Source organism: Thermobia domestica, chromosome 3 (assembly GCF_964235325.1).
Source record: "Thermobia domestica chromosome 3, izTheDome1.hap1.1, whole genome shotgun sequence".
Taxonomy (NCBI): domain Eukaryota; kingdom Metazoa; phylum Arthropoda; class Insecta; order Zygentoma; family Lepismatidae; genus Thermobia; species Thermobia domestica.
This window is the reverse complement of record NC_137456.1, coordinates 128,157,158-128,229,246: the sequence shown is the minus strand read 5'-3', so window position 1 is coordinate 128,229,246 and position 72,089 is coordinate 128,157,158. Positions and strand designations below refer to the sequence as shown.

At 35.2% G+C, this 72,089-nt stretch overlaps 1 protein-coding gene across 3 annotated transcripts; it reads left to right on the top strand.

The window, feature by feature from the left end:
• Positions 1-35,287: 35,287 nt before the first annotated feature.
• On the top strand, positions 35,288-67,095 carry Vamp7 (Vesicle-associated membrane protein 7). Of its 3 annotated transcripts, none has more exons than XM_081751671.1 (7): positions 35,288-35,433; positions 40,572-40,818; positions 43,384-43,521; positions 48,584-48,674; positions 52,242-52,309; positions 55,994-56,086; positions 65,720-67,095. In XM_081751671.1, the coding sequence occupies exons 2-7, from the start codon at positions 40,615-40,617 to the stop codon at positions 65,786-65,788; spliced, it is 663 nt and encodes a 220-aa protein (XP_081607797.1). In that variant the 5' UTR covers positions 35,288-35,433; positions 40,572-40,614; the 3' UTR covers positions 65,789-67,095. The 3 variants fall into 3 exon arrangements, with proteins under 3 accessions (XP_081607797.1, XP_081607796.1, XP_081607798.1); XM_081751670.1 differs by lacking the exon at positions 35,288-35,433 and adding an exon at positions 35,660-35,849; XM_081751672.1 differs by lacking the exon at positions 35,288-35,433 and adding an exon at positions 35,983-36,005.
• Positions 67,096-72,089: the final 4,994 nt, after the last annotated feature.

Below are 72,089 nucleotides of genomic sequence, written 5' to 3'. Positions count from 1 at the left end.
AACGATATAACTACACTAAATTTAGCTGACATCAGACGGGAAACTTCCAAAATGTTTAGAAGAGAGAAACGCGATTTTTTGAAAGCTTAAACTAATGAACTAGAAGATAATAGTAAAAGAAAAAAATTCGATACATGTTCAAGGGCACCAACGAATTTAAGGAAGGGTATCAACCTCGCGCGTATATATTAAAGAGAGATGAAGGAACAATTCTTACTGATACAGATAGCATCTTGAATAGACGGAAAGATTTCTCTAGTAATTTACTTAACACACAGAAAGAAGCTAATGTTCGTGGGGAAAGGGAAATGCACAACAGAACAATACATTTTAGAGCCTAGCCGAGCAAAAGTAGAAATTGCTATAAAGAAATTAAAGAAACACAAATCTCCAGGTGTAGACGAAATTCCGGCTGAGTTCATTTTAGCTAGAGGGGGAAATTACGGAACAAGATACGTAAACTCATTCTCCTTATCTGCAATAAAGAGGAATTACCAAAAGAGTGGAAAGAATGAATCGTTGTTCCAATTCACAAAAAAGGCGTCAAAGCAAATTGTAATAATTATTGAGGCATTTCTCTTGTGTCAACATCATATAAAATCCTCTCAAATATTTTATTATCAAGATTGATCCCATACACGGATGGAATTATTGGAGATTATCAGTGTGGATTTAGACAAAATCAATCAACTATGGACCAGATATTTACCATTCGACAAATACTCGAAAAGAAATGGTAATAAAATACCCCGGTACACTGAGAAAAATCCGTTCTCCGGACAGCGGTATATTGTACATTGTACAAATATACGGAATCCTCTTGTTTACTACAGAAATCAGTATGGAGTATATGTTATCCATATGCTACATGCACACTGCCCTTAGATGTTACATCATGCCGTTGCAGGATGTCTGACATCTAACAGTTTTCCGTATATCGCATGCATATACTTATGTTACATTCCTCAGCTATATGTTATATACGTCCATTTGCATGTGAGATCCTGAAAGCCTACATTGTTTCATACAGAAAGTACGTATAGATGGAACACTTATACAGAAAGTATTATAAAACATTAGTTTTCAGTTATACGTCTGCTGTACGTTAAGTCCAAAAACTACAGGAATTATGCATGTAACGTACCATTTTAAGTACGCCACCTACACTTTTTTCTCAGTGTACATAAATTATTTATTGATTTTAGAAAGGCTTATGATTCTATGAGAAGATAAATATTATACAACATTCTTGCAGAATTTGGAATACGAAGAAGCTAGTTAGATTAATTAAGATGTGTTTAAACGAATCCCAAACTAAAGTCCGAGTAGGAAAACTCGTCCACGAGCTTCCTCGTCGAGAATGGCTTGAAACAAGGAGATGCTTTGTCGACATTATTATTCAACTTTATTCTGGAATACGCTATAAGGAAAATCAAAGATAGCAACCAGGGCCTAGAGCTGAATGGTATTCACCAGGATATGGCATATGCTGATGATGCAAATCTGATAGGAGATGATAGGAGAACAGTAGAAAGAAATGCAGAGACATTATTAAATGTTTGCAGGTTTAGCAGTTTAGAAGAAACTAAATACATGGAAGTTCACTGGGATCGTAATCCAGTGAAACCTCTGAATAACAGACACCAATGGGACCTGAATTTTTGTCCGTTACTGAGAGGTGTCCGCTACAGGGAGGTTACAGACATTTAATTTCTCACAACGGGAATTATATGCAGTAATATACAGTAAATACATTAAACATGAACGTAAATACATAAAATTCAACATGAAAATACTCTATTTAGTACGTATTTGAATTACTGGGAGGGATAAAGGAGAAATTCATTTCTGTTAGAGTCTATTATTGTTAGAAGATGTGTTAATATATTCGTATACTGCAAAAGATAATGCGCGTATGGAAATTTTCTTAAGTACATGTCATCACCCTTAAATGTCATGCATGTAAAAAAAATCCATTAATTCACATATCGCCTATACTAATAGTAAAAATAGCTTAGTAACAGCATACAATATTAATAAGAGTATGCAATATTATTATTTATTTCAAATTCTCAGAATTTTCTCAAAAGATGCTTTTAGGAATCAACTAACCGGCTAAGCTCTTTTGTTTAGCGAAAAAGGCATGCTTTTCCTCTAGAGGGTAATAAAAGTCATTAGCAAGTGTCCTCTGAGAATCCTCAGAAGGGTTGCGGAAGAAACATGTGTGTGTGTGTGTGTGTGTGTGTGTGTGTGTGTGCATGTGTTTGTGTATTGGCGCGGTACCTTCTTAGTTGGGGGAATGGATAAAGAGGCAAGTTATTGGGAGTGCATATGTTTATTGACCCAGTCTCAATCACAAAGAATATCCTCTCAGAGAAAGTGAAAAAGGAAACCGAGAAAATTCCAACCCAAACTTGTTCCAGTATCATAAGTAAAAGATTTTTTTTTTTTTTTTTTTTTTTTAAGTAAGAGAGGAAACATTGCTCCTTGAAAATGCTATTGCAAAACAAACAATGTTTGTTTTGTTATCTATGAAATTGTCGGAAAAGATGCAAGGCTCAGAGGAAAAAGGACTAAATTTATTAGGGAAAGGAAGATAGTTTGCATAGAATTCTTGACTATACGACTGACCCTGCATAAGTGCTATTGCTTATTGAAGGTTTTCTAGGATTTCCACCAGAAAGCAGTTTATTGCGGGCAGGAAATAATAATAATAATAATAATAATAATAATAATAATAATAATAATAATAATAATAATAATAATAATAATAATAATAATAATAATTATTATTATTATTATTATTATTATTATTATTATTATTATTATTATTATTATTATTATTATTATTATTATTATTATTATTATTATTATTATAAAATTCAAGTTCAGCCTGAAGCTGTTCTGTTTGATGGTTCACAGGGTTTAGATTCATGGGAAAACACTTTTCTGTCTACTGTAATATATCGCAGAACTGAGAATAACTCCTGTCCGTTATGAAGAGTTTATTGAAACATTTGGGAGAAGAAAGGACTGTTCGCGTCCGTGTCTGAGAGTGTCTGTAAAAGGGAGGGTTTGTTCCGTAAGAGAACATATTTTTGCCGAAAAAAAAATCTGTTTCTATTATAGAGGTGTCCGTTAAGGGAGGTTTTACTGTACTGCAAGTTATGGATGCTTCAAAATACCAATTAATTCTTTCAAGTATCTAGGATCAATATTATCAGACCAAAATCATATCCAAGAAGAAATTAAATGTCGACTGAAAGCAAGGAATTCGTGTTATTATTCATTTCAAAATCTTTTGTCGTTGCGGATTCTGTCGAGGAATTTGAAGCTCAAAATATATAGAACGATAATCATACCTGTTGTTCTGTATTGTTGCGAAACATAGTCGCTTATTTTAAGGGAAAAACACAAACTGGAAATATTTGAGAATAAAATCCTGAGGCGAATATTCAGACCCAAGAGGATCGGCAATGGGGAATGACGGAAATTTCATAACGAGGAAGGAGGAACTACATAGTTTATACTGTTTACCAAATATTGTTTGGATCATCAAATCTAGGAGGCTCAGGTGGGCAGGTTATGTAGCCAGAATGGAAGAAGGTAGCGGTAGGAACGCTTTCAAAGTTTTGACTGCAAATCTAATCGGAAAACGTCTAGTAGGAAGACCTAGACGCAGATGGAAGGACAATATTAAGATGAATATCGCAGAAATATGAATACAAAGTAGAAAGTGGATTCAGTTGGGTAAGGACAGAAGTAAAGGCCATAGAGCCAGTTAGGAATTTTACGGTAAAAAATATTTTGTGAAATAAAACGGAAATTCAAAATGTTTATGTTTTGTCTGTATGTAGAGATAAAACAGAGAACAACTTATACGTATGCACAGAAAACATATTCTGGCGATAAAAGTAGTTGATGGAGAAATGATCTCAATAAATTTCTTGAAATTGGAAGTATTTCATATGTCAATGGAATGAAAAAAAATCTCAGGTGGTGATTAGTCTTTGAAAAAAACGAAATTCGTTGGGTCAAGTTCAGATTCTTTTAACCCCTACTATACGGTTTCGAATATGTTATTATTCTCCTTGTTTACCTTCATTTTAATATTCATGCGCAAACAGCAGCTCAAGTGTATCTCTTCACTCCTCTCATTTTCATACCTTCATTCTCATCATCGTGATTAATCCGGTTGGGTAGAAAAGCGTGATTAATTAAGTAAACTCATCACCATTACAACGCTCAACACATATTTCAGACTTTGACCGTCTCCAATTTTGAAAACTCTCCTATGTACACTGTAAGTCATTATTCGACACCTTGTATGGCATATCGTCATTAACAAATCGTATATAATAACTTTTTTTTTTAAAGTAATAAGTAAGAACTTGTTGTGACTGAAAATTTTGGGCGAGCGGAGCGAGCAAGAAATTTTTTAACAAATGTACTTTTTTGCAAACTGACAACAATAGTGATTTAATAGGGCGCCAATTCTTTCACACGGCCCCGCGTCGTTTATTCTTTTCAGACACCTTTTTTTCTGCTTGCTCGTTCGGCGTCCCCTTGCTATCAGCGCCCGGGACAACCGCCCCGCTTGCCCAACGTAGCTACGGCTCTGGTTAACATTAGCACATGGATGGGTCGTCTGCTGCGGATGGTACGCTCCAAATATTAAGTGTGACACATGGAGCAATTATTAATACCCCCTTGTTTATTTATCAGTTGGAAAACTACTTATTTTCTGAAACTATTATTATTATTAGTTTTTTTTTTTTCGAATAGGATGAACATTCTTTCTTATACGTATTGGTATAATAATATTTGAAGGAAATTCTGCATCACCATTATTATTATTATTATTATTATTATTATTATTATTATTATTATTATTATTATTATTATTATTATTATTATTATTATTATTACTAACCTTTAACACAAAAAATGTCCCCAAGGATCAGACATAAACCAATCGATATATCTTACTGAGTAGATCAAAGTGACGTGCATCAGTATAAAAACTCAGGCGAAGTTCTTCACAAACGTAAGAAAAACTTTATTTATTTATTTATTTATTTATTTTTGTAAGCTAAAAATTGATGCTGGACGACAACCACGCTACTTATTAAGATGAAACTAATGCTGAAGTATACAATGAAGCTTTTCATTATGAACATTAGCAAGATGACAATTCATAGTTAATTAAATATAGCATAAAATTATCATGAACTCTTCAAGTTACTTTCTATTTAACTGAAAAATTCTCCAAAGATAGACTATATCAGTTGATAGATCGCAATGAGTTTAACAAAATGACATACTTAAGGGTCTTCACTACAGCGAAATTAAACTACCGTTAATTTAGCGTTTTTCTGCAATACCTTCAAAACAAATAGAAATATTCGAAAAGCAGAAACGTAGTGAACTAGACAATACGATTTTGCATGTGATACCTTTACCACAATTCACCTATCTGCTTTTGCTATGCTGCTATTTACAGAATCCGCAAAAAAAAAAAAAAAAAAAAAAAAAAAAAAAAAAAAAAAAAAAAGAAGCTAAATCTATATACAGTTGTAAATCGATAGCAGATAGATGAGTTGTGATAATGGTATCGCATGCAAAATCGTGTAGTTTAGTTCACTACGTTTCTGCTTTTCGAATATTTTTATTTGTTTTGAAGATATTACAGAAAAACACTAAAATTAGCGGTAGTTTAATTTCGCTGTAGTGAAGACCCTTAAGGATAAATTATGATGCTTAATTTTCGAGAAAATTGACAGAAACGAACTTGTGTGGCACTAAAATGTATGTTGTTCCTTACCAATAATAATTAATAGTTCTGCTGGATGTAATTGTTTTTAGTTTTATTTATATGTTGTATATTAAATACTTTGTTAAATATCAGATTGTGTCTTTTCCTAACAGTAGTGATATAGAACTCCTATCAGTGGCACAGATACTTCTAACACTTACAAACATACTATTTTAATATTTTGCAACATTTGATTCTGTTAATTCGATTTCACCAATGTCTGTTTATCTTTTTCAAAGTGACGAAATCAGGGATAAAAATCTACAAGAGTAATCAAATTCATAAATAGGTAGCTGGAAATTCGTAATATTGATAATTTTGATTAGTTCAAAATATAGAAAATACGACAAAAAATACATAAGCAGTATTCAAAGCAGTAAATTCTTAGGGCCGTCTCCAGATATAACATAATTGAACAGATTTCATTAACTACCCTGTATAAAGATGTTTCTTAGATTTCTTTAGTACCTTGATGTCTAATAAAGAACTAGTTTTGTCCACCTATCAACATTTCTCCTTGCACAAGATCGACCCACTGACGCTGGAATGTCTTTGTTTTCATCATAATATCTGTCACTCTCTTCACCTCTCTCTGATCCAAGAGATTATTTTCCTATATTTGTGAGTGGTTTTCAGCGTACATCTATCCATGCTTCGTTCTAAGTCTGCAGACGATGAATGTCAGTTGTTTCTTTGTTTGTTCGTTTGTTGAAGTTTATCATCCCTTTTCAGCTCTAAGGCTATGTGAGACGTGGACCTATAGTTTCAGCCAGAATTCAAGCCAGCATAATGTATTCAAATTGTAATATTGTCGCACTGGGAGTCGTGTCTAGGGTCAAAGACGCAAACGCACAGCAGACAAATGCCGGGATGACACCCATTAGCATACAATCCCCAGGCCGCTTCCCGGGATAATGTATTCGTCGAGGGATGTCATCCCTCATATGTGACGAGCCATAGGTGCTGGTAATACCCAGAAATATGTCTTAATAAACAAATAGTTTCATAAAATTTAGCATTCAGAAGCCACCTTGGAAAAGGTATTCAAAATTAATTTACACTTTTCATGGCAAGCAAATGCAAAAATTATTTTACTTATTTATGTATTTATTTGTAAGTGCTATTCTTGATTTACACAGGCTATAGTTTATGTTAAAGAGCTCTCTGTAATATTGCGATTTCTGAACAAAGATACCATTCTATCGAGAATAACTATATTAGGTTGCCGATATTTTGATTCTGTCATCGATACCTTTATTTTTGAGATTGTGTCATGTTACCAGCAAAAAGCTTTTCGGGGACCCACAAAATCTAAGGCAGTCTCTGTCTTTAACTACACGTTTTCGAGACGAGACAGCCCGAAATCTCGTCTCAGCGTAACATTATATCTCTGTCCTGAAAAGAATATTAAACTTCAATCAAACAAACACGTACTTTGAAAAAAAAGGAAAGAAACATTGTGTGAATACGTTTATCACGCATAAAATTGAATAGCTTTATAGGTACAACAATAATTACATTGTAAAAAAAAATCTTTAAATTCCCTTCTCATTACTATTGTATCTATTTATATGATGTGTCCAGTTCATTCGTACTTTTAACATGTATAATATATGAATAAAGTGACTCTTGAAGAAAATAGAATAAAATACAATCCTCTTGTACCGTTCCCCTTCTTCTCAATTTCAGTTGCGGTGCATAGAGAGGCAGTATCTCATCTGGCAATAACGGTTCTCCCAAAAGAAAACCGCCCCAGACGCTTGTTTCTGCAGTACAACAAAAGTTATCCTTTTGGAAAACAGGGGAATAAAAGCCATTGAGAAATATGTGTTTATGGTACCCAAGGCTGTTTCTGAGTGAATACTTTTTTCAAAATAATGTTAAAAATTTTCGAGACATTCGAGTCGAGTCGAGATTTTTATGAGCCGTCTCGACTCGACTCGAGTCTCGACTCGAAAATTCGAGTCGAGAATTACGTCTGTCTCGACTCGTCTCGAATTTTAAAAAGTGTGTCTCGACTCGAATCTCGACTCGAATTCGAGTCGAGTCGAGTCGAGATTCGAGACATGTCTCGACTCGAGCGCATCCCTAATATTGACCCATGAATCTGACCATTATGGCTCATGAATCCGGATTTTCGACACCCTACTGCAATTCACGGGAACAAAGTTATACCTAATCACAAAACAAAAGAAAAGAAAAGAAAAAAAGAATAAAAGAAAAACGGCATAATCATAGTCCCACAAGTTCTGGAGTGCGTAAGTGTTTGTTTTTGTACATATAACAATAGAATCAATTTTAACATTATCCACCTTACATGTATTTTTATTTCTTTTACTTCAATATCAATCGGGATAAAATAATTCCTAACAGGAGATAGTTGGTTGCTTTGTGAGGAATCAATGTTGCAGTTTGTTGCTTTTGGAAGGGATTAAAACAAAATAGAAGGAAATTACGCCCTGGGATTCGTACCCTGCCGTAAAACAAACCTGCCCTCACAGAAAACAACAAACAGAAACCGAAAGCAAAAATAAACCCGATTTAAAAATTCCTTGAAGTAAAATACATGCTTCAAGCGTAATGTAACAAGAAAATCCCTATATTTCAGAGAGCTCCTTCGTGGCTAAGCGGTTAGCGTACACGCCTTTGACATGGGGGACAAGGGTTCGATTTCCGGCGGGAGATCATGTAGTTCGGATTCCAAGTTAATCAGTAGGTCCACGTCTCATATAGCCACGCTGCTGAACGGTACGTTAAACTCCAAAAAAACTAAACTCAACCTATATTTCAGACGCTTTACCAGAATCTTCCCATAATTCCTGACCACGTCAAAAATCCTTACACCGCGATATTCCTCAACATGGCAACACTAATATTGTCCATCGTGTTATTCACACATCGTGTTGTGCACACATATGATACCGCACATCTTGTTATATGAAACGATTTTTTTTAATTACATAGTGTCATTATTATCAATGATACAAATAATAATAATAATAATAATAATAATAATAATAATAATAATAATAATAATAATAATAATAATAGAACAACATGTATAAAAATATCTGAATACTAAAAATTATATAGTTTGTTTATTGATTGACTGTCGACCTCGGTCGTCTAGAAGTCTTCAAGAGGTAAGGACATCGTTCACGAGGTTATGGTTTGAGTTCCGGACGAGCAAGTATTCAGGATCGAGCCAAAAATTGTTAGTCATAGGGGGGATGCGGCACAGGATCGACACGGCACAGGATCGACACGGCATACGACCGACAATTCAGCTCAGAAACCTGTTTCGGTCCTGTGCCGTGTCGATCCTGTGCCGTTTCGGTCCTATGCCGTGTCGATCCTGTGCCGTTTTGCTCTCACGCCGCTGCTCTGAAATAATTTAACTTTTAATCATGTGCCTAAAAAAATAATATTTTTATTATCTGTTTAATCTTTGCTCTTACAAATTATAAACTCCTGTCGATTCTATGCCTGTGCAAGTTATATGCATAGAATACGTACGATCGAAACGGCATAGAGCCGACACGGCATAGGAACGAAACGGCACAGGATCGACACGGCACAGGATCGACACGGCACAGGATCGACACGGCATAGGAACGAAACGGCACAGGATCGACACGGCACAGGATCGACACGGCACAGGATCGACACGGCACAGGATCGACACGGCATAGGACCGAAACGACGCACGATCATCCCCACTGCGTAGTATCTATAAAACCAAATATTTATTTCTCATAAAAGCATCAGAGACCTGTCAATTGATTTTAAAATATAAGAATTATAAGATATTTACTATATGAATATTAATAATTGTGAGTGACAAAAGAATGATAGTGCTAAATGGACAAAATATAATTTCTTGTGTGCTTGGTCAAAAGCATTTCTATATGTATGGAATACTTATATTTATTATAATAATAATAATAATAATAATAATAATAATAATAATAATAATAATAATTATTATTATTATTATTATTATTATTATTATTATTATTATTATTATTATTATTATTATTATTATTATTATTATTACGTTTTAACTCGTTTTGAAATCATGGCCTGATTCCACTAGAAAGCGAAAGCCATGAGAAATGTAAGCTAAGTAGTAATATGGAATACTTTTAATGTTGCTCACTAGAGGAAACATGCTCGCATGTCTTCTCGTCTCGATATCGAGACCACAAGAGACTTTTTTAATAAGAAGCTCAGTTGGGAAGTAATAACTGAGCCGATGGCTCGAGCCGGTTCGCTTGGGGTGAACCATCGGCTCGAGCTGGCTTGATTGGATGAACCATCTGCTCGGTTCGGCTCATCTGGGCCGAAGGCTCTTGCTGACACGGTTCGGTGAGCTGTTGGCTCGGCTCACTTCTCGGTTCGGGTCCATAGTGAGTGAGCTGTGAGCCCAGCTGCTCAAGTTGTTTACAATTGTAAACCCGGGCCGAACAGTTTTGAAGATATTTGGCCAGTGCCCTATAACTTTTAACAATGTTTGGCTCGAGCCCGAATACTCAACCTAAACCCTCAACCCAAATTCACAAGCTCGTGAACAATATCCTTGACTCCTAGAATTCACGACTACCGAGGTTAGCAATCAACTAGTTTTTTAGTATTCAAACACAGACCGCGTTTCTTTCATGTTTAAACACAGTGTTGTTATAATTATAATTATAATTATTATTTATTATTATTAATAATAATAATAAAAGTTGTACTAGTAGTAGTACTAGTATCATTGATAACCTATATTGTCTATGCAAGATACTTGAAGAGAATACTCGAAACTACAAACCAGATTTGGTTCGACTCGACCCGAATTCGAGTCGAGTTGGAGGAAATTTTTCGAATCGCGTTCAAAGATGTCTGTTTTTAGTCGAATCGAGTTTCAAAGAATACTCGCTCGTACTCACTCGTGCCCATCGTAGGATGACCACATTCTAACAATCGAAAAGTAGGACACAAGTATAATAGTACTGTATATGATATCTTACTGCGTCGGCAATACGCATATCATTATCTATATATATAAAAGAGAACGTACAAATCCTTTGTTAGCTCATCACGCTAATACGGCTGAACCAATTTCTTTCATTTTTGGGGGGTTATTAAGATTTGGACCCTAGATGGTTTTTATCATATCACTTTAATTTTCAATTACCAGTGTCTTGAGATAATTGACCATTCAAGTGTCCATAACGTAGAAATCCTTTGTTAGCTCATCATAGCTAAATCTAACCGTATTTATATGCAACCCACATGACCGTGTCACTCGGCGGGTTAACATAAATGACAGGCGATATAATGTTAACATTTACTGCAATCTTCTATGGTTTTTATCATATCACTTGAAAGCGAAAAAGTAAAAATTATCTAAGTAACAAAGTTTATTGCGTTCCGGGGTGACCCCAGCGAAGCGGGGTGAACGCTGCTAGTTTCAATTAATGTTAACCTTAAGTTAATGAACATTTTTGTTAAGAAGAAGCACTGAACAAAATTATTAAAGGAATTAAACACAACTCCAAATGCTTTGATGAATAACAAATTGGTTTATTTTATGAACGTACAGTCAAAGTTCGTGTTGGGCTAAATAATAATAATAACAATAATAATAATAAATTTCGAAGCGTGGTATTATTTTAAGAAATGAAAGAAAATTTAGACCGGCACAAAGGAACTTCTATTTAACTTGGTTAGCATCACTGTCATAAGTTCAATAAGAAACCTTTCCTACTTTACCGATATCTCAACAAGGCCTTCTCAGTAAAAGCGATGTATTGTAAAAAATGGTTTGTTGATTGTTCTCCATCCCTAGTCTTCTGAGGAGTGTTAAAAAACACAGCGGTTCATCATTCAGGAAAAGAGTGTGTTTGATTCAAAATATTGTGAATAAAGAATGAAACATTAAGATATTGCAAATAAATTAACTCTGGACATTTCGCAGGACATTTTAAAGAAGAAGGATATTTCTCGATTTCCTAGACATCTTCGCAACACGCAGGACAGCTCTTTGAAAAACAGTACTGTACTGCGAAAATCAGTACGTCTGGTTACCCTAGCCCATCCGTACGAGTAACGCAGTATGGCATTTTAGCCAATGTTACCTTATATGAAAATATTCATAACTTATAGCTGTCAAGTAAAAATGTGTCCTTGCATTTACATAAAGCAATTCAGAAAGGGCAATAATAATAATAATAATAATAATAATAATAATAATAATAATAATAATAATAATAATAATAATAATAATAATAATAATAACCAGCCAGTCCTAAGTTGGTTTCGCTGTGTGGCCTGGAGCGGAATCCTGTTGGAAGGTCCACCTTTCTCCAGGGAACATGGTAGCAGATAGTGGTTACACTATAGGTGTTAGCACTGTGTTCTGGTATACCTTGGCAGATGTTTTAACACCTTGTTCGCAAAAATACAGCTGGGTTGTGCTTGAGTAGCTCACTCCCCACCAAACCATCACTGAGGCAGCATGATGTGTTGGGTGTCATCCAGAAGTCCTAAACGGCAGAACTCCTAAAAATATAGGCACTAGACCTGAATTTTAGTACTTCTGCAGTTTAGGACTTGTGGCACGGTATGATTTTTAGGATTTCTGCCGTTTAGGACTTGTGCCGCGATATGATTTTTAGGACTTCTGGCGTTTAGGACTTCTGCCTTTTAGGACTTGTGCCGTTTAGGTCTTGTGCCTTTTTCATTCACTTGCTTTAGTTCTGAAATTCGCCACCACCCCACGAAATTGCGACGATGCAGCAACTAGTTGGCAATAATGTCACGAACGTAGCTAATTCCAACAATAACAACTATATTTGTACTACTAAGATTATTATTATCACTATCTGTTCTGCACTTATACGTGAATTACATAATACAACTTATTTCATTCTAAGAATTAATTACATAATTAGTTAAGAAATTCGTTTCTTTCGAATGGAGATACGAGAATCCCAAGACAAATTCCTAAAACAAAAATAAATAAATAAAAAATTGAAAAAAATGTTTAAAAAGCATATTTTACCAGACTTCTGAAAGCAAGAAAACATTCAGAATTTCAATATATACTGTGTGGAGCGAATTTTATTAAGAGTAAGACAAAAATCCACCAAAGTTTACTTAATTAAGACAAAAGCTCACTAGACATTTCACGAGTGAACATTAAATACCAACGGTATACATAAAGAACGCAGTAAATTTAAAATTGAACAAAGAACATTTACTATGCAATACATTGGGTGACATTCATAAGTTCTAAACGGCACAAGTCCTAAAAATATAGGCACTAGACCTAAATTTTAGGTCGTGTGCCATTTTTGCAGAAATTACTATATAGTCATTTAGGGGTGTAGCCTGCAATTTTTTCTAGGGGAGCTTGATTTTTATATATTAAAAGCAAATCAAAAGTTTATTTTCAGATTACAAAAGCTTCAATAAGACAATAAATTTATACATATTACACATGTACATAAATACATAATATTATTGTATTTCCAGTTACTTCCTTTTTGAAACCTGGACCTTGACAGAGCGTAAATTTAAAACCACAGCTTGTGGGAAATGTACGAATAAGTTAGTTATAAGAAATCGGAAACTGTTCATGGAAGTCCATTTGTTTGACTGTATTTATCTTCTGTACTCTTATATAAAAGAGTAAAGATGAGTGATTTTTGGGCATACTACTACAAGTAGAGTCGATAAATCTTAGTTATAAAATATAATTTTCTTATGAAAGCAGTACATAAGAAAGAATTTTTGGAAATAAGTATCGTAAAAAGGATGGGGTAAGATTTTTTTAAAGGGTAGTGTATCTCGCAAGTTTCTAAAGCTAGTAAAATAAAACTTGGCATATAAGCTTTCCTATTAAAAAAAAAAAAAAAAACTGAAAATTGAAAATTGAAAATTGAACACATAAAAGGGAAAGAGCAAAGGGAGCACATTTTTTTATGTTCGATTTCCCCATTACTTACTCAGAAAATATGTAAATAAATTAAGGAAGGATTTGTTTAAGCTAGATGCGTGAAACTCGGCATTTGAACTTTTAACTAAAAGTAATAAAATACTATATGTTTCAGCGTCTTGAAAATTACACTTCTAAGCGAAAGGAGGGTCAGTTTCTATAATATTAAAATATCCCACTGCTTATGAGATTTGGGCAGAAAACTCTTTTTCCTTTAGGCCTCGGTTCATCCAGTTAAGCAAACGAGAGTACAAAGTGGCTGATGAATTAGGTTCTTTTAATTATTTTAACATGTTGACGTAGTTTAATTCTTTTAAAACTGTATTCTTTCACATTCTATTATAAACATATTTCATTTGCTGTAATTATTAAACACGTTTGATAAACATAAAACAGACTAACCTCCGGTCCCGGCCAGAATATGTTTTTGGTGTTAAGCCATCATTTGCCGTCCGTAACATAACCTTTGATTTAAACTTCACGTACTATCAAGACTCAAGTATCAGAAATGTAGCATATATGAAATATACTACTTCTACTACTACTACTATACTACTACTACTACTACTACTACTACTACTAAATATTAATAACAATAATAATAATAATAATATAATAATAATAATAATAATAATAATAATAATAATAATAATAATAATAATAATAATAATAATAATAATATGTACTTCTGAAATACATATGTATCTATGTGTTATTAATTCTTTCATAATCTTGAAAGAAACTTTTGATTTGTTTTTAGTTTGTAAAAATGAAGGCCCTCTAGAAAAACTTGCTGGCTATACCCTGAATGACTATGTATTGGTTTCTGTACACGTATTGTGTTATCACTTACTAGTCTAGTGTTATTTTTAGAACAAGACAATGGTCCTTGTCTTGGAATATTACTAGTTTGGTTTGGTAGTACAGTGATAGAGTGTGACCTATGATTTTATTTCCCTGTAGGGTATGCTATCTGCAATGCAATAAACTGTATATGCTTCTTCTTCCTAACAAGGCTGGGCGATAAGCCCCTGCAATTCCATTACAAATAAGGACGATATTATTTTATAAACTACTTGGTGAACCTTTGTTAATATAACGCTATTAGTTCTTACAACCTTTTGTTAATCTTATTTAACAATTGCAAAATGGAATAATTGAGAAAATATATAATGATGATGATAGTTTATTTACATAAGGTATACATACAACAAAAGGGAATCTGTTGGTCACTACTGTGTATCTGCTAAACCAGGGTCAAACTCTGTGTGTCACAAAGGTTAGTTTAACAGAGTTTAAAATAATAATAGATATTTTGTTTGACTTACAAAGATTATCATATTAGCAAAATGATTTGAAATAACACGCCAGACATAGGATAAGTCTTGGGCTATATCGCTTAGAATTGTTTTAAGAGTAAATATATCATTTATGCATTAAATTTCATTACTGGCTACTTACACGTTTCGGCCTCGTGTTGGAAGTCAGCTTCTCGTGTTCTTTTCATATTCCACGATAACTGTTTTAATTGCACACTCCGCCAAATTACCTTTCCGACCTTACAATACTTTCTTGGAAAACTTCGGCTAACATATATCACCAGACGTTTGGAAAACCGACATCCTTTACTTCAGGATACAATGCGTTATTTAGCATTTCACCCAACACCTCACCGTTACTATCATTCTCCACTTTCGCTCCTATAATCTACCACCGTTAGATCCCTCTTTACTTATCATCGCCGATTACGTCATTCATGAACATCTTCCTCTCATTCACCCATCATTTCCAGCACAGTGATTACCATTATTTACTAACATGGGACTCATTCATTTTCATCATTGAATAGAGCAGCCTCTAGGCTAAAGATAAGCTCATTTGTCTAACTAATATCACCCACGTGTTGTCCTGTGTATGCATCTCGCCACATCATTCACGCCCATTACTATATCATACGTATCGTGCATTCTATACCTAATCCTTCGTTATGATCATTAATGTTCTTTCCTTATAATATACTGTCTGATTATTTTCTTATTTATCTTCTTACTAATAACAATCATATATATGTAAAGTAACTTGGTTTCAGTTATCGCATCCTTATTGGTATGAAACCGTGCACATCACATGGCATCAGTTTGAGGGAATATTATTGATGAATTGGCAATGGCTTTCATGTTCTTGACGCTAATCCTTAAATTTCCGACGATTTGAACACGTTTACTGAGTATGAGTGCATTCTGGGGATTTTTCGTAAAGTGTTTCCACACATTTGAATCACCCTGTTTCACTGTTATGCTCTACCGACATTGCAGATGTCTTTCTAGAGCATTTGAGTACAAATTCGCTATACTTAATACTCAGAACATCACTGTTGTCCGGCATCCATACCTGGCGATTATGCAACCACACACACCGGGCATGGTGTCCGCCATTTTATATTTGTTCCAGATATCGACTTAATACAAACGAATTATTGTTACCTGGTACAAGCTTATCAATTCATATCCATTTAGACCAAGTTTCACTTCGAAGATTATCCGGGACTCCCTACGTTCCTTTGGGGAACCCTTGCGCGTGCATGGTAGGATTGTGAAACATGCAAAATTCAATGGAGCAGGTATGACTTCTTCAGTGAATTTTTTACCCGCCCTCTTTATGTTGGTTAGTTTCCGAACTATTGGCGTCCGAAACTCATTTTTCCACGCTTTGTAGATCCGAAACTATGTCCGATAGCCGAAAGTTCAAGAGAACTTTTTTTCTTGTCTCAGTGGCAGGAGTCACCTCTCAAGAGTTGTAACACTTATTTTGCAACACTCGATATCTATCTATCTATCTCTATATCTATCTATCTATCTATCTATCTATCTATCTATCTATCTATCTATATATATATATATATATATATATATATATATATATATATATATATATAGTAAGTAAAGATCTAAGTGCGTTTGCACACGGCAACGATAATATCGGAGGAACCACCGATAATGTCGGCGGTGAAATCGACTTCAATGTATTCAAATCGTAGCTTGCACACGCCACCGATATTATCGGCCGATCATCCGACACGCAGATGCTGTCGGCCAAGCCCCCGATACTGTCGGCGGTACCGCCGACACCGATTTTGTCGGGGGCAATGTTTTCTTATGATTGGATGCACACGCCACCGATAATGTCGGCCGGTCAGCGGGTTAGGTGAAGAGAGTGAGTGACAAGGCGCTGTGTATTTTTGTTTCGTTTCTTGTCTTTGGAATTTTGTTGTTTCCATTTTTTCTATTACAATTGTATATTATTATTATTATTATTATGATTATGATTATTATTATTATTATTATTATTATTATTATTATTATTATTATTATTATTATTATTATTATTATTATTATTATTATTATTATTATTTTGTCCTATAAACAACGTCGGAACAGTTTATTATTTTTTTACGGTCTCTGTTTCGGAGTAGCTAATTCCCTTTATTAAATAAATATAAAATGTGGGAAGTCTGAAGAGTACTGGTTTCCCTCTAAATAGCTATTACCAAATAGAATATAGGAAATTTAGATATCCAATTTCTTGATTATTTTCCACTCCTTTTTTATTTTTGTTCTTTCTCTCTCTCTCTCACACACACACACACACTTTGATGGTATATTTTTAAATCTATTAATGCTTTTAAATTTTAATACATTCTGGAAATTAATTTAAGCGTAATTTTGATACACTGTGAACATAAGCATGTGGGGAAAAAATCCTGATTATTATTACTTTCTTTTATTTTCATCAGAATTGTGTGCAAATCGCTTTTCCCGGTTCCACTCAATAAGCAATGATTGAATAGAATATTTGTTGACAAGTCAAAGTAGAATTATTATTATTTTGAAACGAAACCAGCACAATCAAACACTCTTTCCAAAGCTCCAAGGACAAGTTACTCATTTGACATTTTCTCAACAATAGGGATGTGACTTCATGCTTCACTTGTTGCAGATTTTTTTCTCTCATTTCCAAAACTATCCCAAATCCCCCTTTTTAAAAATAATTTGTGGAATGGCAATTGAAAACAAAGACCAAAGCTATGTATCCAAGTTTTCCCTCTCCCCTTTGTACCGGAATCGACCCCCTGATAGAGTTCTGCAGTTTAGCTACAGTGACTGAATGAAAAGATTGGATATTATTGCATTCGTATCTTTCTAGTTTTGCTTAGATTTTAGAGATGGCAGGAATTTTTCCATTCGATATTTTAACCCTTATTGAACTTGTGGAATGTAGACCTTGCATATGGGATAAGATAACAGACTCTTTCAAGGACAGAATTGAAGAGCAAAAAGCATGGCGAAACGTTTATGCAAGCCTTGCCCAGGATTTTGAGTTCATAGACAAAAAGAAACGAGAAACGACAGGTATGTATGCAACAGCGCAAATCTGTCTTCAACATTGAAGTCGGGGTGGGGGGGAGGCGGGTAAGATCGTTCCCATATTATATATATATAGCGATGTTCAAGCTATTTCTGTAGTCGAGAAACAATGCTGTGGAGGATCAGGGGAGCAGAGCTGTCTTCAACATTGGGAGGCGGACAGATTTGAGGCTTATTCTGAGTGGACATTAATTTGATCTCACTTTCCTTTCTGGCGATCGGACACAATCAAATTTCTCTCCCAAAAAACACATTTCAAATCGGATTATTGGGGGGGGGACAATCTCCCCAGTTCCAAGATTGGAGGGGACATGCCCCTTCATCCCCCCGGTATTTGCGCCAGTGTATGTATGGAGCAATGTAAAACAGAATTACTAATTCGAATCTGATCATTTAATCTACTATGACATTAATATTAATTGCATGGAAAACAAAATAATATACATACAATATGTAACAGTGTTCCAACAAAAATTAAAACTAATATAGTTTGCAATGTACAGCAGCATCAATTCTCATCGAAACGAAAATAATATGTTTACGATATCTATTTAAAACGGCACTGTTAAATCTAAACATGTTTAGGCATAGGGCTATTTTTTCTAAGTTTTGTACCGTCCTCCACACCTCTTCAGAACAGTTTTTGTAGTCTTTGTTTTAAAAAATAATTTTCCCAATTATTATTTTTTTATTTGTTTTCATATATGGAGAAGATTTTTTTTTTTTGTGTGTCCCTTACTTCGCTCATCACCGGCAACGATATTGTCGGGGCTTCCACCGATATTGTCGGCGACGTGTGCAAAGTACGCCGACACCGACACCGATATTATCGGGGCTTCCACCGATATTATCGTTGCCGTGTGCAAACGCACTAAGGGTTTACTTGTCCCTACCATAAATCCTTCATTGTAACCAGATTCCGGCGTTGCCGCTCTAACTCAGGTAGAACTGTATAAAGCTCTCAGTATGGCTAGCCCCATTACGGTTATCATAGTAGCCCGAGCCCGTGCAGACCTATAAACACATTACCCCACAGAAATGAGTGCCATAAGTCCATGCCTTCTAAAGGCTGTTGCGCCATGAATTTAGTTATCATTATTATTATTGCTAATATTAATATGTAATATTAGTAATAGGCTTAATAAAGATTCTCTGTATCTCTCTCACCCTATCAATTGAGTCAAGCGCTGCTAAGCGGAGGAATTCGTAACTATTACAGAAGCTGACCAGTTGCGGGAGAAAATGCAATCGCAAGAGAGCAATACGGGAAGATAGGAGCGATGCAAGAATAAATCCATTTCTCCATGTTAAGAAATAGGAGCTCGCTGCCATATGCTCAATGGTACTGCTTCCAGTGACAACGTTGGCTGCCACTGGAAATGTAAATCATCTCTTTCTTTCCGTTTTTTAATTGACTTTTTTCAGAAATGCATCAATACTGTTTTGCGCTCAAGATCAAAGGTTTATTTTTCACTGATACACTACTTTAATACTTAAAAATATTTTAAGTATTAAAAAAATGTCCGGTTGCACAACCATGCAACATTAGTACCAGCCGCCGCTGCTATTTGGTATTCTATCTTACATGTTATATGCTTAATACTTATATAGAATGGGTCTGCGTCATTTATATGTATATTGAGAGATCGGATTTTGTCTGCACGTGCACGAAAAGAAAAGCAAATTTCTACATTTTGTGACTGAATTTTTTTAAATTTCTCCGGGGGGGATGAATTTTCTTCGGGGGGAGATTCCCCCGGGCCACCCCCTGAATTCACCCCTGCCTGGCTATATGTCCTGCCCACCTAAGCCTCCTAGAGTTAATGATCCTAACAATGTTTGGTAAGCCGTATAATTTATGTAGTTCCTCGTTATGAAGTTTCCGCCATTCCTCTTGGGTCCGAGTATTCGTCTGAGCATCTTGATCTCAAATACTTTCAGTCTATGTTCTTCCCTCAGAGTAAGCGACCATGTTTCGAAACCATACAGAACAACAGGTATGATTACTGTTTTATATATTTTAAGCCTCAAACTCCTCGACTGAATTCGCAACGACAAGAGATTTTGAACTGAATAATAACACTAATTCCCTGTTTTAGTTGACATTTAATTTCTTCGTGAAAATGATTTTCGTTATCCTAGATATTTGAAAGTATCCACTTTATCAGAAGTATTATTTAATATTTTAACGCATTCATAATTGGCCGTATTACGTTCCCAACTCACTTCCATGTATTTAGTTTTTTCTGCATTTACTTCTAAACCCTTGTCCTGCAAGCGTTTAATAAGACCTTTGCATTTCTTTCTATTGTTCTCCCATCATCCCCTATTAAATTTACATCATCAGCGTACGCATAACCTGGTACCATTTCTTTCTTTACTATAGCTAGTGCTCTCAACGGGTCGGGTCGGGTTCAAGACCGACCCGACCCGACCCGTGACTAGAATTGACTGACCCGACCCGACCCGAGTGACCCGACCAGTGATCCGATCCGATTGACCTGACCCGACAACCCGACCCGAGCTGACCCGATTGACCCGACTCTACAACTCGACCCGACTAACCCGACCCGACAACCCGACCCGAGCTGACCCTATTGACCAGACCCGATAACCCGACCCGATTGGCCTAACCCGACCCGAGCTGACACGATTGACCCGACCCGACAAACCGACCCGAGCTGACCCGATTGACCCCGATCCGACAACCCGACCCGAGCTGACCCGACACGACAACCCGACTTGAGCTGACCCGACTGACCCGACACGACAACCCGACGCGAGTTGACCCGACCCGACATGACCCATTTGAGAGCACTAACTACTCCTTACATATATGTAATAACAATAAGTAAGATGTAGTACCCAAATAGTATAACAGTTGAAGTACAATGACATTATATTTCTGTTCCCATGTTACCTGCTATTTAGTGGGGAGGAAAGCTTTTATATATAAATATTTCGATGGGGTAACTTGCAACATCTGTTGCAACATGCCGCATGCCATTGAAATAGAAATTTTTGCGGTTAAGCATTGTTATATGAACAATTGTTGTTGGTAATAAAACTAAGAGTATTATTATTATTCCATTATTATTATTATTATTATTATTATTATTATTATTATTATTATTATTATTATTATTATTATTATTATTACTATAGGACAACAGTGATGGCTTATTGCTTGCAGTGCCTAGTAGTAGTTGTTTCCTTTCATCTTCTCAGTTAGAACTTCAGACTGCAGGTCAAAGTGAGCTTCATGGATCACCTGCAAATGCATCTAAGAAGATAGTGTAGAATCCTTCAGATGATCTCCTGAACATGTATGGTTCTATCCAAAATCTGGAACTAGAAAACTGACAGCTCGGAAAAGGAAGAGATGTGCTATTCTTACAAACACTCTAGAAAAAAGTACTTTCGAAATGAAAAAGAAGCATCTAAAAGCAACCGAAAACGTAAAATCATCAGCTGAGAAGAATTTATTCTCAAGTCGTCTGTTTGGTTTCTGAAGAACCGTACGAAGAACAGGATACAGAAGAAGACTGGGTACAGTGTTTATGTTGTGAGAAGTGGTCTCATTGGTCGTGTTCCGAGAGAAATCCGTACTACATCTGTATAGATTATAGACATTGACTGCCACAGTGAAAATGAGTGAAGCGATGTTCAAGCTGTAGATTTGATAGCATTAAATTTCTGAATCAAGTCCGATTGTTGCAACTTACCCCAGATGATGTTGCAATTTACCCCATGGGTGGGGCAAGTGTCAACAGTCGGACTTAGTTCAAAAAGTGGATGCTATCAAAACTGCCGTTCGATGTTTTGCACTTCTCTTTTTTTGGTATGTAGTTAAGGCATGTACCTTTTAGTACACTCAATATAGTTTTTATATCTATAATAATTTTCGAGTAAAAAAACAGACCTGAAAATTGTTGCAACTAGCCCCATCTTCCCCTACAATCACTTTTTCAAAAAAAAAAAAAAAAATGTATAAAGCCAGTAAAGCAATTAACATGTAGGTCTATTTTCGAAGATAATATAGGAATTTTTCGTGCTGCTAATTATTTATTTTTAAAAAATCAGATGCTGAAACCAATCGATATAGCGCAGTTTAAGCAATTCAGTTTGTTTTATTTAAAAGAAAACTCTCTATTTACAAATTTGATTGTTCCTATGTATTAGAGCAGTCTTCGAAAAATCAGTGCCTATTGTATTTCTAAAATATAGCTGGAGCCGCGGTGGGTCAGTGGTAGAGCGTTCACCCCTGGTGCATGGGGTCTCGGGTTCAAACCCTGCTCCCGCCAAGTGAACTTTGTGGTCGATAAACGCCGTGTGCGTGGATATTCTCGGGGTTCTCCCGTTTCCTCCCACTTTCTTCATTCCACCATTTCATTCATTTCTCATAATCACCGTCTCCTTCAGCCTAACCGGCATAAGCGTGAGACGTAAAACTCAAAGATTTCATTTCATTTTCTAAAATATAGCTGTATTGATTTATTGGTATATATTTACCTTCAGTTTCTTTGAGAGAAAATTATTACAAGAACTAAAAAGTGTTTCTCTAGTAAATACGTTTTCATAGTTTAGCTATTTACGTTACTAAACAAATTTGGTTTTTTTAATACATAAAATGGCGCCCGTATATATATAGGGTGTAACTTAATTAATATAACAAACGTCGTTAGGTGATTCCTGACACCGAAATAAAACAAAAACTATACAACAACCTGGGTGTAACACCCGAAAATTTGTCGGAAAAATGTATAAACCGCCATAACTCATGAACAAAACGTCGGATTGAAGTCGGGCAGAAGAATGTCCATTGTTTTTAGTCGTAGATTCGATTAGTGTACAGTGACGATGCAAGGATGACTTCCAAAGAAACTGGAGTATTCCTTTGAGTATTTTATCAAACGTTGAATGAAGAAATGATCAATCAAGTACAAGATTTAACATTAAAATATAATAGTGCATCGTTCAAGTTAGAAGAACACTCAGAATTCGAAAGAAAGAGAGATACACATGTGTGATTCATCTATTTTGTCTCAGTACATAATGACGTCTCGGAAGAAGATTTTAAATGGAACGAAGTCTTTAACGTATCACACTTATATCTTCTAGGCTAATGGTAACGGATGATAAATGAACGGCTTCCTGTCCAAGAGTGTGTGAAAAAGGAAAAATAACTTTGATCCAGATTAGGTTTAAAACGACTGTGCATAGGACAGTCAGGCGGCATGTAAATAAATATAACATCGAAAAATGCAAAGATCATATGTGATGAACGAGTGTACAAGGAATTCTCCACATGACCCAGGGTTTCCAAATATTGTGTGAATAGATATGGGGCAAAAGTAAGCTGCATTAAACGGTTTCTTCCTCGTAATATGTAATTCCGTGGAATATGGTACTTCTGTGCACAGAAGCAACAAAAGTGGGGAAACAAGGGATGTTGTACACGTTGCATAACGATACCAAGAAGTGCGCTGGAATAGTATACTTGATTTATCCGTTAGATGAATCTTCTCCCAGGAATACTTTTGATGGCGTTTTCCCCTTCCTTCGAGTTGGCAAACCTCAACTTTTCCCTGAGCTATGAAAAACTTCATTGCTATTGTGAATATACCAAAATACTATCCTAGTGTAGACCACTTACATTTTGATTTTATCATTGCCGGAGAAATTTTCTCAAAGGAAGCTCGTTGAAAGTACATTTTAAAAAAAGGATAGTCTTTTTTCGACATTCTAATGTACATACCTTAGAGCTGTATGGAATACCTACACGGAGGAATACCTACGGAACTATCGTCCCTTGTGTGCCAATTGCGAGTGGCTTACAGAAGGCTGTCTTGAAGTTTTATTGTGGAATGGCTTCAGTTAGCATAGCTGAGTTGTAATAAGCATCTACGCAACTTGTGAGTGATATACATAGTCAGATGCTCTACTGTTACACGTGTAATTGCTGTATAACAGGATGGGAAATGTTGTGTTCAACGGTAGAGGGTTGTGTCCAGGTATTTAAGGTCGTGTAAAAGTGTAGACGTTGGTGTTTAAGTAAAATTGATTGTGTTAACCTGTACACGCCTGCGCGATGGAAGATTACCCTGTCCACGAGCTGGCAGATATGCAACTCATTTATGGAGTAGCAAAGGGCAATAGCCCAGAAGTGAGGCGTTTACATCGTGACCGTCGCCCTCAAAAGAGAGTAACTTTCCTTGTATTTTTCCACGCCTCCATATTCGACTTCGAGAGAGGGGTCCCTTCGGTTTCTCGTACGTGAAATCGGAGGAAATAGCCCCATATGGACAGCTGAACTTGAAGACAGCGTACGTCGAATGATCAAAACCGTCTTGAAACTATCATGTGTATGGCGTAAAAACCCACATGCAACTCTAGTAAACGATCAGCAGCAGAAATTTGGTGTGGTGTGGTGGATAATTTTGTGGTAGGATCTTATTTATTATCGGTCTGCCTGTGTGGGAGTACGTATCTTTTATTTTTACGTAATTGTCTCCCAAAATTGATAGAACATGTGCCCTTGAACATAAGACAGCAGATGTGATTTCAGTATGATAGTACACCTGCACATTTTGACAGGAATATGCAGACTTACCTAAATGAAACATTCCCAGATTGGGAGAGAAAAACCTGTGTTATGACAACCTCGTTCATTCTACCTCACGCTGCTTGATTTTTTATTTCGGGGATACGTATGAAACTCCGGCCACGACAGTCGAAGAACTTGTAGCTCGATGTAATATAGCTGCGGCAATCATCTACGAAATTTCAGATGTGCTTGCTCACAGGCGGAAAAATTTGCTTCGCCGATGTCATCTTTGCAATGCGGTCAACGGTCGACAATATCAGACTGTGAACTGTTATTCTTCATAGCTGTCTCGTGTACACATACTGCACTGCGCAAATACTGTACAAGGTACCTCTGAGTATTTCACAGTTATCCTACCTTGTACGAAACAGAATAAATCGATAATTTGAAATTGTATTTCTTTCTTTCCTTGTGCAACACGCGCAACACCTTGAGTATCGTCGAATTTCATTCCTTCTGTACTCGTAGTTATTATCTTCCACGGATTTACGCATTACGGGGAGGAAATCTTTTAATCTAGCTTACTTTGGCTCAAATTATATTCACATAATTTGTGGGAATCACTGTTGTTATGTGAAGAATCCCTTATACTCTAGTTCATCGTACATGATCTTTTGCCCCTGACTGTCTTATGCACAGTCGTTATAAACCTACTCTGGATCAAAGTTATTTTTTTCTCATTTTTACACACTCTTAAGTTGAACAGGAAGCCGTTGATTGATCATCCGTTACCATTGGCATAGAAGTTTAATTATGATAAGCTAAAGACTTCGTTTCATTTAAATTCTTCTTCCGAGTCCAGGAATCACCTCCAGACGTTCATTACATTAATGAAGTTACACACTATATATATAATGATAAAAAATAATACCGATATTAGTGTCGATGAAATAGTATTTGGAGTCACTCAGACGAACAGTAACACTCCCGATGCAGTTTAAATCCATACTCAGATTCCATTGCCCTTTATGCTCAAAATGAAACTATTCTCCCCGTGCGAAGAACGGGTATTCTGTTAATAATTTATTATTAAACATCACACCTTAAAATACAAAGTGTATCACGTAATGTACACGTTATACTGTTACTTGCTTAATGTATAAATGGAGGATGAAGGACTATTATTGGATCAAAAGATCCAATATATTTCAGACAATAAATTTCTTGTAGGCTTTATATCTGGAGAACAACATATAGTGTACCCAAACCTAAACTATGACTGAACTCAGTATGATGTGCTTAGTGCCTGAATAAAACGAAAGCTCGATTTAGGGGCCATTCAAAAATTCTGTTGCCCTTGATCCAAAAAATCTAATATATTTCATTCAATAAAAAAAAAATCTTGTACGTCTTATATCTGAAGAACTACATATAGTGCAGCCAAACCAAAACTATCACTTAACTCAGCATGATGTGCTTATTCCGAAAGTAATACGAAACCTTGATTTAGGGACCGTCCAAACGTTTGTAGCCCCTGATCCAAAAAGTCCAATATATTTCATTCAATCAATAATTTTATTGTATGTCTTATATATGGAGAACTACATATAGTGTAACCCAACCCAAGATATCACTTAACTCAGTGTGATATGCTTATTGCGTAAAAAATATGAAAAGTCGATTTAGGGACCGTCCAAAAATTTTGTGGCCCGTTATAAAAAAAAATCCAAAATATTTAATTAATCGAAATTTTTCTTTTACTCCTTATACCTGGAGAACTACATATCTGGAGAAAACTCGATTTAGAGACCGTTCGAATATTTTATGGTAACTGATCCAAAAATTAATATTAGCCAAGATCATAATACTTTGATCCATTTTTTAGATCATTCCTAAAATTCTTGTTTTTATCCAATCTTTCTTTTAAACAGTATCACTCTCTTTGTTCTCAATTTGAAATTTATCAAGCAATTATAAAGCATTGCTTATTATCCAATTTGTATTCGGTGTAGAGCTTCAATTTTCTCAAAGTTTCAAATAAGATAATAAAATATGATTTACTATCGGAATTCGTGTCAGGTATTATTATTACTTTTATTGGTGTTTTCCTTTCTTTCAATTGTTAAAACAAGAAACTACCTTGCACTGTCATAAAATATGTGCTCTTTTCCAATAGCATAATAAGTGCTCATATAATTTTGAACTTTAAAATTAAGGATTGAATCAGTACAAGAAGTACAATTTGGATAACGAATGACTTATAATTGATGTTTAGTGGCGTACTGAAGTAAAGGGATTAAGGACTTTGAAACCCCCCTTGAGCAAGGTATTATGCAAAATTAAGCACGTTTATCATATTAGCACGTTTATATATATAAACACTTGATATTATATAAACTTGTGTTCCTAAAGCCCCTGAACCCCCTAAACATTTGCGTAGAGTACTGATTGTGTTTCTCTTATTATTTGAACCGTTTTATGCTTTGAACGAAATTTGAAGTGCAGGAACCCTGTGAAGGTGACCACCTTTACTATAAAAATTTCTTTAATGGTTCTTAGTTTTTCTTCAAAACAATCAATAACGAACGAAAAATAAATGATTGAGTTTGATTTTAAATCGAAATTTGAAATACCACCAAAAAGTTGGCCCACCCAACCTTATTTTGTAAATGACTCTTAATAATTTTCAAAACAAACTATTTCCTCTTCAAACCAATCAATAAGAAAGGAAAACATGTTATTAGCTTGAGTATCGAATCGATATTTAAAAGCAGAAAAAACAGTATGAAGTTGACCACCAAATGTATCCTGGAAATAGATATATTTTACTGGTTGTTTTGAAACAAGTGATTTTTTCTTCAAAATAAGCAAACCGCCCCGAAACAAATCACCTTCATCAACATTATTTCTTAATTACATTCTTACGTTTTTCGAATCAAATTACTTTTCTTCCAAACAAGCAACAACAAATCCATATCAAACGATTGATTTTGGTCTTGAATCGAAATTTGTAAGTAAAGGAATCAGATTGAATTTGATCACATTCTAAATTTATTTTGTAAATCTCTTTCTCTATTTTTTTCGAAACAAGCGATTTGCTCTTAAAAACAACCAATAAGAAACGCTTGGCTTCGGTTTTGATTCGAGACTTTAAAGTGGAGCCAATATGAAATTCCAGCACCCATTTCTCTTGAAAAGACTCTTTATGTTTTTCGAAACAGACTATTCTTTTTCAAAATAATTAGTAGCATACGCATATCAAACAATTGATTTTGATTTTCAATCAAAATTTTAAGTGGAGGAACAAGGGTAAATTTGGCCATATAGCCTACCAACTTTATTTTGTAAACATCTCTTTATGTTTTAAGAAAGATACGATATTTACTATTTTTCTTCAAAAAAGTCAATAACAAACGAAAAACAAACGATTGGCTTCCGATTTCAATTCGAAATTTGAAAAGAAGGCAACTTAACATAGGTGCATTGCTTCGCTTAAAAAAAAAAAAAATCCAAACGCAAATTCTAAGCCTACAGTTTTAAAATTGCAGTTACATGTACATACTTCAACTTAGTATACATAAAAAATTACAGCATTATAAAAATATCAGACAAATAATATTATTTATTCGGTATTGAAAACCTGGAATCAACTATTGGAGTTATTTAGCGTATTTTTTTTTTTAATATCACAAAATTAAAGGTGTATTTATTACGGCATGGATATATTACGCACAATATTTTTATACAATTTGTATATATATATATATATATATATATATATATATATATATATATATATATATAATTTTTTTAAAAATAGACCATTTAGAATTATTTATTCTTACAATTTTTTATATCCACAAATTCAAGGTGAGGGATATGCGATATTGATATTTTCAGAAAGTGTTGACCACCCTACAGAATGTCGATCCTGTGCCGTGTCGATCCTGTGCCGTGTCGATCCTATGCCGTTTCGGTCCTGTGCCGTGTCGATCCTGTGCCGTGTTGGCCCTGTGCCGTTTCGGTCCTATGCCGTGTCGATCCTACGCCGTTTCGTTCCTATGCCGTTTCGATCGTATGACGGTTCTCTCCTATATATCCTTGAGAAAATAATTGTTACTTAATATTGCGTAATTATAAAATAATGTATTTTTTATTATTTCGATCGTATGAAAGTTCTGCTGTCGATCCTATGCCGTGTCGATCCTGTGCCGTTTCGGTTCTGTGCCGTGTCGATCCTATGCCGTGTCGATCCTACGCCGTGTCGATCCTATGCCGTGTCGATCCTACGCCGTGTCGGTCCTGTGCATGTAACCCAGTCATAGGTCGCGGGCTAAATATGTTCAAAACTGCTCGGCCCGGGTTTAGGGTTGTCAACGGCTCAGCTCACAGCTCATTCACTATCGAGCCGAACAGAGAAGTGAGCTGAGCCGGTTTGGGTACAAAACCTCGCGGCCAGAACCTCGCGGCGACAACCTCGCGGACCAAAACCTCGCCTGGCCAAAACCTCGCCTCCCAAAACCTCGCGGCCCAAAATCTCGCCAGGCCGAAACCTCGCCTGGCCAAAACCTCGCCGCCCAAAACCTCGCGGGACAAAATCTCGCCGGGCCAAAACCCCGCCTGGCCAAAACCTCGCCTCCCAAAACGTCGCGGGCCAAAATCTCGCGGGGCCAAAACCTCGCCTGACCAAAACCTCGCCACCCAAAACCTCGCGGGCCAAAATCTCGCCGGGCCAAAACCTCACGCCCCAAAATATCGCCATACCCAAAATCTCGCCTGATCAAAATGTAAATGTTCCAACAGATGATAAGGATGACGGTATAAAAGACGCTGTTTCAGAAGAAGTATCACGGGTATTTGACCAAGTCCCGCGATACCATATGAAAATTCTATTTCTGTATTAGAGGATTTCAATGTGAAGGTAGGGCGACAGGATGTTTTTAAACTGGTTATAGGGAAAGAAAGTCTGCATAAGGAAAGTAATGACAACTAACGAGGTTAGTTTCGTGAACTTTGGAACATCCAAAAACTTAAAATTTTAACAAAAATCTAATAATATTTATGAAAATATGAAACAATATATGAGTTTTTACGACGTCCCTTGATTATGTCCTATAGGTTAAAGGAGACGTAGATGACCAGGATGAAGGAAATGATCGAATAAAGAAAGTGGGAGGAAACGGGAATAACCCGAGAAAGCCCACGCACACGATGTTTTGTATATTATTATTATTATTATTATTATTATTATTATTATTATTATTATTATTATTATTATTATTATTATTATTATTATTATTATTTGTAATGTGGAATTGCATATTAGGAAACACATTGGGTAAATTTTAAAGAAAAGTTTCATTCGCGGCGTGGTTTTGGCACGGCGAGATTTTGGGCGGCGAGGTTTTGGCCCGGCGAGATTTTGTCCCGCGAGGTTTCGGGCGGCGAGGTTTTGGCCCGGCGAGATTTTGTCCGGCGAGGTTTTGGCCACGCGAGGTTTTGGCCCGGCGAGATTTTGGCCCGCGAGGTTTTGGGCGGCGAGGTTTTGGCCACGCGAGGTTTTGGCCCGGCGAGATTTTGTCCCGCGAGGTTTTGGCCGGCGAGATTTTGGGCGGCGATGTTTCGGCCGCGAGATTTTGTCCGTATACCGAGCTGAGCCAACAGCTCACTCATCCGACCCGACTAGAGCCCTCAAAAGCATTTAATGTGCGTTCATACATTAACGTAAAAGAGAAAAGACAGGCAAAATAATTGTTTTATAATTCTAGTCGTTAAATTCTTAGTGTGTCTTGATTTGTTAATACTTTAAGTATATATAAGGTATTCCAATGACAATTAACACAAATTTTCTTTATAGGCAGTTAACGTACGCGCATTTGGCGTGGGAGAACTGGGTTCGATGTCGGCGGAGGCTGCTGTGGTTCGGATTCCACGTTAATCAGTAGATCCACGTCTCATATAGTCTCGCTGCTAAACGGGACGTTAAAATCAACTCAACTCAACTCACATTTTCTTTATTGTTATTGGATTTGACTGTTGGAAATATCAGTAAAAGTGTTTAATCATGATCAATTTGGACACCAGCGACATGCTGAGGTTCTCTCAGCCTTCAAAGTGTACGCGCGAAGATGCATAAATTATCAGAAATGAATTTTATTAAAACGTAGGCCAATCTTTTGACTAGAAATAGGGTAAGTTTGAATAATATGGGCACATTAAAAGCAAAATGAAAAAAAAAAAAAATTTATTGATATCAAAAGATAATTTGACAGAAACATGAAATGTCTTGTCTAAAGTGATTTCAATATTGATTAAGTTACTTTTAAATTCCAAAGCATTACCTTGCATCAAGTTTGTCTATTCTCAGCAAGTTTGTTGCCTCGGTTCCAACAAACGGTATGCGCAGAAAGAGATCATTTAGAACACCAATGTCATACCGAAAGGAGGCGCAAGGGACCCATGATCCAACCCACCTAAACCAATGGAAGCTACTAAACACAGCTTCAATCCATTAATTTATCAAGATAGATATACAGGAAATTTATCAAGTTGGAAATTTATACCTGACTGTACAAGAACTTAGATTCGTAATAGTCTTCTTCACAGCTGAATCAAGGATTTTTTTAAACTAGACCCCAGATACAAGAAGACCCATTGAGCCGAATATACAGTCACTTCCATAAAAGCCACATCTGACCTGTAGCGAACCAACTCGAACATTTGATCAGGTTAAATGACCTGAGCCTACTTTACCTACTCTAATGGTGCAATTGGTTTAAATGGGTCGACTCACGGCTTGTTCACCACAGAGCCAAGCTCAGAAGGACCGCTCACATGTCACGTCTACCGAGTTGGCCGGATCGAGCCGATGGCTCACTTGAGCAGAACCGAACCGAGCTAATGACTCATCCCAACAGAGCCGGCTCGAGCCATTGGCTGCTGAGTTGAGCCAGGTCGAACCAGGGGCGGATCCAGGGGGGGGGGGGCGATCGCCCCCCAGAAGAGGAAACTTTATTATTTTATATATATAAACAAAGCCCATCCCAAAGTTTGGAGCCTTTAAAAGTAGCAGTATGACAACCCATCGTCCCCCCCAGAAGTAGGTCCGGGATCCGCTCCTGGGTCGAACAGAGCCGATTAATCGCTTCTACCGAGCCAGTGCTAATCCGAACCAAACCGGCTCAAGCTGTTCACTCACTTGCACCGAGCCGAGCCGGTTGACATCACTATCCGGGTTCTTCTTCTAATTGGGCTAAAAAATTCAACCAGAGCTCCTTCGTGGCTAAGCGGGTTCGATTCTCGACGGGAACTCTTGTGGTTAGGACTCCACGTTAATCAGTAGGTCCCGTCTCATATAGCCTCGTTGCTGAAAGGGACGTTAAAATCAAAATCAACTCAATTCAAAAATTCGACCGTGCAAGTCTCAGCCTAGATGGTAAGAACTACAGTAATTATATATTTATTCGAGTCGAGTTTTAGCTCGACTCGTGCCCGTCCCTAGTTTTCATATTAGTGGTACTTGAAGTTTTATCTGATACAGGCACCATGTCTTGGCGGCCATTTTGAAAACGGTGACTGATATGAAAAATCTTTTGCAACAATGCTCTTTAGTTTTTAAAAAACTAACGAACGAGATATTACTGGATATATATTTACATTTAAATTTTTAAAGTTGGGCCCTGAGCCCCCATGAAGAGCGACCCTGGGCGGCACAGCGACAATACAATTCGACGTACGGTACCTTATGGGATTTCCAATTTTAGTTGGACCCCATATATAGTGTAAAGCAGGATTGAAGCCCATTTTATCTAGTGTATACCTGAGTGTCAAGGGGGGGGGGCTATAGCCCCTATAGCCCTCCCCTTGGATCCGCCACTGTATATATATATATATATATATATATATATATATATATATAAATTATTTAAAGTAAAATTTGTAACTAACAAATAAAGTAACGTCTACATACGAAATATTCGATTCCCGGTGGAAAATATTGACATTTGAACCCACTACAGTGGTTCGAATTCCAAGTTAAATGGTCTCTCTGTATTTTATATAGCTTCGATGATGAGAAAGGCCTATCTAACCTACCTACTTGAAGATACCTTAGTGAACTTAGATTTAACCGATTACACCAGCCTATCAGCATTCGAAAAATGTTTCCAATAAAATTTACGTATCGAATCATCAATTAAAATGACGGGGTTTGTAAACAGTTTTTCAGTTTCGCCGTACACCTCTAAGGCGGAAGGGAATTTTAGCATACAGAAATTTCTGCCTGCAAAATATAAATTTTATTTCGTACATTTTTTCGTCTGATGCTTTTTTTTTTTCGAGATATTTTGCAGTATGGAATAACAAAATTCACCCTATGTGTACATTTTCATCCCTCATTTTAATGAACCTACTCCATATTTTAAGTCCTTTAAAAACAAGGTCAGTGGTAGAGCGTTTATCTCTGGTGCAAGGAGTAAATGGTTCGATCACAGATTGCGCCATGTGAGCTTATTTAGTGATGGGCAGTGGGAATATTCCCGGTGGAAAGGAATTTAAAAAATGGGAATATTCCCGGGTTTTTCCCTGGCCTATAAATTCCCGGGATGGAATATATTTCCATTTCTTTACTTCATCTTCCAAATTATAAGAACCGTACGACTAATTACATTATTTTAAAATTTTATGATTTACTTCTAGGTTTTAAAGAATTTGAAGGTTAAAAAATTTAAAATTCTTTGACAGTACTTTATATAAGTAATAATATGATTTTTTAAGTTCAATTTCCATTTGCACTAAAAAGTAAAGTAATTGTTTAGTATTGGGGGGCCAAAAATAGCCGAAAGTAGGATGATTTACTGAAGAAATGAGTTGAAAGTAGTGTTCAAGTAGTCAAGAAAGTATCGAACACATTTTTTTTGGGGGGGGCAGTAGGGGATTTGTACAAACCGTAAAGGTAAGTCGAAGTGATTTATGTGAGAAAAGAAGGTGAATTGTTGGTAACGAAGATAGAAAACAATAACGTGCCCTGCGGGCCTATAATCCGCCTTCACTCGCTAACGCTTGCTCGGCAATGCTCTCTAAATTTAATGTTGGTAACGTAATTTAACGTATGAAACCATAAAACAACAACATCGGAATAGAATATCGCAAAAAACTAGGACCAAAATTTAGGCAGCCAGAATTTAGGGGGGGGGGGCTAGACGGGCCTGGAGACAACTGTAATAATATATAGCTACTGTGATTTTTTTTAAAAAAAAACGAACTTTGAAACCATAATATAGTAATAGTAAAACTTAAAGATTTCATTTCATTTTCATTTACAGAATTATTAATATATTAAAATAAGTTCGCTGATTATTTGAAATCAGACGCTTTTCTAAAATGAACATTATGACTATCTATTCCGTGTCAATACTATAAATTATTAAGCTTTATAAAAGTAGAGGAAAAAGGAAACCAATCTAGCATATTTTACAACTAACTTTTTATTTATTTATTTATTTTTTAATCGAAGTCTGTGCAAACCATTGAAACATTTCCAAATTACAAATGAAATTATTATTTATATACAGACAAGGTGACCAGAATTTTCACTTGCGAAAACGGGACGCATACGAATCGGCTACGGGGGGGGGGGATATCTGACTTCCAGATTGTATTTTGGGACTCAGCAGTGTTCTCAATTTACAAAATACACAAGTAAGAGTGATAACACACCGTTTCTAACTTTACGTATACCACAAAACAAATAATAGTTCCCGATTACAAATTCTGCCCAACAATTCTTTTAATAAGTTGAACACTCAGAATTCCCACTTGAGCCACGAACACACAACTCCCATTTGAAAATTCAGAAGTTCTAGACTAGACACGGCTGAACCTTGGCAACGAGAGTTGGTACGGAAGAGAGTAGAATTTGCATTGACGATTTATATTTTGAATAATAATTACGGGACACCTAGACCATTTTTATTTAAAAACGGGACATTTAGGCGTCCCGTTCGATAATCAGAAAAAACGGGACAACTGTTGGAAAAAAGGGACTGTCCCGGCTAAAACGGGACGTCTGGTCACCTTGTATACAGAATAAATTAAACAAACGATGGGGCAACTTATGGTTTAATCGAATATGATGGTGGTTGCTACGATTTAGAAGAAAGCAATTTTTTGGCACTGGCATCGAAACTATTTGTGTACAAACAAGAATTTCGCATAAGCATTTACTTGACATGTTATTATAGTCTACTAATAATTAAACAATTATATATTCGTGTAGAAGGAGTTCCGGTCGACCTTTGGAAAAAAATCACCTCACATATCTATCTAGTTCAATTGCACATACGCGTATGCTGATGAACTAAATAACTGAACGTGTTTCAAACACTGAAGTAGCAACACTGAAGGCAAAAATTATGGAATAGAGATCATGGCGACATCTCATGAGAAGTAGGTAAACTTGAACTGGGACTGTGTAAGTCTGGCTGAGTCGCGTTATATGTGGATGGTAGCGACATCCAACGGCGTAGCAGATTATTGTTAGGATTAGCGTTGTCTTGACGCAAACCATTTCTGAAAGTGTCCACTTCATTGCACATTCAAATAATTTAGATGGTACTGGCACTCTGCGTCTAGGAGACCCTCTCCCAAGCGGCTTGTTGCTAAAGTAAGGACGATGCCACTTCTTGTTTATTGTTATGCATATTTTTATATTATTATTATTATTATTACGTTTATTATTATTATTTTATTACTAGTAATGTACAAGGTCAGTGACAGCTAGCTTTCAAACCATTATATGCCACTGGAATATGACTAATGTCTTCAAAAGTAGAAAACCACTAGAAAATTTTATCTATTTTCATCGTTCTTTTGTTCGTGCAAGACATTCTGAACTCATTTATTATTCGAGAACATGGGGTAGGTTTACCCAATGAGAACCTGCCTTTTTGATTGAATAGGAAACACGTCACGTGCAAATGAGTAATGAGTGAAACGCAGAAACAAAAATATTGTACAGCTGATATGGGATGCTGTTGCTAATGGGCTTCTGTTTGATACTATATTATTGAATTCCCTTTGGTAAGTCAGTTATAAATGAACATACAAGAAACACTTTTCGTGTAGGTAGTCTTAACTGGAATGAAAATTGAATGTGAATTCTATTTGAAATCGCTTACACGTAGTGATTAACCATTTGACGTCTATTGCTCGGAAGACAGTAAATTAATTTTTACGGTACTTTTACGGAGTTGTTAAATATTGTTTTAAAATATTGTAGCTCTATACTCATGTACTTTACTCTATTGTATTTATACTCTTAGGTCAGTTTTTTGAGGTAAAATTCTCGTCTTGAAAGCACTTCCAAAAATAGCACTAACATTAGTGTTTATTGAAATACAGTAGTGTTATTATATTTTTAAGTTATAGATTCATAGTAAACATCTGAGTGTCAATGTTTGGAAAATTTATGGGTGAAATTTCCTAATTTATAAGAAAATAGTAATACTTAAAACAATTTGTTGGTGATAATTTACAACGCTGGTGTGATTAGGCAGGGTTCTAGAACACTGAATCCATATTCATTAAGCTATAATAAAGTAAACAACCTGGCTACTAACGCGCCTTCACTCGCTCTCGCTCGTTCGACGTTTTTGTATGAGTTGAGTGTTGAGCTTTGGGAAAGAAATCAACCTGGCTACTAAGCCATCCTCACCTATGTGTGCGGACTAGCACCCTAGAATCCTCTTGTGATTATTTTAGGGTGACCAGACATACTGATTTTCGCAGTACAGTACTGTTTTTCAAAGAGCTGTCCTGCATGTTGCAAAGACACCTAGAAAATCCAAAAATAATGTCCTGATTTAACTTATTTACAATACTTCAACGTTTGATTCTTATTCACAACTTTGGAATCATAAGCACACACAGAGTGGCACATAAATAATAAAGGCTTCTGCTTTTGGTCTCTCATAATTTACCCCCTGAAGACGAACAATTTTGCATGTTCTTGAAACTTTGCACGGTGTGGAATTCACGTGACTGATTGCCCGAGAATAACGATGTTGAAAATAATTTAACATTTTTGGAAATAGTTTGCGAGTTAATGGATAAATAACTATCAAGGTGAACTGCAAATGTAATGCTATAACATACTTAAGTTTTCTTTTTCATTAAAGTTACTCCATCAATTGTTTTAAATTATTTCTTCAATCTTGTACTAGTCATTCATGTATGTATTTGTAGTTGTGATGAATTCCCTCAATATTTTTGTTGAGTACCTTTTTTTTTAAATTTTTTTTTCTTTTAACGAAAATGAATGATTAACTTAATGTTAAATAAAATAAAGACATGCGAATTACCGACGCAATAGGCTACCGTATACTATTATGCTTGTGTCCTGCTTGTTTGTTACAATCTGGTCACCTTATATTATTCTGATAGTTTTATATGTTACCTGTACTTGTTTATGTAAAGAGTTACATGTTATGTTCGTAGCCAACAGTCCAATAAGTTACCCATTTGTAACAAGGAACCGAGAATGCATATAACACAAGGATATGGGATCTTCATTAATGCAATTGTGACAGTAATGTTAGAAATAAATCCTAGTTTACGCGCATATCTACCGTCGCGAGCGCCTATTCTCTGCAGCCGCGCTGTCGAGCGTGCCCTCTAGTTTCGCCCTGCTCTGATTGTGTTACAAGCAAGACAGAGTTTAGAGGCTTGTAGCACGAACAGGTAAGTTATTTTTCGTTTATTAGGCTACTTGGTCATATTTAGTTGAAGGGGGGTCTTTTCGAATTGAAAATGTGCTGCAATTTCGCTAATTTCTGTAAATGTTAGGTTTGTTATTTTCAGTTAGCACTTGATTTCATCTACACGTTCGGCATCCTTCATCTAAACATATACCAATTACTTCTTAAGACAATATGTTATTCGGACGCTCCCATCGAAGATATGTAAACACGCAAAAATCCCTCACTGCTGGTCTAGTTGCTAGTGCGTATGTGTATCTTTGGCGCATTTGGTTCCTTGTTCCATTTCCAATAGCAGAGCACATAATGTTAGGGTCCCTCTGATCGGAAGAACATAAAGATGTTTTAGACGTTTTCCTTATTATGATTGTTAATGTACGTTACTCATAATTATTCATGTATCATTCCCCCCCTTCAATTACAATTGAAGGGTAAGGAAAAAAGTAAAGGAATGTCACAAAAGTGCATTTTGGGGAAAATGGCGTTTTAATACTGAAAGCCGCTTAAATAAGAATAGGGTTAGTCACATCTTTTGCCTTTTTTACATGGACATCTCTGCATCTACCTATGCATAGCATGTACAGTCAAATAGTACCAAGAGTCACCAACAAATAGGATAAAGCACACACATGGATATTCCTTGTTTTTTCCCCTTATCCTTCAGTTGTATTTCGCAATCATTTGTTAATTTCCTGCTTTCGTTATTCTCCACTAACTACGTATTCATACTTGTATTATTGTACAAAATTAGTACCTTTCAACTGATCAGTGTTGTAAACTCTCTCATACTTAAATAATGAAAACAGTGTTTCAGTGGAATTATGAGTTGCGTCCATACCTTATCACTGTGAAGGAGGATAGAGCTTGGCGTAAAACCTACGGTGCATAAAACATGTACCAACTTAAATAATACACAAACCAACTTGTGCTAAATGTCCACTAAAAAGCAAGAATCCTATCTAACAGAGTCAGGGCTGGAGTGCAGCAGGTGAGCTGGGGCAGGGAGTGCATCCGTAGGGAGGGCGCGTCAGCGATTGTGGATATACATATAAGCGAAGGTAGTGGAAGAAACACATTGAATACTTTATATGGCATAAAAGCCCATGCCTTGCGTGTGGCACAGCTTTGCGGTTCTTCCATGACTAATTTATAGTTGCCTTCATATTGCATTTCTCTTGATCATGTGTTTGTTATTGAGTACCGCGTGGTAAGGAGCACACTTTGCATTTCGTATTTCTACTTTATAAGCCTAATAGGATAGCAGCGAACTCCGAAGGGACGATACGTTGTGGGGCACTATCGAGTGTTCCTACGATCAATCAGCGCTTTTCTCTTTCCTATTGCTTCTCACGCTCCTAGGTTATTAAGGTAGTGATCGTTTGAAACTGACACATGCTCTATGGTCAGTTTGTCTAATATGTCCTCACCACGCACCTTTATATATTCCATGATCAAACTTCATTTTCTCTGTAAATAGTCACCATGCAATGATAACCTTGATCACCTTTTTCGTTTGTCTGATGCTTAAATTTTGTATAATTCTATGAATTTCCTCACACTTTTTGTAATTTTGGAGATACACTTCAGGACTTAACTCAAAATTTAATTTCATAGTTCTTCCTTTCATTAATTAGACTCCTTTAGCCTAAAGGGCTTAACCGTGGAGAGTTAAGCCAAAGAAAAATTAGTTGTATTTAATTTCTAAACATGTAAAAATATCTGATATAGCGGTACTACGAATTATAATACAACTCGAGTGGATATAATCTACCGACTTCATGAGAAAATTGTGTGATTTCATGTTTTATTAAAACGAATAGAGCTCCGATATTCATCCAGGGTTTCTTTCAGTGAAATCTTTCTTCGGAGTGTTATTGGATGTGCAGTGTAGAGGGGCATGATCGAAATTTACCGGTGATATTGATGTCTGGAGACAGAATAGGATTTGTAGACCTGGTGCAATGAAGAAATAGTTCCAGTAATGAATGACTTTGTTCCCTTAGTTTCTAAAAAAGTAAAATAATTTTGATTTCTCACTATTTGCTGTATTTTAAATGCAGGTCTTCTATTTGGGGACAAAAGGAATTTTTCTGTTTAATGGGAAATGAGGGAGGAAAAAAATTCCTTATCTATGTAGTTCCTCTGCATTTCATGCCCAAAGATATTAGAAAATAAGTATTGACTTGTTTTGGACAAGATATCTTATGAAACCGCACAAAGTAGTTGCATATTGTTTTATTTTAGTCATCCACATATAGAAATCGGTCACTTGAATATTGAGATGATGGTGTTTTAATTATAATTTCGGAAGAAAATCGCAGAAAAGGAGAAATTACGTAATTCCCATGTGCGTTTGTCTTTCGTGCTTTTCTTTCCTTTCTGCTTTTCATTTTGTGATTTTCTTTTTAAGATATAGCTAAACGGGTAAACTTTGCTAAATTAATCAAAACTTACAATGGGCCCTGGTAAGAATCTTATTTAACAAATAAAATCGCCAAAATGAAAAATGGAATGGAAAGAGAAACGTGATAAACTATTTCCATGTTTCACAAATATATACATATATATATAGTTACGCTATGTATGGTCAGTGTATGGGATTGCTCTTACTTTTAATCTACATACAAGTACATTACTTCGATATTTATTGACGAGTTAGGAGCGGCTCGTAAAACGATCTCGCTAGGATAAACACATAAGCACGTAAGAATTGTCATATCATTTAGTTACGGTATATGCGCTGTGCATTTTAAGTCATTCGGAAGCGCTAGAAAACAAATGTGTACACGGACAGAGAATACCTTTTGTTCCTAATAATAAACAACTACCTCAATGAATGAGCGTAAACATAAAAATTGGAGATTATTTATAATGCTATGCATGCTTTTCCACATCGTATGAAATAAGAATTTTCTTGTAAAACAAAAACAATATTAATTAGCATTTCTAATGATAGTAATATTTCACGTGCATAGTGAAATGGAAAGAAAGATGAGTTGTGATATGTTTTGCAGTGACCGTCTTAATTCTGTTATTTTTGTTTTAGATACATCTCCTTTTTGCGTTATATCACTTGGAGGATATCGGCAATGCCAATTTTATATAGTGTTGTAGCTCGAGGCACAACAGTTCTCGCTAAGTATGCTTCATGTGCGGGCAATTTTGCGGAGGTCACAGATCAGATTCTGGCAAAAATTCCGCCGGAAGATGGAAAGTTAACATATTCTCATGGCAGCTATTTGTTTCATTACGTCTGTGACGATGGAATCATCTATATGTGCATAACAGATGATGTAAGTATTTTATTTACTATAGAAAAGTTTAAGAGGATTGAACTTATAATATAAGCATATAAAAGCGTATAAAAAACATCTAGAATAAATTGCGAATAACAACCATTAACCTTTGTACATTATTTGGAAATTCAAATTGGAAGATGAGTTACTTGGTATGATTTCGGCAGCAAATCCTGTTGCCATCGATTGGCAGACACTGAATAAAGAGCTTCGGCTTCACAAGGATTTTATGTATTCTTCAGCTTTTTCAAAGTAATTTTACTTATGAATTACATTTTAACGGATTATTCACGTACTAATATTCTTTCAATTTCTCTTCTAATGTTTCGAGTTTTAAATCGTATACTTCCTCAAACCCTTTTTTCACAATATGATTTTTTTTCAATAGTCGTGTTTTAAGACTATTATGAAACTTTTGTCAGTACTGATGATCACTTGCATTTCTAGTATATGGTATGTTACTCCTACTATTTTACTATAATCAACAATATATATATATATATATATATATATATATATATATATATATATATATATATATATATATATAGATAGATAGATAGATAGATAGATAGATAGATAGATAGTTATACAGGGCGGGATTTATGGGGTGCAAAGGTGCACGTTCACCTCCCTTCGTTGTAAATATATACTATCTAAAGTGAGAAGCTAGCAGTGAAAAATAGCAGCACTTTCCGAAAATTTCTGCTGTCGTGTTTTTGTTTGGGCTTAAAACAAAGGGAAGTGTTGTTTTAAGTCAATTTTCGATCGTTGGTTTAAGTCAATTTTCTAAAAGTTGAAAGAAAAGGATTCACCGAGAACAGACACTTAACATTTCTAGGGTATTTCCTCATTCACACCACAGACGTCTAAAGGCATAATAATAATAATAATAAAAAAAAAAAAAGTGCTGGTAGCTATTGGTGCACCCCCTCAGAAAATCCTCGATCCAACCCTATATATATCCCAAGATTAGTACACTAACCAACTATACTAGCAGACATACTTGAAGATACTTTTTTCCTGGATTCTGGAAGATCCTCAAAACTCTCCCTCCTGTTCTTGGTAACATTTGTCAGAGATTTATGATCCCCGTTACCTAAAAGTCAACATTGCCACATTTCTCTGTTGTCCACTTCTCTTATCTTCCATTCATTGCTTTTTTTTTAAAAAAAAAAATGCTAAACTTTGTTTCTTTCGATAGAATCTATACAGGTGTTACGGAAGTACGGCAACATTGAAGAGAATGACAACGTACGTGTTGCCTATGATCAGCCGAGGTTTGTGTGTGTGAAGGGGGGGGGGGGAATAGGTAGTGATTGGAACAAGAGATCTCTAAGTTTGTCTGCAACAGTACTTGTACCATTTTTTAATTCATTTTTATATATATTCTAGGTTTCCAACGAATGAATTCTTCTTAATTGAATTCGTAGTCCTAATAACTCTCGAGGTTACTTATTTAAATCCAAGTGTGCACAATGTAATCAGATCACACTATTATTCCAATTTTTGTCTCCACATCTATGACACTTTTTTTCAAAAATTTAATGTATTCAGAAGTATTTTCCCTGTTAAAAAATGTATATGATTACAGTTTGTGAGTTGTTTTTTTTCTAATGTATTTGTAATGATACTATCTGGATAGATTGGGATGGTATCACTAGCAGTTACATCAGCAAAAACTAACATTAGCTTAAAAACTTTATTTAAGATTTTTTTAAAAAAACTACGTACTACATTCTGAATACATAAAATTTTAAAAAAATGGTGTGAATGTAAATATAAAACTTAGGATAATAGTGTGACCTGGCTATGTTGCTCACACTTGGATTAAGTAAGTCGCCTCACGAGCGATTAGGACAATGGATTCAATTAAGAAGAATCCATTTGTTGCAAACAGTGTGGAATATATTTATATAATACAAAAAAAAAAAGCGTTGGAAAGGTGTAAGTGTAAAAAGTGTAAATATAAAGGTATAAATACTAATATTGATATAAATATTGTATATTATTATTTAATATAGTAAATTAGTAACCTACATGATAGGAATGGCAAGTAATTTTCAGGACCGATAAAATTTCGTAATAGTCTTGAAATACCACTCTTGATAAGACTTATTTGAAGATGTGTGAAACAAGGGCCTTAAACCGTTGTGTGTCCCTGAGGAAGCGTGTTCAAAAGTGTAACACACGGAATATTGGAAGAAAAATTGAAAGAGTATTGTTAGGTAGGTGAGTAATCCGTTATATTAACTTTAATTCTTTACATGTTTTTTATTTATTTTTTTAATTATTATTATTATTATTATTATAAGAAAAGACTAAAATTAACAATCACTTTCTCAGCTGTTGTTAATAACCTCAATTATGCATTAATACAAGCAATATTGCATGCAATTATTTACACTTCTCATTCTTTTCACGATACTAAATCGTAATCTCAAGTTCATAATCTATATCTTTCTTAGTTGATACCATACAGTGCATAAATGGGTTAATCTATAGAAAATTACAGTAGCGAAATTTACAATTGCACTACACTATCATTGTGTGTGTTTGTAGGAATTCGAAAGGTCGAGAGCATTTTTGTACCTAAACGAAATCAAGAGAAGGTTCCAGAATGCCTACGGAGTAAGAGCGAAGTCGGCCTTAGCATATGCTATGAATACAGAATTTGCCCATGTTCTGGCTAACGAAATGGCAAGTATATTTATTTTATTTTATTAATGGTAATAGTAATTAATGAGATGACAAACTCATCCTGCATATGCTAAGATAATTTCGTAATATTAATATGGGCCATTCTATCTCAAATCGACCAAAGTATAAGCATTTTAAAATTCCATGGTCTCAGATTTTGATAATTATTTGTACATTGAAATACATATTTAAGAATAGTTATTTCCCAAAATAAAACTTTTCCAGCTAATTACGCAATTAGCTTCAAGGTCACGACCCAAACATAGCTGTTTTTGCATTTTATTGTTTATTTCAATAATCATACGTGCTATGAAGCTAAAAATTTGCATCCCCATGTAATTTTGCATGTAGATTTCAAATTTGCAATCAAAACTAATAAATATTGTATAGGTGTAGAGTTACAGCAGCATTTAGGTCCCAAGTTCAAGCCCCGGAATGAGCATGTGGTGAAAGTTGTACATGTGTGAAATTTTAGCACAAGGTGAAGAAATACCTATATTTTGTGTGAACCAAATTTGGTTTGGGTATTTGACCCTAAGGTCCCCAAAAATCGGAATGTATCTTTTGCCCCTTAATGAGCTTCTGAAATAATGATATAGGCTATTTGATACTGTATAACTTCTAATACAACTATTTCACACAGTAGCCTACAATCATGAGCACCCGAAGGGGGCCAGGCCTCCCCTGGGTCACAAAAATGTATATGTAATATAGCAAACCACATATATTAAATACCAGACGCAATATAGCAACCATGGAATGGTCACCTTTAGAAAATTTTCTTTGGGTGCCCCTGCCAGCAATTATAGCAAAAAATAACAGTTGGCTTATCTACTAAAATCAGTATTGTGCAAATTTTTTCAATGTTTACTGAAATTCTTGAATAAATCGTTAATTTTATTAACAGTCTCATGTGACAGACTATGATCTTCCACTAGCCGTGATATTGGTGCAATAGATCACATTTCTAAGAATGTGACCAGCTGGTATCCATACGATATTGTCGGTTTGAGACCAGTGAAAAGTAGAATTGGGTCCTGCAGAGTGTAAGAACTTTGTGTTGTAGTCCTGATATTCCTCAGAATATTCTAGCACCATCCCAACCCACCATGTGCAGTGATAGACACACGCTATGAGTTTTCCTGGATCCAAGACGTTTACTTCTGATGTCTTCTGTTTGTGTTGTTGTATCCACCCAAACTCTGTGTAGCTTTTTCATTGATGTAGAGGAAATTAGTCCAATTTTTAAACTTATTTCACTATCAGGAATGAAAGCATGATTATTTCTTGTTCCAAATATTGTTTTCACAGGGATAAACCTATTTTCTTGAGTCGTGCGATGCTGCTGAACATCTTAATTTGATATATATATATATATATATATATATATATATATATATATATATATATATATATATATATATATATATACGATATTGTGATGTGATATTGTCCACAGCCCCTTTATGAAATTGCTATGCATTTAATATTTAGTTCGCAGTTGTACTCTGTAAACTCGCACGAGTAACTAATCACTTTGTCGTTCGACCTATGCCATCGCAAACATTTTTAGCATATGAAGTGGCAAAGAAATGCCACTCTCATATAAGACCCAAATCTGATTTGTGCATACAAATGTTCTTGACATTTTTGCAATTTTTATATTGAGCCCCAGAGCCATCACTGAAATATATATGTATGTTTAAGGAATGGTAGCTCCGTTTTTAAGTTTGCAAAGAACACTGCTAAAAATTCATGTTCAGCCACACTGTCATATTTCAGATGGTCACTGATTACGCGATCACCTTCCAAGGCTCTTCTGGATGATTTCCGTGGTTTATTAACCTGAAATAGCTATTTGAAGAATGTATTAATCCCTTGCAGATTCATTACTATTGAAAATTTTACTACATATTAGAAGTTTTATTTTGGCCCGTAGGTTCAAATACCCAAAACCAAATTTGGTTCACACAAAATATAGGTGTTTCTTCACCTTGTGCTAAAATTTCACACATGTACAACTTTCACCACATGCTCATTCCGGGGCCTGAACTTGGGATCTAAATGCTGATATAACTCTACAGCTATACAATATTCATTAGTTTTGATTGCAGATTTGAAAATCTACAGGCAAAATTATATGCGGATGAAAATTTTTAGCTTCATAGCTCTTATGATTATTGAAATAAACAATAAAATGGAAAAACAGCCATGTTTGAGTCGTGACCTTGAAGCTACTTGCGTAATTAATTACTAATGAACTATAAGGGCTGGAAAAGTTTTATTTTGGGAAATAACTATTCTCAAATATGTCTTTCAATATAAGAAAAATATCAAAATCTGAGATCATGAATTTTCCATCATTGGTTGATTTGAATAGAATGACTCATATGTATTTCGACTTTTTAGTTGCCTATATGTATTTTTATTGTAAAGTGCAGATGTGCCAGAGTTTTCAAGTCGAGGTATTGTCACACTTTATCATTATATTATTATTATTATTATTATTATTATTATTATTATTATTATTATTATTATTATTATTATTATTATTATTATAAAAAAACACTGTGTGATTCTTAATATCTTAATATAATGAGTGAAAGCTTGTCTGCAATAACGCTTTGTAATAAATGGAAACATAAACCTTCAATGTGTTCGCAGGATCTGTTTTAGACTATTTAAGGTTATATATACAGGGTGTCTCAAAAGTTCCCTGACATAGGGTAACTCTGTTATTATCAGTTACAAACAAAATGTGAGAGGGGAAACTGTCTCCAAAGTATGATGTTTTCAATCTAAAATGAGGGATTTTTTTTTTTTTAATTGGACGAGTCGTTTAGGCTGTACACTCTTTTTGCGCGCAATATTAAATGAAAATGCAACGTTGCCACTTACATGAACCCACAACATGAATGAAGTTACTGTCTTTTACACTAACGTGTCGATGGCCAACCCCATTTCAAACTGTAACATTATTTACTTATTTTGTGGGTCCAGGTAAATGGCAACGTTGCATTTTCATTTAACATTGGGCGCATGAAGAATGTATAGTCCAAACGGCTCATAAAATTTTAGAAAATTTCCTTCACTTTAGATTGAAAAACATCATATTTGGAGACGGTTTCTCCTCTTACATTTTGTTGTAACTTATAATAACAGAGTTATCCTATGTCAGGGGACTTTTGAGACACCCTATATATATATTATTTATTTATCTATTTATTTATTTATTTCTTGCGCACGAGACTTTGCGTTAGTGTCCCAAGTCTCAGTATATGAGTCGTGGCGGGTCAGGCCTAATATCATTTGAAGTTGACAGATGAAAATAGATGTGCAGAAATTTTTGGGATTCTTATAGTCAAATAGAAGGTATTGCGCCGTGAAAATGAGAAATTTTTGAAGGACTACACTACATTTTACACTTCCACTTTGATAAAGCGCAGGACCATGATGAAATTTGTGCTGTTTATGGGCAAGATGCGTTTCCTAAAAGAACACCAAAAAGTTTATTCAGTCGCTTTTGTTTTGGAAATTTCAAGATGCTTCACGCAGTGGGTGGCCAATCGCAGCAAAAGTTGATATACTAGCAGAAGTCGAGGAAGACTACCACGTAACCACTCTTTAAATTAGCGACTCTTCCAACGCCAGCTTCAGCAAGACACCTTAACTTTCTTCTTGTGTTTACCATCAGATACAATATTGGCTGGAAAATAATCTGGATGATTCAAAATGGAGATGGAAGTTAAGTGGTAAATTTATCCTTTAGCCCACCTTATTTCGCTACCCACTCTCGACGAACTCTTGTACATAATATTTAAGCTTTTTGAAGCTTAATTGACGACAAAAATTTAGATGAAAACGACGACGTCGAATGTCAACTATAATGAAAGAAGATAAGAATATCTATTTTTTCCCCTTATAATTTTAATTATAATTAGGATATAGTTTCGGCCAGTCTTCCGTTTCCCCGCGTTGTGTGTTCAACTTTTTTTTATTGATTATATTACTATATTTCATTATATACTTTGTGGAATTTTCATGAAGAGTAATATTGATAATTGTGATTTCTGGTGTTTGTTTTATTTCATGTTAAAGCCATAATGCTTATGTTTTCCAAGCTTAATCATAATGGAGTTCAAATCAAATTAAACATTTTGTAATGCTACACTTTCGAAAATATGTTTCATAAAGTTTTCAGTTTTTACAGTTTTCACAGTTTCTGAACGTTCCCTGGTGTGACGTTTTAATAAGGCGGTGTGTACGCGCTTTGTGACTCGCTTCCATTCCAGGGTTCTTCCGGATGATGATGGAAATTGTGCCCTTTGAGATACCGCTTCGTATAGCCAAATATGTTTGCATTGACGGATTATTACTGCTTTCCTAATGGCGCGCACTGTGTTTGGGATTCGAGCATTTTGCGGCCATGTTCTTCTCACTATTTCCTTCCGCCAATCACGTACCGTAGGGAGTGTAGAGCACATCGTCAGATGATGATACCGAGTCCAACTTTACCACTCATTTTTTGCATAGTTTCACTAATGCTAAGCGGCCATAGTGGGCGGCGGAAAGTTTGTAAATAAACCCCTCCCGGAAAGCTGTCACTTTTTTTTACAGTCTTCTATGGATTGTACTCAACTGCTGCTGTTTTCAAGTACAGAACCCGATGTAGCCACCAAAGTATCAGGACATAATAGTGGTTAAGTTCTTTAGCATAAGCAGTTCAAATTACTAGCTAAAAGACTGAATTCTGGAACACAGAAAAAGTTTATTGATTTATTTATGTTAGGTATAAAGTGTGCTCTTGTGGTACTTTTGTCGTATCTGAATGAAAAGTAGATTGTTTTTAAAACGTATTATCTCGTTAGATAAACCTGTATGCTCTTTTTCTGTAACTCATTATTGTTCGCGGATTTTATGTGCACCTAATGTTTTTATAATATTCTGATCTCTTCTATAATATTTCAAGACAAATTGTCCTTTCGCTGGTGCGAGATACGTGTAAAATATATAATTTTACCACCGTTGTCATTATTAACTTACCTACATTTTTGATTTCCAGAAACGATATTCAGAATCCCAGGATATCGATACAATATCACGCGTCCAGGGTGAACTAGACGAACTCAAGGATATTATGGTGAAGAATATAGGTATGTAGAACAATAAACAGTAGTATAATTGTGTTCTTTTGTCATTCGTTAATGTATACTATAGATTAGTCATTGATTAGGTTAAAACGAACTGAATCATGTAGAATTTGTATTTTGTAATTGTATACCACATTGTACTATTTAATTAGAAGTTACCGCTCTCTATGACATTAATTTTAAAAATCAAACTAAGGGTACGTTTGATACAAGTTTGTAAGAAGAACCCCCCCCCCCCAAAAAAAAAAAAATCGGAACTAGAAATCAATACTGATTTCTGATCGTAGAATTCCTGATGTAGTTGCGTCAATAATGGTAATACAGTATGAAGTAAAATTTAGTATTTTTAAACCGGATGATGGAATTGACATCAAATGTTGTGTATGGTAGTGAGGATGTACGGACATGTTGAGCATCACGATGAGTGTGTGGGCATCATGGGTGCTCTCTTGCAAGCACCACCTTGTAAATTCTCTAGAATTCCAAATGATAAGGTATGCATATGACATTGTTTTAGGATTTAAAAAGAATGTAACTTCGTGATACAAGAGTAGGTTCACCTGTACTTTTGTCATAAAAAGTTAAATGTGAACTAATTTTTAAGCTTGTTTGAGATAGGACCTTGGAAGATGGGATTTTCCTAAAGATAATTATGTGTGAGGATTATCTGAGGGAAAGGAAGCTCAAATAGCCTAGCAGCCTTCTTTTCGCTAGTGCCAGAATAAATTCCTGCAATGAGCTAACAATTCCCGAAGTTGATGGCAAGCAGCGGATCTGTACAGTGTCAGATCCGATCCCAACACCCAGGGTGCCCAGCGAGCCGAAACCTTGCTCTGAGAACTGAAAGCATCAGTTATATTCTCATGAACCTGCCGCGTCCCCGTGCCTATATTCGCACTAACTACTAAATCATAGTGACCGGCGTTGACTAATATCATTGAGTATACCTGTATACATATAGCGTTTGTTCATACACGGAAATATTAGTTACCAGACACTTCGTTCAATTTCTTTTCCGTGAAAAGAATTAGTTTCATTACCATACTTACAGTACATACATGTACATACAACTAAACTAGCTTCATTCATATTCCTAATAAGACATGTGTGTATATTCTCAGAATTACGACGAAATATTCTAGAGTATTTAATCTTGTAATATTCAAACTGAATCGATTCAGAACTAAATTAATATATTATAGTAACTAGGGAATGAACAGTGGAAATAAGAACTTTTCGTAGGGGATAAATAGGGGCATGAGTTTTTCGCAATTTGAAATCAAACATTTGAAATTAAAAATTTCGTATTTAAAATTAAAAGTTTCGTATTTTGTAGCATTTTCAGATATAAAATTTCTCATTTTGGCGCTAAGTAAATTATTTTACAAGTTCTAATATACAAACTCTAATGTAAGCCCATTATAAGTAATAAACAATAAATCAATAATGCTATGTAGGACTGTTATTCTTTATACAGTTACTAACAACAAATTCTTTCTTCTTTTACAAATCCAGAAACTTAAATACACTAGCACAGTATCATGACGGTTGCCATCACAAAACACCATACATTGTATTAGCTATACACCAAAACCATATATACTTGCAAAACCGTATACATACAATACATTAGCGCAGTATCTTCTTGTATATCTCGTCTGCAAATTATTATTCTGATGAAAAGTGCAGCATGTTACATGTTTCAACATTTTCTTCTTTCATTTATAGATTTCTATCATTGATTACAAAACTATATTTCGAAAAATAAATAAACAAATAAAAACTTTCACAATCAGTATTCGTTATTGGAAGCCATATTGCAGACAGACAAAAGTTACTGAAGTTTAAATTTTTCTCCTCTTTGGAAAATTGTACTTTTCATTTCTGTATTTTAACAACTGAAATTGACGCTTTTAAAAATTCGTGATTTGTCACGTTTTGCGGCATATTTCGCTCAAAGTGTCAGTTATCGCATCTTGTCGCGACTTCAAAATGCCTATTTCCTTACTCAATCAGACGTAGTTCGTTGAAAAACCAACTCTCGACTTTGTCGGAAAACTTTCGCGATTTCGCAACTTGCGAAATAATCCTGCCAATTGGGATAAAATGTAATGAAGCATTGAAAAACTACTAGTCTCCTAAGAGTTCAGCTCAAAATCTGATCACGAAAAGTGACTCCTGGTATTATATATAGGGGCAGTTTTTTAACTTGAGGCAATTGTCTAACATATAAACTAATAGATTAAAAAAAAACTCTGGAATTTTGTACAAAGCAAATGTCGACAGAGGGAAAACGTTTGAAATAATCTGCAATACTACCAGAATAAAATGTCAATCCAACATAGTTATATTTCCTTAAATGGCACTATGTTAGTTCATTACACATTTCAAATCTACATGTAAAACAAATTTTAAAATGCCACATTTATTATTAAGTGTTGCAAAGTAACGACTCTAGAGTATCGCTTACATCTAAATTTTGGGAGCCTCTACCATAGTAACAACTCAACTGAGACGTACGGGACAGTACATATCCAACGTATCTTAGTGTTGGATACTATGATCATGATATGACGTATTTCGAAAAAAAAGTAATCTTAGAGAAGTATGACATCTAAGTACTTAAATGTTTCCAATAGACGAAAAAATCAGTTTGCCGTTTATGGCAATTTGATATCTCAAACTTCTCTCTCCCCGTTTGTCTAGTGGCCAGCGCGTGTGCATGTGGTGCATTTGCTCCCGAGTTCGATTCCTTGTGGGAGAGCTGAGAAAGTTTAATTTCACAATCATTTACTTTCATGAATCATTTATCTCCTTTAGTCTAAAGGGAATAACTATGGGGTGTTAAACCAAAAATTTAATTTAATTTCGATATTTCAAACCATTCCGGAGAACGATAAATACTGTTTAAGTTAGCAACACTGCCTAAAATTGTGTAATTGCAAGTACTTTTTGTAGTTTCATGTACCGAAAATTACTAATTTAGTGTTATATAAGAAAACAGGTCATTTTAAGCATTTTCAAAAAAATATGACATTTTTAACAGTGTTACAAACTTCACCAATCGGGTCGATGTTAATACTTCTTGTTAAAAATTACTAGTTCCGCTTCATACATTCATGCCGGAAATCCGACCCTCTCGTGAAAGGTCTTTCACCATCTGACAATATGTCTGCGATTCATGCATTCAGCACTATACACTGCCACAATTACTGAATTTTCCATTTAGCCCACTACAATCGTGAATACTCTTCGTTCCTCTCTTTTGTATACGACACTAAAATACGCGACATTTTTCTGACTTCACCACATTTCTTCTAAGGCCACAGGCGTTCCAGTTACACCGATCACTAGGTAAACTTTATACTAATAGACTACCAACTTTCAACTTTTTACAACGTGGAGAGGGGAAAAATTACATTAATTTTCGAGTACGAAGAAAGAATTTAATAAAAATTGGGTAGTCAGTGGTTATCGAGTTACAGTACATATGAAGTTTATCTTTAATACTGTGTTGATAATACACTTAAGAATCATTTGAACTTAAGTTCTATTTTCCTTTTTTAATAGATAATGTGGCCATGCGAGGCGAAAGGTTGGAGCTTCTGGTAAATAAGACTGAAAATCTTAGTCAAAATGTAAGTACTTTTCCTGCTTTATATAAAAACGTACAACAACTTTCAAAGCGATGAACTGCGCGAAGTTGGAAAAATATTTTTGAAACGGCCTGGATGAAACCTATGGGACCTAGGTCAAGAAGTTAGAAAAATTATTCAGGAACTACTCTCATTTCAATTTAAATGGCCATGTATGAAAATCTTGTGGAAACTGCAATTAAATTTTTAGTAGAGTATATTGAATAACTCCTGTAAATTGTTCGCATTTTCGGTGTATGCTCTAAAATGTGTTGTAGTACTTTGATTCCCGAACATGGATATTTGAATAAAACTTCTGATAGTTCCTGCATAATACGACGATCCATTTGAGCTATGTTCCATTTTTTTATGCTAGAGCTTTTAAAAAGCTAGTATTTAAACTTTCGGCGCCGTATAACTCTGAAAGTATTGGTTCTTTACTCCATGTTACTAGATTTTTTCTTTCTTTCGTTTATTTGGTATAAAGAATCACCGAAAATTTGCAAGAGGTGATATTATGCAAAAAGGCTTCTTAAAACTTCCTTTTATATGTATAGTCAATATGTATCCACTGGCTTTGGAAATGTTATGGAGTCCAGGCGGAAAGGCAAATCAACATGAAATAACTTATTGACTGGAAGTGATACTTTAAAATTGTCGAATGGACAGCATTGTGACGTCAATGTGTAACAATAGACAGTTGTCATTGTTCAGAAGAAAGCGGAGTGTAATCTGTGGTTTGCTGAATTTATATTGTATTTTGCAGTTTGCAGACAGCTTTATATATATATATATATATATATATATATATATATATATATATATAAGCTGGCCTAAGAACTTCAAAGAAAATGGATTTACTATGTATTGGTAGTACACCTACAGCCAAGCGTAGAAGTAATTGAAATGGTTAGGGCATGTGTGGTCGGGAGTCCTCAAAGTCCGTTAAAAATTAAAACACGAATAAAAAAGGATACAGAACTAGAGTGAATGTTAGTACATCACAAGAATTCAGTGAGGAAGATTGCGACGTTCACTTGGAATTTACGTGATACTGCTTAGGCGGATATAAAATGATGCCACAATGCTAGACTTAATTGTTTTCAGATGAGACTACATTTTATGTTTCGGGTGAACTGAATAGACAGTATAGAATCGGAGAAAAAGTTTGAAATACATAAATAGGATAGGCCGAAGATTAATATGTGGTACCCGTTTTAATGGAACATTTTATACACTTTTTCTTCTTCGAGTAGGGAATTACCACTGCAAATAGTTATTTGCTGCAAATTTCATGATTAAACAGACGAACCATAAATAATGTTTATTTTCTACAAGACTAATGTTTATTTCCCAGATGAGAGATAATCAGGGCAAACCGTGGAGTATCGAAAGTTATCTCAGATTTGAAATCCTGTTGCTTTCGGTTGCATGAAAATATTAAATATTCATTATCTAAAAGAGAAAATTCGTGTGGCTATTCAAAATATTCCTAATGAAGAATTTAAATATGCAGTTTTAAGGTTCTGAAAAGATTGCATGAGTAACGTCGTCGATGGGGTACAGTTCAAATTCTAGCGTTGAACAGCTGTAGATTGTCTTCAAAATCCTAACTTGAAATAATACTCAACAAGATCATTTATGTTGAGCGATTGCGTTTCAAATCCGGCTGTCCTTAAAAACACTCCATATATGATAAACATTATGACGCACAGACGCAGACGAGAAGAGGAGGTAGAAAGAAAATACAATGAAGGAGTTTCCTTTAACACAATGTGAAATTTTCTCAGTTACTTCTTGTAGTATCTTTACTTCTTCCTTTCGTGTGTGTTTGAACGTCGCAAAAGCACATACTGATGTTTTGGTTCTTTAAGGTTGTTTTGTTGAAAGAAAGGGAGAAAAAAAAAACTTAGTGGTACATGCGATAAGGCTTCCCACCAGTACTTGTGTACTGGTATGTATGATATTTCTGGTGATTAATTTATTTTTATACCTGCCCAAATTTTAGGTATTTTATAAACTTTTTCTCACAAAAAAATGCTGATAGAAACATATTTCATATAATTCAGATTATTATTATTTTTTTAAAGTAGAAATTATTGCAGCATTTCACTTAATATATACAAAAATGTATCAAGAAGTAAGGTGAATTTTAGATTTACTGAAAAAACTTGGCAGAGAGAGATACCATGCTTGATACACAATATCACACTAATATTCGATATAGGAACCATTGCAGTCTAAACATGTATTCCAATGTAACACCTAATCGTCCACGCCCTTTGCAAAGAAATGTTGCTCCAGGTTCCCCAACCAGGTAACCGTAACCTAGTTTTCTCTTCCAGTGTATCGAAACGCCGCCCATTGAGGTGTTCCTTTAGGGGCCCAAACAAATGGTAATCGGAAGGGATTAAATGAAGGCTATACGGAGAATCGTAAAGAACTTCCCAGTTGAAATTCATAATGTGTGCACGGGTGCGTTGGGCTGCATGTGGTCTTGGGTTACCGTGAAGTAATAGCACCTCTTCTTCTGTTGCCCCTTTTCGTTTCTGATGTATGGCTGCTTTCAGCCTATCCATGGTTTGGTAATGCATGTCCGCAGCAATGCTCATACTCTTTGCCAGAAATTTAACATAAATAACACTATGACGGTCACAAAACACAGTAGCCATTGTTTTCTTGGCAGAAGTTGTGGTTTTGGCCGGCATTGACGACGAATGTTTCCATGCCATGCTGCGGCGTTTTGATTCAGGTGCCCATAGGGGTGTTGTAGTTTCATTACCGTTATGATGCGATGAAAGAATGAATTCCCTTCATGGACATATTATATAAGGTGGGTCAGGGAAGTGCTCATTCGAAGATGTTTTTAGTCCTCATTCAGACGTTGGACACCCGACGGGCACACACTTTCCTAAAGCCAAGTTTGTTATGAACGATATACTTTACTGAATCATATGAGATTTGCAGTGCATCTGCAACGTCATGCAACCTTACCTTCTCTCTTCACTAATCATAACATCGTCACACACATTCCTGTCGGTGATCGGCGTTGCTGTTCTGCTACTTCTATCATAATCTGTCACAGTCTTCCTACCACTTGCGAATACGTTGCACCACACTTCACTTGTCTCTGCGACTTAACACACTCTCCATAAACTTCATCTATTCTCAATGAAGGTAAGATGGTTTCTGTCCCGCCCCCACATTTAAAAAAAAATAAATAAAAAATCGCACCTTCTTGGATTAATGTTCAAGTCGATGCGCCATCTTTAATTTGCTGTAGGTACCAGATGGATTGACGGAGAAGATTGTAATTGCTGTCAGACTTCCGTCAACTTGATATTGGCTACATACAAAAAAATTACCTGTAATTAACTACATAAAAAAATAAATAAATAAATAAATAAAAAAACTGGACTTTAAAGACAAATTTACCTTATTTTTTGATACACCTCAGTACATTGTAGCGTTTTAAAACGCTATCATATAAATATTAACAAGATATAGGAACAGAAAGAGAAGCTTATCAATTTACGAGGTTTTATATATGTAGTTTATATTGGTTCAGATCAATATTTTGAAGGAAATATTTTGATTTCATAAACTGCAAGTGTTTGTATTGTATTATAGTATACTACAAAGTTTAGTATTGCTACTGATGTAATTATGTATTTTGCTTACTTGCAGTCTGTCTCGTTTAGGAAAACTAGTCGCAATTTAGCAAGATCATTGTTTTGGAAAAATGTGAAGTTGTATGTGATTATAGCTGTTGTGATAATTGTAAGTAGCATACTTTCTATATAACTATAAATATTTAAATTTAATATTTTCATATATAATCTATTGTTCTTCATAATATCTATTGTTATTCCTTCTATTTATTTCTTTTATAATTTATAGTGTTAATTTCTAATACGGGGTTTAATTGTACTGTCTGCCAAGAGTATAATTCGTACATAGAAAACAGATTCCCAGAAAACCGTAATTCTTTCTTGAGTGGTCCAGGTTCACACTGACCTTGAAAGGGGGAGAAATTGAAATGAATTAGGAAAATACTTCAAAATATGCTGAGAATCTGGGAAATTGTCTAAATTTCACAGAAAAATCTGGAAATTCTTTTAGTTGCCAACAGGAAATATGAAGAGCACTTCAAAGAATAAGACAGATTCCAAAACAAGAAGATAAGAAAAAGGCTGAAAAGAGAAAATAATGTTTAGAAATAAAGAAGTTGCTGAAAGGTGTGACAACTTCAAATCTTGAAAGAGAAGTCTAATTAAATCAATAACTCAATACTACAGAAGAAAAACACTTAAGTTTTATTTGTTGTGAATAATAATCAAAGAAACAGACCAAATTATGATAGGTATGTTGATTTGCTTATGTTTGAGTGTGTTCAGAATGCTGAGATGTAAAAGCTATTGTTAATTATGCTCTTGGATCAATTGGTTGGTACTAGTGTTTTGTTGTATTCCAAATACAGAAACTTTGACTTAAGTATTTACAGTAAGAAAATAAACTTATACTGTATTTAGAAAATAAAAAGGAGACCGTTGGATGACTACGAGGATTGTGGAGGCCGATTAAAAAATTCTTTTCTAAGCCTAGCCGTAGATGATAGTGTTCCCGATTCAGGGAAAACTTAAGTCATAGAAATTCAGGGAAATCAAAACCAGAATTTCAGTGTAAACAATGATTTGGCAAAAGTTCCGAAATCTCAACAGTCTCATTACGAGAACTAGTCCCTTCAAAGACCCCTCAATTCCACCGAAGAAATTCCAGAAACCGAAATGTGAAACTTACTTGGTAAGAGTTTGACATTCCAGTACCTCATCACAAAGGTAATATAGATACTTACTACCATTCTGGTTTGTAATTTTTCCCACCTTATTTACATCCTTAAACGCGCTAACTGTACACTATTTTTCATTGGTGAAACTCAACTACAGTAGGACGTCGATAATCCGAACGTTGTCCCGAGAAACTTTTTTACATTTTGTCTTAGCGCTAGCGATAAACAATCAATAAGGTTATCCGTCGGCGTTGTGTGAAGTCAATGCTTTCATAAAAGCTCATTCATATGTAATTGTTTGTTATACATATTTTTATTTTCTCTTAGGCCTATACAAGTTAAGTTTAAAATGTGAGTTATAAAAACAGTGTAATTTAGTGTACGAGCAGGTTCTTCAGAAACATTAAATGTAAGTAGCCTTATGTACGGTATTGTAATTACTGTATGCACTGTATAACCACTGAATCGATAAAAGAACATACCGTACAGAATATCTAAGCCTAAATGGCATTTTCTCACTTCCTACCGTATTTTGATTGAAATCGACAATCACAGATACTCCTGCAGCAATCAGATTTTCATGTCCAAGAACACGCAGCTCATCACAGTAATACATATTTGACTCAACTTCATAAGTTTCCTCAATTCCCCTAGAATTTTGCATTTTCCTCGGAAAAATATGAGAAAACATATTACCATCCTATATGTCAGAAAACCGTCTCGTGAGCTTCATAGTCTGTAATATCCTATCGCACTAGGCTCATTCTGTTTCCCATACATAATTTTACCTTTCTCAGTCTTATTATAATTATCATTGCATTATTTCTGATATTTTATTTTAATTATAAGTTCTATTTTTATTTATTACATTTTCATATTTTGTATTTACTTATTATTTCTTGATTTCTTCATTAATTTCCATTTTTCATTCTTTCATTTCCTTTATTATGAAAAGTATTTCTCTTCAATTATTTTTTTTCGCTCTTCTGCACACTTCTTCCAAGGTATTCGTTCCATTAATTTTATCTTTGTTCACTGTATTCCATCTACTTACAGTCGGATAACAATATCACGTGATCATGTAACCCTGCATTTCAATATGACTTACTTCTATGCATGTCACCTGTTTTTCTGTTTTTGATCTACCTTATCCCTCCGCGAAAATATTTCTTTCCCTCTTTCTGATGAAGTATTTTTCTTATATGTTGTGATTTATATTATTTTCTGTTAAGTAATTCACTTTCTATTCTCGTTTTGAATTCCTTTGTTCCAACCACTTGTGTACATATGTATATAATAAATAGGTAATGAAGAGAGATCCACGTACACTCATGTCCAAAATGATTGTCGCATATCTATAACTGTCTTCTTGTAAGAATATAATTTGATAATGATTTTTCAGAGTACTTTTAATACTGATACTATGTGTATAATCAGAAAATGTATATTTGTGGTAAATTTCATAGGAAAAGAATTATAAATACGAAAATTAGATTGAATAAAACAAAATGTTGCTAAATGGACAAGAAAGTTTTGTTTTGGTTTTATTGTTCTTATTTACTGCTCTTTTGACATGAAATTTGCCACATACATGTCCTTGCCGATTATACACATACTAAAGTTATAAGAAATACCGGGCGAATTCGTTATCAAATTATATTCCTACAACAACACATTTATAGACATGCGACAATAATTTTGGACATGAGTGTACATTAAAAAGTGAATTGCAAACACTTACGCTACAAATTTCATCAGATAGGAAGAGGGATGAAAAAGTAATATTATAAAGTGCCTACGTTATGTTCTATGTACTTTCACTAACCTCCATCAACTTTCAACTCGGTCCTACTATCACGTGACCCTGCATTTAGACTTGGCGTCTATTTTTAACACTTCACAAATACAGCCGCGAGAAGTAACCCGGCGACGTGTACGTTAACCTGTGTATGACAGATATTAGGAATTAACAGACCTGTACTAATCTTGAGAATAAATGTTGAAAATGGTCTGCACTAACAACTAAACACTTATGTGCACAATTTAATGAATCCTGATATACCTGCGTCAGTTCTGCGGGAGGTAGTACTAGTGATACACGTTGTGATATTCTCCCTCAATTCATCAATTGTATGTGGATTGCTGTGATACACTCGTCCTTTCAACATTCTCCATAAATAAAAGTTTCATATTCTAAGGCTTGTGACCGCAGCAGTAATAAACTAAATGTCCTCTCAGGCGTGTGACATGTCACCTCATCTTGCTGGGAAAGCATTATTCGCATTCTTTTTCTGTCAGCTGTTGAGCAAAGTCATCCAAGATGGTCAGGTAGACTTCTGCGTTAATTGTGGTATCGAAAAATGTACCAACATTAACACGCACGGCAAGCACACTATACCACACATCTATCTTGTGTATTAGATGTGGATTTTTACATGGTGTTCTGAGCATATACGTATCCAGATAAATAAAACCGTGCTGCGTCTGACATGATAAACATAAACGGGTTCTTCAGAACACGTTTGCAGGTCACGATCATGATCATGTAACATGAAGGGGGAGCTCTTACGTAGGAATGTACGTTCCCGTACTTTGTTCCAATTTTCTATATCAGTATCCTGTGCGCGAACTTATAATGTTAGTGTCTAGTCAGTATTCCACATTCTGACGGGGCTACTTTTTCGTGCCCCACTTTGTACTACTTTGAATTTTGTCTGCCCTTTTCTTCCCGTTCCTGTCTGATAAAATGTTTATCGAAGCTGCTTATAGTGTACTTTCTAAGTGCTTCGTGAGTATGTTTATATTTTAATTCTATTCTCGCTTTGAGATTTCGTTGTATAATTTGCTATATTAACTACCATAAGCCCTCTCCGCTGGTCTAGTGGCTAGCGCATATTCCTTTGGTGCAAGTTTTCCTAGATTAGATTCTCGATGGAAGAGCACTGAAATTTAATTTCATAATCATTCACTTTCATGAATCATCATTCTTAGCTTGAAGGGCATAACTATGGAACGATAAAAACTAAAAATTTCGATTTCATTAACTGCCATGTTTTGAAATACTAAGTACAAGGCACAATCAACGTATCATGTTGAAATCACACAGTGTCTCGAACCATCATAATATTTACTTGGTATGCTGTGAAACGATGATCTCCAGTTTCCGAATTCTCTTCAGAAGCACTCAGCATTAAGACAAGCTCAAGGTTGAGCAGAATTGACTACAAAGGGAGCTATCTATATATCTTGCAAGCTTTCTTCTAGACGACATGTTATGCACCTGGCTCGAGAAAATCCATAGTGAATTAAATAGACATATCACACATACATATACAAGACATAGGTAACTATACATTAAACTAGGTGAATTTCTTCAGACAATATATTAACACACACAAAAATTCTTAGTCATTTTACGTATAAGTAACTGTAATTCTAAAAACAACTTGCACTACCTAGCTTTCGTCTCTCTTGGAATGTTGATCACGGAGGATAAAAATAGGAGAAAGAACGATAAAAACATCAGAAAATCAAAAGGAACGAACTCTCCAGGATCAAGCAGTGCGAAAAAAAAACAAAAAAAACAAACAAACAAAAAAAAAATGGTCATTCATCCAATGATAAAGAAGCACATTGCAACATGGTGGAGTTCAATTTGTGTATTCTTTTGCCTCATAGAAGTTTGCCAACTCATTTTGGTGTTTTTATTTCTATGCAAATGTTCTTTTTATTTCTCAGTTTCTACCTCCCATTCCTCACGCAACCATCCCTTACCTTAATTCAACTTTGGATTAAACAAATAAACAAGTTTTCGAAAACAAGTCTATCAATATCTTTTTTAACTCATATAAAATTCTTTAATCATCAGTATTGTATTTTGTTGCTTTCAAATGTTTCGACAATCCCAGACCGAATTCTGCTTTGGCGTCTATGTTTTTAACTTGTATTTTGAGCTTTCTTTTTGTCATATATATTTCTCCTGGTAACTTAATTTATTATAAACCCCTGAAAAGGGAATAAATATCCGTACGTGTTAACTAGGTCTATTGAAGCCATTTTAAAATGATTAGCATTTATTAAATTGCCTGTTTCTTCTTTTACTTCGTGACTGTTTTTAACACAATGTACACAAATGATATTCATCTCTTTAAAGAAATTAACTAACCATTTATTATCCTTGTATGGGTTGGGGTTATCCCGAAATAATAGCTCTTATGAATTTTTGGAAGGTCGTAAATATGGGTAGACAAGGATCTGCAATTTTAAGTGACCTTACTGTCGAATCATCTAGTATCGGTGGTGATACTATAGTTCTGTTTGTAGTGACTATTACATTTTATAAAAGATCAGATGTTTAATTTGGCGTACCAGTTGCCTGCACTTTTTGCACTTTTTTCCTCTGTATTTATCATGTTAACAATGTTCTGAAATAAATCATTACTTTAGAACAAGATTTCTCAACCTGGGGGTCGTAACCTCTAGGGGGGGTCACTAGAGGGTTTCATGAGGTTGCGAAGCAGAAGAGAGAAATATAATTAGAATCTAATGCAAGAAAATATTTTTAAATATTTTTTTGAATTTCGTTCTGATAAGCATATTTTTATTTTTATACATACTATTAAGAAAAAAAAATCTACTAAACATTTTCAACAGGAGCAGAGTTGTTTAAAAATCAATTTAAATGAAAGAGGTATGATATGAAACGGAGAACTGCATCCGAATTACTAAGTTTATAGGTTGTTTAAAAATATATAAGTAAAACAAATGAGTATTTATTATTTTTTCAGCGCTGTGATGTTGAGGTAATCACAGAGCCAAAACAACTAATCCGGAGTAGCTGTGTGTTTGTTGATAAATTAATAATGGACAAATTATTCTGTCGGAAATAAAAGATTGCTTTTGTTCAGGATCCTTTGTTCTTTTGGGGCCGCAGTGGCTCAGTGGTAGAGCTTTCACATCTGGCACATGGGTTTCCTGGTTCGATCCCAACTCGCGCCAAGTGAACTCTGTGGTGGACAAACACCGTGTGTGTGGGTGTCCTCGGGATTCTCCCGTTTCCTCCCACTTTCTTCATTCTACCATTTCATTCATTTCTCATCATCACCGTCTCCTTTAGCCTAGTCGGCATAATCATGGGACGTAAAACTCAAAAAATTCATTTCCTTTCCTTTGTTGTTGTTTGCAAAATTGTACACGTATGTGTGTGTCTTTTTCCAGCAAGCTGGCCACATTGAAGGCATATTTTTGGTGTGGAATTTTTATTTGTTTCCTGAATTTTAAATAAAACAAGTTGCTTTTAACAGTTTCTGGTTATACTGAACACATACAAAACAATATGGGGTAACTCAGTGGCGGCCTCTCGAAAATTAAAATACTCAATAACTTTTTTAACAACTGTTCCAAGTTTTTTTTTTACCAAAATTAGAAATCACATTTTTTTATTATATGACCCAAAATTAAGGGAGTTATGAAGTTTTAAATTTTTGAAACGGCTTCAATTTTGAAACAGTATGACGGATCGGATTCGATATTTGTAATATGAATGAACTGACTAAGTTTGGTTTTAATCCATTCGCTTTTAGGGAAGTTACTGTATCCACTGTACACAAGAAATGGATTCTACAGGGATTCTATCGGTCACGAAAATCACGAAAAAGTCACTAAATCAAAAAATGGTCATGAAAGTCAAGAAAAAGTCACGAAATTTAGCTTTTGGGTCACGAATTTTATCTGTACAAATATAAGTACAGAGTGGAAAAGTTTGTTCTATAAAACGTCAAAATTCACCACCAAAAATGTCTATGGTCAGCTTTAGATGCTACCAAATAGCAAGCAAAGCTCGCTTCTATCACATGCATGAAAATTCGGCCTAATTCACACCCAAATTCGCTCTTGAGAATGTTACGAAATGTCATGGTTTGGTAAAGAAAAGGTCACGAAAAAGTCACGAAATTTCATTTTGGAATTTTAGTAGACACCCTGTTCTACTATTTATAGAAATAGGTGGATATCGTGAGATCTCCGCAATAGGTATATTAAAAATCCCCCACAAGCTTATAACTAGAGACCGGATGTTAGGCAAAATGCCTATTCTTTAATATTAAAGATATGATCAAAAATAACGTTTCAAAGTTTATGTGGGGGGTTATAGTTTCGATTTAAGCCAATTTTATTTTGCCTATTTTGACCTTTACTGCCTATATAATTGCTTTAATGCCTAATGTTGCCTATTTTATGCATTTTCTTTAAAATAACCCTTCATTGGGAAAATGTATAATTTATACAACATAAATAAAGACGCATATATACGTATAATAAGTGTTTGTAAATACAAGCACGTGCTACGTTACAATGTACATACAGGGTGAACTTCAAAGATGTGCATATACTTTGGGAAGTGATTAATGACATCAAAAGAAGACAAAAAGTCCTTATATTTTGTCGAATTCTGTGTCGTGTACGAGTGACAGTGGTGCCAACTTGGAATCGAAAATCAAATCTTGATAATTGGAACGGAACATAGGTGTGCACATACATTGGGAGGTGATTCGTGACATGAAAAGAAGACAATAAGTCCTGTTGCATGTTGTCAAATTCCTCGTCGTGTATGAGTTACAGAGGTGCCAACTTGGAATCGAAAATCGTACACATACTTCGACAGATGATTCGTGACATGTAAAGAAAACAAAAAGTCCTCTTGAATGTCAGGAAACATCTCCGGAAGTATGTGCACACTTTTATGTCTCGTTCCAATTGTCAGGATTCGATTTTCAATTTTAAGATGGCACCCCTGTCACTCGTACACGACGCGGAATTCCACAACATACAACAGGACTTTCTGCCTTCTTTTGATATTCATCATGCAACAGGTCTTCTTTTGATATCACGAATCACCTCCCGAAGTATGTGCAGATCTTTTAGGTTCACCAGTATGTATGAATGCATAACAAGCTTCGTTTTTATATGTACAATAAAAGAAGATATTAACAAACAGGTATGTTTCTATATTCTTTGAACATTATCTATGACCTGAACCTATTTTTTAATGGTATTGAGTATTTATCTTCATTATTTCGAGTTACATTTTAGTGCCTATTTTACTGCCTATTTTTAAAATTTTTAGTGCCTATTTTACAGGTTTTTAGTGCCTAAACATCCGGTCTCTACTTATAACAAACGAGAAATTATAAGGGGTATGCTGGCAAGGGGGTGTGATAAAATGGGGGTCGTGATAGAAATTAGGTTCAAAACCACTGGTCTAGAATAGAAATTGTTTAATCTTTACAGGTGCTTATCGTATTTAGAGGTATTGCTGAAATACAATTATGTCTAAACCTTTCTCTCTTGATTTGTTCTAAAAATTTAATAGCTGGTTCTACAAACGTAATAAACTCCCCAATCGGAGGTTTGTTGGGGATAGTACCGTATCTGTCCTATTTTAAATAGTGGTTCAAATTTTTGTGGGACGGTATACTTTACTAAAATTATGAATGTACATCTCATTAGAAGAAATTTACTTTCCGACAGTCTGAAGCCAATACCAGTGACATTAAGTGGTTGGTCTACCCATGTATCCCAGGTTGCCAACTGCATTAAATAAATTTTTTATACAATAATACTGATCCCAGCAAAAAATGAGGCGTTTATGAAATAAAATTGAGTTGCCAGATGACAAAAAGAAACTCCAAAATAAAAGTTAAAGAACATAGGGACGCCAAAGCAGAACCCGGTTTTGGGATTGTCGAAACATTTGAAAGAAACTAAATAGAGCATTGATGATCTAAGAATATTATTCAGGCTAAAAATGAAATTGAGTGAGACTTGTTTTCGAAAACTTATTTATTTGTTTAATCCAAAGTTGAATTTAGATAAGGTGTGGTTGAGTAAGGAATGGGAAATAGGAACTGGAAAATACAAAGAACATTGGTATAGAAATAAAAACACCAATATGAGCTGCAACCTTCTACTATGAAATAAAACAAGACACAAATTGAACCCCCACTCCCCATGTTTGTGTGCTTCTCCACCATTAGATGAGTGCCCAGCAGTTTGTACAAGATTTTTTTTTTTTTTTTTTTTTTTTTTTTTTTTTTTTTTTTTTTTTTTTAACACTACTCGACCCTGTTGTGTTCGTTCCTTACTTTTCTGATAATTTTATCCTTTCTCTTGCTTTTAATCTCGGTTATCAAGCTAGGTAGAACTGAAAGGTAAGTAGTTTACTTTGTTTTTAGGAATTATGGTTGTCTGTTAGTAAAATTATTACGTGATTTTTTTAATTTTTTTTTTTTTTATTTTTTTTATAGCATATAATAGTTATTCCAAATTAATGTAAAGTTAGAATTAGAGGTCGTTTTCCCTCCCTACACCATGTTCGCAACATATACAATGCTTTTCAGAAAAAAATGTATGCATTCAAAACGAAATAGCATGCCAAGATCACATATTAGCAACTGAGTCACCGTTAAGATACTGAATTATATGCAAATTATTTTAAAGATTTTCATTCAATTTATATCATCTCGTTGTATATGATACATAAATACAATGTATTTTTATCTCATATTGTTATCTTGCTCACTTTCTTTCTAAAAACCCTTTTCTGTTCTATTGTCGAACTTTTTCAGGTAATTATATACTTTATAGTTTCCATGGCGTGTGGAGGTTTAAGTTGGAGTGGCTGCGTTGGTAAATAATTCATAAGAGAAAATCGTTCATGAACTTTCGAAGCTGTTTCTGTTGCTGATAGCATGCTGATAGCAAAGCATCTATATACAGTATCTGAATGGCAGACGCAGGCCATATTTTGTGTGTGTTGATTGAGAGGAGTATAAATGATAAAAGAAAAAGATAAAATGTATCTTAACATGTATGTAAATATGATTGTTATTTTTTAAATTGAATTTTTATTGTTATTTCTACACTATACAGTAAGCAAGTGATTATTTCGCTATTCCGAAATTAGTGCGAGAGAAGCGTTGTGAGCAGACTGCTGGCTTAAATACATTCAGTTCATTGGAATAAAGCAAGCTCCTGTATGTTGTTTTCTTTTGGGGGGGAGGGAGGAAGATTTTTTAAAGATGTATATTTCATTCTCATAATGAGAGAATATATTCATAAATATGTTAATGGCATGTATTGTATATCTGTATTGATTTTGTACACACAGGTGACAAAAATGCATATATTGTCATTGTTGTATATACGTATATTCTGCATTGTGTATAGTATTTACTCGAAGTATTTTAAGGAGTATTTTTGTGATTCGTACGAGGTCAGTAGTCTTTTTGTTTTGTTCAGGAGCATTGTGTTTAGAACTTAACTTTTATATATCCCTAGTACAATCAATCCAAAGAATTATGAGCTTCTTTTAAGAAAAACTTGTAGACAACATGTAATGCATCCATTAACGTAATAAAATGATTTGCCAATAGTGTGTGTGCGAAATGAAGTGTGCAAGTGAATTGAGTGAGTATGGAAATCTGTTATTAATTCGATATTATATATATAATATAGCAGCCTAGTAAAGTTAATTTGTCCTTAGGCATTGTTATTCTATTTCACAATTTTCTGTGTGCAATATTTATACAAATTTATATTTTGTTATGTGTCACTGTCTTGTTTTCTATGTTGGAAATTTTTATTACATCAATATATTCAAAGAATCGATAGTTCAAGAACGCTTAGCAACATGAAGTATCAACATATGCACAAAATAGTTTTGGGTATTTTCGTTGGTTTTTGGTTTCTTTATTTAATTTTTTAATGTAGGTCTAATTCTGCTACTACAAAGATGTTTAATTACTAGGAAAAAAAAATGTACGTATGAAATAATGAAAGTGATACTTGTTTTCGAAATGATGGAAATCCTGAACTAAAATATTTAATTATCATTTTTGACTTTATTTTAATCTATACTATGGCGTTCATTTATATGTAAGAAAAAATTCGCAATGCAAATATAAGTATAATAATAATAATACTTTATAGAACTATTCATATATTTGTGTTGTGCATTGATTTAGTTGTTCCCTGCCTTTGATCCAAACGTCGTATGAAACAAGGAGGGAAAAAAGGGAGAGAGTAATTACTTGATATTATGCCACGTTCGAGGCATTGCTCATTTTTAAAGGACAGTTTTGCAGTTAGGTTATTTATAATTCCTTAAACTGTCAGGTGGGATTTGTGTTGAATGTGTCAACGCATTGATAATGGCACTGTACAAAAATTAATTTTACTTTCTACAAAACTGAAGCCCGTGAGATGACTCATAGAGAGTTGCCAATAGCAAAAAATATGTGGATTGTTCTCTTGGATATGTTACGCTCGTACTTTTTAAATTGTTTTAAAGAAAAATACATATATTTAACGTGACGCCCAAGTACATTTTCAATGCATAATATTTTTCAAGCGTAATTGAAATATTGACGGCTATATAATAATTTCCTTTATTCTATATTTCAACCTAAAGTGATTACCATATAAGTGAATATTTGAGCTCGTTCGTGGTCACATAATTAGCATACATGCCTTTTGCTCGAGAAACCCAGGTTCGATTCTCGGTAAGAGTTCGTGTGGCTGGCTGCTACTAACTGTAGGTCGACATTTCGTATAGCCTGGGCGCTGAAAGTGGACGTTGAAACCACCATAAAAACAAGTTTTGTATAAGTCGTCCTTGATAGTATGACGATTTTTGAGTTATTCAATTAACACCACACTTTGGAAATCCCAAACGAACTGATCTTCGTGACTGAAGGCGAAACCTCAGCTTTTTATCGGAGTGCTTAATGATGCGTGCTTCCATGTCTGTGATTGATCTTTTATTTCAGCCTGACGGAGTAGTTCCAACACATCCACAGTAATACAGTCTGTGAAAATTGTCCACATATAGCAATTGCAAATTATGCTATGATACGGGTGTCGAATCTCTTTTGCTCTGGAGTCCGCAAACTTGGATATCACATCAAGCAGGAGCTCCCTCGTGGCTAAGTGGTTAGCGTATGCGCCGTTGGCGTGGGAGACCCAAGTTCGATTCCCGGCGGGAGCTCGTGGTTCAGATTCCACGTTCATCAGTAGGTCCACGTCTCATATAGCCTCGCTGCTGAAAGGGACGCTAAACTAAAATCAACTCAATACATCAAGCAGAAAGGTTTGAAACGAGGTCGACCTCTCTGATACTAGATGTATTGGCTATCGATGATTTTCCATTGGTTCAGGATGAAGTGTACGTTTTCCATAATAGTTCTATGGAGTCACTTTAACATTGGTTCATCTTCACTACATGCCACGCCACACTTCAATTCTTGTTCGCAGCGTTTAACTGTCATATATGAAGGGATATTGTCGCTAAAGTGTTGTGCTTATCTTCGTATGTTTCAGATGGTAACATTTCTTTCAGATGAATGGATCACAGTGTTATCAAATCTCTTCAAATTTCTCCATTTTTAATCCACTGACTTCAAAGATCTGCCAAAATAAAACGAAAAGGCGTGTTGCTGTAAAAACATAAACATGGTTCAGTATATATATATATATATATATATATATATATATATATATATAATATACTGAAGGTTAGGCTCAAAATGTAAAGTCATCTGTCGTGCATAACGCGGATGGTTATACCAGAACTTAAATTGACTCTGTGATAATTAACCAACAGAGCCACACGAGTATCATTAATATCTGTATGTACAGTCCGCAGCAAAAAACCTGCAACATGAGAATGTAAGTTTATCGTGAAACTACGCCTAACAGCGCAGGAAATTAACATAACATCTAAGTTGCACGAATCACGCTACGAGAAACCTCGGCGTCCTCCCCTATACACTTACTTTGGAGCAAAAGACTTCGTCATTTCACAATCAACTTACATGCTCATGTTGCAGGTTTTTCGCTGCGGACTGTACAGAGCGGCAAACTCAATTCGGACCTCAGTCTTATCACTCGGAAGATACAGCAACTCTGAAATTATGAACAAAAAAATACGAGGGGCGTGAACATTTTTTCACAACCGTAATCTTTATTTGTAAGTGAAACCAAATATATCATCTCAATCTACAGACCTTTCTTTCACTTTTCCACATAGTCTCAGATTGTTGCGCACATTTTTCCCATCGTTCTGCAAGTTTGAAAATACCCATGCGATAGAATTCCACTCCAGCTGCCCGTAGACACACACATTGCTTGCCGAATATCCTCCAGTGTCTCGTAGCGATGGCCTCACATCTGTTCCTTCACAAAACCGAAAAAGAGGTAGTCGGAGGGTGCCATGTCAGAGCTGTAGGGAGGATGTGGAAGTGTTTCTCACTCAGATCTCCCGGTCTGCTCCATAGTGGCACTTGCAGTGTGCGAACGCGCATTATCTTGTTGAAGAATGATCTTTCCAGAACGTTTATCACACAAGGCACGATGGAGCTTCAAAAGTATATGGGTGTAGCGGGCAGAATTCATGGTTTGTCGAGGCTCAGGAAAGTCAACCAGAATGCAATCCTAGCCATCCCAGAAAACGCTCCCCATAACTTTCCCTGTTGATTGCACTGTCTTCTCTCTTCTTCGGTGGCGAATTCAAGTGATGCTATTCCATACTTTGTAGTTTTGTTTCAGGTTCATAATGATGAAACAGCTTTCATCTCCAGTCACAGTACTCGTCAAAAAATCATCAAATTCATGCTGAAATTTCTGAAGAAGGGTTTGGGCAATGGTTAATCTCTGACGTTTGTGGTCCTCGGTTAATAAACTTGGGATTCAATAGGCACAAACCTTCCGATAACCTAAGCTGTGAATCATTTTTTGCACCGCACTATGTCCAACACCAAAGTTTTGTAGTGATTTCATTCACAGTGATACGCTTATCTCCCCTAATCAGCTCATCAACCCTTACCTTGTTGCGTTCCGTGGAGGCAGTTCGGAGACGTCCGCTGCAAGGCTCATCTTCGATACTCGTGTTAAAATCTTTAAAATGTTTCACCCACCTCCTAACACTGCTGGCACCCACACACATCTCCATAGGCACGCTGCAGTCTGTGTTGAGTTTCAGAAACAGATTGATCCTCTTCAACAAGAAATTCAATCACAGCACGCTGTTGAAATGAAACATCGCTGCCCGCCATTTTGGAAATCCTGCCTGTGGTCACGTGCTAGCAGCAAACCGCGTCAGCGTCTGGAAAGAAAGAAAGGTCTGTAGATTGAGATAATATACTTGGTTTTACTTACAACTAAAGATTACAGTTGTGAAAACATGTTGCTCACGACTTTCAGTATGCCCCTCGTATTTAATACATTGCTGAAAAACACACTCATCAAACAGAAATTTCAAGTTCATATTCGAAGTTCTCTTAATTACAACAGAGAAAGAGAATGAAGGCGATAATAAGATCAAAGCTGTTGCGACACTAAGATAAAACCAATTGGAAGTACTGGATATGTTACAGGAGAAAAATTAATTTCATAAGCGAGCTAGATTAGAGGGTTCACAATCTACCATTTTAAACTGTAATACACCAAAAATATGAATGCGAAAGTTTCCATATTTTTAAGCATGAGATGAAATAGTACACGATAAATAGAATTGTGAAAGGCTTCAAAATAATATCAGTAATATGCGAGTCATATAAGGGAGAAACAAATTTAAGAAGGAATAACAATCTTGACGTAGTAATGTAGTGTAGTGCAGGAAGAATATGGAAACCATACCCTGGGGACATTCTTGACAAATAAAATAAGGATTTGGATTAAAGTATTCATGGGAACGTGAGAAATGGGGCAATGGAGTATAAATTGCAAACATTTTAGTTGAGGAATTTCCCCTTTTAGAGATCAAACAGTTTAAAAAATCATCGGGAACAAATTTCATTCCAATCGGAGTTTAAGCAGAGGAAGTCCATTAATCAAGCAGATACAGATAAAGAATTCCCTATATTGCGGGAGATTTTTTTGGTACACTTCTGTTTACAATAAGTCTCCCCCCTCCCCCTAAGACCCTAGATCTTACCAATTCTCTTTAGGTTTGGATCATTTCCCTACATTTTTGCCACAGCCACGGGTGGACATTGAACGGAAATAATGTAGTATGCATATGATAATTTTGTTCTTGATGTTATGTCTCAAATTTAATACATTTTTTATATTTTTAATTTGTAACGATTTAAAAAGCAATGTAAATAGGGGAAATATCGTAACTACAAATAGACTACAATGATTAACCACCTACTTAACGGGATTTGGTAATTGTTTCACTGCCAGTTCAAATGTACCCGAAGCCAATTACCTTCCTTGGAGACAGAACTGGAGAAATCTATAGATATACATCGATATCAGCAGGGTAAAAGCAAGAATATTTGAAAACATCGTGCTGCTTTCTGATATAGCATGTGATTCATCCGACTTTTGCATAGAAGATTGAGAGTAAACTGGCCATTGTTTCTAAAAGGGTTGGAGATATCAAGAATGAAAGTAAAATCACATTTACTTGCAATGTCAGTATTACAACCTTCATTCCACAGTAAAAATACCTTATGTTCGATTATACTACAGCAAAAAATAACCAAAATCAGAATAAATTTTATTGCGCATAAGGCAAGTTACTTTTCTTTTTAAGTTGGGCTGTTAAAACATTTTTTTAAAAAATAGGAAAATATGTAAATTCTTGTGTAATTTATTTTTTTGTAAAGTCCTTCAGCAAGTAACTCTGTAATTAGTATTAAAAGTGAGCATACAAACACGATGAGAAGAACCTTTAAAATTATAAATTTTTGTTTAAATATAATCTATTTGTTGCTCATCTGTGGCGCCTGAGGTCTCTGGACTTTGTGTGGGGAATAAACACCGTAAATGTTGTCGGAGCTATCTTTTCCTCCGACGTTTTTCATTCCACCATTATCATTCATCTCATTTATCACTGTCTCCTTTACGTTCTGTACATAATCGCGGCACTTGAAAGTTAACAAAAATCTCGGCTCTATTTTTAAATGACACCAAAAATGTATGTTAAGCTAA

Excerpts from the sequence above, each read along its gene's own strand:
- Vamp7 (XM_081751671.1), top strand. The coding sequence starts at position 40,615 with ATGCCAATTTTATATAGTGTTGTAGCTCGAGGCACAACAGTTCTCGCT. Across the intron at positions 43,522-48,583 it reads ATGTTCTGGCTAACGAAATG|AAACGATATTCAGAATCCCA; the intron begins GCAAGTATATTT and ends TTTGATTTCCAG. Across the intron at positions 56,087-65,719 it reads TTATAGCTGTTGTGATAATT|GTAATTATATACTTTATAGT; the intron begins GTAAGTAGCATA and ends GAACTTTTTCAG.